The sequence below is a fragment of the Xyrauchen texanus genome, chromosome 29 (assembly GCF_025860055.1).
Source record: "Xyrauchen texanus isolate HMW12.3.18 chromosome 29, RBS_HiC_50CHRs, whole genome shotgun sequence".
Lineage (NCBI taxonomy): Eukaryota > Metazoa > Chordata > Actinopteri > Cypriniformes > Catostomidae > Xyrauchen > Xyrauchen texanus.
Genome location: NC_068304.1, coordinates 34,994,197 through 35,055,144, shown reverse-complemented (window position 1 = coordinate 35,055,144; position 60,948 = coordinate 34,994,197). Strand labels below are relative to the sequence as shown.

The window sequence follows — 60,948 nt, the reverse complement described above, 5'->3', positions numbered from 1 at the left end:
TGAATGTTTGTTGTTAGAGGCTGGCATTGTTTCAGGAGTCAATATGTTGAAATTAAATAAGAAATTAAATGAGCAATATTCAATATATATTAAAAAATATCAATTGTATTGATACAAAGTTTCTAAATTGGCAGCAATAATAATCTGTGTTAATCTAGGTGTACATCTCAGTTTAATGGTATAGTACAACACACTAACAGTGGAATCGTAAGGAGTCGTACAACTTTTCTAAATTTGGCTAATTTGTATGATATTGTACGACTGTATGACCTTCACTATAGCCAATGACGTCACTGGACATCACAGGACATTACTTGCTTCTGTCTAACACAACAGCTTCCTGTCACATAAGCACTCTCTACTGATCAGTTTGGGTTAGATAAGGGGTTTGGGTAAGGGCATAATATTAATAAGCATTTCCTTAACACTCGTGCTTACTTCTGCATTAGTCATCCGGGCATTTGGACGTGATCAAATCATACGAATTCATACGAATGAAATTGTTCGAAATCATACGAAACAACCAACTTGGGTTGTATAGTATACAGATTGTTCTATGTATGAAAAAATAAATAAATACACATTTTTATAATAACTTTTATTTCAAATATTTTGAATACAGCAAAAATTGAAAGATATATCTTAATTATAACTCCCAAAAATGTATTTTCTGCATCACTAGCAACACTGAACAGAAATGCAAATATAAACACTTGTTTTTAAATAGCTTTCTGAATAGGGCCCCTGCTTCTGCTGATCGAACAAACAGATAGTCCCGCCCCCAAATCACACCATTGGTTGAGTTAATGTTGCTGTGTTGGACTGGACGGGTCGCTCAAAACAAACAGAGGAATTTGTATAGCGCCACAGAGATACAGTGTTTACAATTTTTTTGAAAAATGTACAAATGACATACTTACATTTGTCTCAGCATACTAGAAACGTAGGAACGTAGAAAGTATTTTAACACAAAAAAGTTACACACTTCATCTTTAAAACAGAATTTCAAAACAATGGTCAGACAGCTCACCGCTGTCTGCCATTGATCCAACAATTAAATATTCCCGCCACCAACTTCTGCCATTGGTTGAGTCAATGTTAATGTGTGTGTTTGGAAGGGTCACTCAAAACAAACAGAGCCATTTTTATAACTACACAGAGACACGGTGTTTAACGTTTTCATGAAAAATTATCCTACAAATGGCTAAATTATCACTGTTTCTGCAAATTTATTTGGGATAGGAGAAAGTTAAAAGAAACAGATAAAGTTATATAATAAAAAAATGTTGGGGTTTTTTTTTCTCCCAAAAACAAAGGTCAAACCAGACAAATAAAGCTATAAAACAAATATGAGACGTTTCACTGTATTGAAAATCATAAACAACTTATTTGTGATTAAAATAGCTATTTTGGAAAATTTGAAAGTTACAAAATATTTAAGTTTAAAATATGTTTTCTGATTTTGACACATTTTACTGAATTATTTATGTATTAATAACTGGATTATTATTAAAAAATAACATCTGAAAAATTGTGTCTTTAAATTGTGATTTATTCACAGTAAGGGAAAAGAAATGCAGCGGCCTCTGTATGGGTTTGGAAAGGTGTATGGTGTGGCTGCTGACATCATCAACATGGAGACAAAGAGACCTTTATGGAATTCAGAGGAGTACGTTTGTGTGTGTGTGTGTGTGTGTGTGTGTGAGGGTTTGGGTGTATTAATCTATAAATGTGGTTTATGAGGACATTTCTAGTGTCAAACCACTTAAAAAGCATACTAAACTATGTTTTTTTTATTAATGTAAAACTGCAGAATGTTTTTTGTGAGGGTTAGGTTTAGGGATAGAATCTATAGTTCATATAGCATAAAAATCATTATGTCTATGGAGAGTCCTCATAAGGATAGCCACACCAACGTGTGTGTGTGTGTGTGTGTGTGTGTGTGTGCATGCGTGCGTGCGTGTGTCTTGTAATTATCTTTATTGTCATATAAATATACTTAATGTTCCCATCCCTCTTATTTAAGTATTTACATTAAAGTCAATGATTACAATATGTTGCTATTCCTTTTAAACTGAGGAGGTAACTTTCAGGAGTAAGAGAGTACATTTCTAAATCAGTCACACTTTTCGTTTTGGTGTGGATAACATGAAATCTGACTCCAGACCAGTGCTGAAACTACGAAACAGGATTTCTGATCACATTAGAGTTCTGGTCTTAAAGTCCCAGGCCAGAGGACCACCCAAACACTCTGGACATTTGCAGCACGATTCACTCTGCCCACGCATTTATACTGAGCTTTACATAACTCAGTGAGCCGTGGGAACCCAGAGAGCATGTGTCAAGCGTGTGTAGTGTAAATCCAACCGTGACCCTGGGAATCAGAGCTCTGGAGGGCAACAATTACATTAAATGAATCATTCGGGGTTATGTGTAATGCAATAAGACCACTCCATGGTTTTGTGACATGACAGATACTTATGGATGAGGGAGATCATTGTTTGACCTGGGAGAGATCAGAGGAGAGAAGTTTTCCATGACTTTCTGCTGTGGATAAAAAATGTTCGACTCAAGTTTGAGGAAGGAAGCTACATTAGGAATGATGAAATCTGTGACCCCAATTGTTTGTAAAATAAAAACAGTGATGTTACCATGACAATGACTCAATCATGTAAATTACAATAAAGAGTTCCAAAGTCCTAAATAGTCTCTGAGAGAATATAACCAAAACATTTAAGGGATAGCTCACCTAAAGTATGAAAATTATGTCATCATTTACTCATCAACATGTTGTTTCAAACCCAAATAATCAAACCCTTTATACCTACTTCAAAACACAAATTATGTTAGGCAATAGCTAACAAAATACCTATTTATATCTAGCGGTCTAGCTATTTATCTTGTAGATAGACAGGTGGATGGACGGACGGACGGACCAACAGATAGATAGACAGACAGACAGACAGATAGATAAAACAATAGACAGACAGACAGATAGAACGCTGGTACGACAGACAGTACGAACGACCGACCGACCGACAGATAGATAGCCTAGAAACGGCATAGCAACACTCTGGCAACCATCATCAATGTAACATCATAGCGGCAAGTTTTGTACAGGATAATAGAAAAAATTAATTTAAATTGTTTTTTAAATATTAAAAAAATTATATTTTAGCATACCATCCGTCTTTGTTTCACCTCAGAAATAATTTTCTATCTATTTATGTCTTTCCGTAAATTCTGAAATAATATAGGCAGGTTATGTTTTAAAGTGAGAGACATGTTGCCAGGCAACAGGCACATTATGGGTCTCTAGTTGTCTGTGATGTTTCATTTAATCAAACACAGAAATCATTTACAACACCTGGGTTGTAAATAAAACCCACCAGAGCAGCACACAGCGATAAGTCAGTTTTATGCAGATCTGTTCATAAATGCCAGTAAACACAGTTTATTTCGTTTCTAGAGGTCATATTCATCAACGTGATGTTTTCCAGATGTGTGTCTCTCTCTCTAGATGCTTATAGTTGACAGAGGTTTGCTATTTGTGTAAAACAGAACACAGGTGACCTTTGCCCTCATGTTCCAAAAAGGAAATACTGGGAACTAAAATAATGACTGATGGTTACAGACATGGACTTATAGTGCTCCCTGGTGGTGGTGAATAAATCACTTACCACTCTGAAACCTTACAACCAATAAGATAACCAGGCTTACTGCATAGTACTCTGAAGTATACACTACTTAAAAACAAAAACATTGTATGCAATGATTTCAAACTGTAGCATGCCAGACATTAGAAGAGGGATTTATGATCTATGGTTCTACAATTATGGTTTAATTGTGAATTAAAAATACAGTACATTAAAAGTTTTCAAACCAAGTATTTCAGATTTGTATTCAAATGTATAATTCTGTGCCAAGACAACAAAGGGTTTAATCTTTTATTTGTAGTTCAGCCGATCACACACACACAGCAGGTTGCAGGCGTCCCACAGGGTCGTGGTTTAGCAGTGCAGGGGTGCAGGAGAGTGAGAGTGAAGGTTCTGGCGAACATCATAGCCGTGCTCATGCTGCATTCAAGCAAAGTTCTTCTTGAGGAAGTTGATGAGGCCGTTCGTGGACGAATCGTGAGAACTGACCTCTGCAGAATCCTGAAGCTCAGGTTCGATGTTCTTTGCCAGCTGTTTCCCGAGTTCCACACTAAGTTTAGAGAGAGGATAGACAGACAGTCACTTCAAATATTAATACTTATAGTTTTCTGAGCTCATTCCACCTCCGGTTTTCTATTCATGGTGTTTTTTTTATTTTTTATTGGCTGTCTGACTGCTCATTATCCAGCTCATTAAAATACTACTTGCCAAATAAATAATTAAATGCACATGAAACATTGATTTGAATTAAAATTATTTTATTAGCTTACTTGTAGAGATCACACAGTTATCCGATAAGTAGAAAAAAGATGGCTCAGATACCCAGATGAGTGGAAAGATATGGGGATGTGCGGTTGTCACTCAGAAATATCAGGATGCTAGATGGCGCCATTGACCAATCATAATAGAGTCATATTATAATATACTATAACAGGATAACCATCTTTTCTAGGGTATGATATAAACAAAGTAAACGTTTAAATATAGACAGAAATTGCTCACCAAAAATCATTTATTCACCTTCATTCCAATCTCCATATGACTCTATAGTGATATACTCCAAGTTTCATATAGTCATTCGATAGTTTTGTTTAAGGAAAACACTGAAATTGCAATCGTTCTCAGCTATTGACTGTGTCTGATGAGACATATGTTTTTCTTCCTGCAGGGAGCACTTGATGGCTCAAAAAACCAAATTCTTCATCCATCTGCATTTAAATCTAATTTTATATGTCACCGGAGACATTTTCACACTGGATTGTAATTTTTAATAAAAAACTGAAAATTGCAAGGATGTGAATAGAAATCCACCTCAACAGTATCTATAAAATAATTTTTAAAAGGATTATCCTGTAATCATAATAAAGTGTGATTGGCCTAGCCTCGCCAGGACCGAGAAAAGTAACAGTATCACATGACAGTGCCGTCTACACGCTGCTTTGGTAGCGTTCCGGATCTCTTGACAATCATTTATACCAGATTTATGATACGGGAAAACTTAAATAACCACTAAAACAGACCAGAAAATATTTTTATAAATGCTGTCGTATGGTGTCCCCCTGGACCCCAATTTCCCATTTGGTTAATCCGGACATGGGTAATATGTTGCAAATTGCATGCACAAATCTAACCTTGAAGGGTATAGTTCACCCAAATGTAAAAATTTGGTAACACTTCACAAAAAGGTTTCATTTGTTAACATTAGTTAATGCATTAGGTATCATGAACAAACAATTAACAATACATTTTTACAGCAGTAATTTATCTTAGTTAAATGTTAGTTAATAAAAACATAATTGTTCATTGTTAGTTCATGCTAGTTCAAAGTGCATTAACTAATGTTAACAAACACAACTTTGATTCAAAAAATGTATTAGTATATGTTGAAATTAACATAAAGCAAGACTGATAAAAGTATAAATAATTCTGATAATGCTGTAAAAGTATTTTGTTAGTTCATGTTAACTAATGTTGTTTACTTATGTTAACAAAATGGAACCTTATTGTAAAGTGTTTCAAAACATTTTAAAGAAAACTCCCTATACAGCTCCAAACCTGTATGACTTTTTTTCATCTATGGACCACAAAAGGAGATGTTAGGCAGAATCTTAAGGGCTGACAGCCTCACAAACTTTTGTGTTTAACTAAAGAAAGAAAGTCAAATAAGTTTGCAACAACATGAGAGTGAGTAAATAATGATAGATTATTTCTTTTTGGTATTTTATGCTTTAATATTTGGAATTTAAACATTTTGTCAGGTTAATTAAGGTCCTTAACCTTGCAATTTGAGTATCAAGTATTTATATTTATTTAATCGATTTCTTTGTTGATTTATATGTAATACATCGAACAACTCACCCCCACTGATCAAAACTGTTAATCTCCCACATGACACCTTGAATGAAGATCTTGTGTTCATACATGGCTGTAAAGAGAGTAAATGAACATATTTCATGGAGGTTAGCAAAGAACATCAGCATATACAGTAGTAATGTACAGCATCAGCAAGCAGGATATTCAAAGTAGCTTTTAACTCACCAATCAGCACGCCCAGTGTATACGGAGTCAACTTTTTGAAAATGATTGAATTTGTCGGCTTGTTTCCTTGGAATACCTGGACAGAAGAGAATGTATAATGTCAACAGGAAAATGTTTTAATGTTTCACCCTGTCACTGTAACCTACAACACCACCGCATAATTATCCAGATAAACAAACCCCTACTATTTAAGCCACATCCACACTTATCTGATTTAATGTGAAATCTCTCAGTTTCCTAATGTCACTGTACTATTTCCAAAGTACCGTTATACAGTAACAGACAGCACTTCCGAAAGCGTGGATGAAGAGGCGTTACACAGCAAAATTAACATGTTCCTTTTCAAACAAAAAGTTTTAGTGTGGACGTGGCCTCAGACACTGAACTGCACACTTCTACATCACTTTATAGTGCGAATAGTGTGTTAACACTGAAAATGCAACAAAAAGAAGTGTGCTATGAGTACCCGGATGATGCAATCCTTCAACCATCAAAACAGAGTGTGGAAACATGTCTTTCTGTACTGCTTCCCTAGTTGCTGACAAAACAATTGTAAGTTATGGAGAATGTAGCAACTAGCAAAACTTCAGTGAAGAGAGCACCTTACATATGCAAGTTAAATGCTTTAGCATCACCCCATGCTGTCACCCCACAGACATTGTTTGAGATACAAGTGATGAACTGAGGATGGCTAATGTGCTAAAGCTAACGGCAACAAATCACAAATGAGTTTGAAATGTCACTTCTTTCAGCTGTTCAATGGCGAATGTTTCCGTGTAGTAAACATTTTTTTAAATGTTCCATTTGGGACAATACTACACATTGAAAATTCCTCCACTACATATACATACATACATACATATATATATGTATGTATATGTACACTGCCACGTACAAAGTGTATATTGCAAGTGCATAGTGTATAGTTCATCATTTGGGACACAGCTTAGCTGTGTTTGGAATGGAATATTAGTGTTCTGTTTACCGCATTATACTGCATACTTTAAGCAGTATGTGAAACAGTAAAAACAGCATCAAATACATTTCAAACAGTTGTAAGCTACATTGTTGACACATGACCTCATTATGTACATGTTTACTTTAGCAAATACTGTCATCTGGGTATTCTGTGCAAACAGAAATTAGTTCACAGTATGCATAGTGCAGAAATAATAAGGATCCTACAGCTGCTATTCCAAAACAGAGCCCTTGTTTTGGTGTGTAGTGTCAGTTTATCCAGCAGAGGGCAGTACAAGTCATTGTGAGGGTACAGTATTTTACTGTACTACATTCTCACTTTGTGTGGAAGAATCTTCTCTAGCTTTTCTCCACTCAGTCCTCCGGCCTCCAGCTCTTTCTTTGCCTCATCTGTCGTCTTTCCCTTCATCAGAGCCTCCGTCTGGGCCAGGAAATTAGCCATCAGAATCTATATATTAAAATATAAAATACTGATCATCAAAATTTTGCATACTGTATGTATACCATAATATAGACATAGTCTATATTGTGTATTTGTCTGTCTGTCTGTCTGTCTGTCTGTCTATTTATCTATCTATCTTGTGCTGTGTTGGTGTGCAGACTCCAGCCTGGTACCTTATGGTGAAGGTTGTTTCTGATTGGATGCTGGCTCTGTGCGGGAATCAGGAAGTCAGCAGGGACCATGCGAGTTCCTGTGGAGGAGACAGAAGGGTTAGACACACAAACACACTCACGTTTACTTGGGAATCTAAATGGGTACATACCTTAGACATATATTGTTTTTATATAATGCTATTTAACTATGAAAATATTGAAATATAACAATTTCAGACTAACCCTAACCCACACCCTAACTCTAAAAGGAAACGTTTTGCATTTTCTGAATTTTCGAAAAGTATTATTTACTTAGTTTATATTGGGGTTTTTTTCTTCCCCCAAATGATGACATCCCAAATGTCCCCAAAGCAAGATTTGGTCAGAGTTTGCCAACTACTGGGGCCAAATTTGTCCTAAAAATAAGTATGTACCCCTCACAGTATATGTAATTCTCTATATTAAAGCATATGTAGATGCATGAGGACAGAGTGTCAGATTCTGTAGCTAATATATGCCTATGAATGAACCTTGATGAATGAGCTGGTAGAATGCGTGCTGTCCGTTAGTTCCTGGTTCTCCCCATACGATTGGCCCGGTGTGATAGTTCACTCGCCCACCGTTAACTGTGATGTATTTTCCATTAGACTCCATGTCACCCTGTAGACACCACTGGATTAGATTCATTCATTCATTCATTCATCAACTTTATGTGTTATGCAAATATGCGACATAACTTATATCACATAGCCCATAAAAATGTCAGTGTTTGGTTTCTTGAAAAATAACTGCATTTACTAATATGACTTTCCATTCTTAATGTAATTCCCAATGCATCTACTCTATTATAAACCCAGTCAATACAGACAAATGCTTGGACATAGTTAAATACATTTTTTTCTCATAATCTTAAAACATATTGATCTTAATGCTTAAAATGGATGGGGATGAGAAGGAAAAGCAGCCAACAATGTCCAGTGTATATGTAAACTCCTTTAGTACTGTTTTAGGAGTTCACTGGTTCATATTGTCCCGTAGCACATTAAGGTAAACAGATATTGCGCGGTGGCCACAATGGAGGGGCTTGAGCACAAGACTGGCATTGAGCTCTAAGCTCCCCCACCTCTCCTCCTCCAGGACTATCTGACTAAAGAACATTTAAAAACAATATTTGGTATAGGTGTTAGTAAATCTAAAAGGTGGAGATGGGGAGGTGGAGGGATGCCGGAAGAATAGTCACCGGTGCAAGGGAAGCAGATTATTTTTTTGGAATATGATTGGCAGGCTTTGATGAACAAGCACCCTCTGAACTTAAATGTGGCATTAATTTATACAGCATGGCAGGATGCACCTCATGATGTTGCTTGAGAAAATGGTCAGCAGAGCAGTATTCTTGACAAAGAGTGTCTACTAAGATACTTTGGATTTGTTCAATATTTTTAACATGATAAAATTCCTATATTTCATAGTTTTGATAAATGTATTATTCTATAATTTGGAAAATATTAATAACAAAGAATAAGTAGGTGTGTCCAGACTTTGAATGGTACTGTAAATTAGTATGCGATATTCTGTAAACTCAACAGGTTTGTATTAGAGACAGACCTGTTGGAAGTACGCAGCGAAGCGGTGCATGTACTGATCGTAGGGTAACAGGCAATGCGTCTCAGCCTGAAAGAAATTAATGTACCAGACGCCCAGCAAGGAGAGCAGCATTGGCGCGTTCTGATCCAATGGGGCCGTACGGAAATGAGTATCCTGTAAGAAACGAGATGGAATGTCTGTATAATAAGGAGTTTATATAAGGTCAATATAAATTTGTGTTTTAAACTGGCAACAGATTTTATTACAGCGCCAAAGTGCTGCCAGCAAATGAGGCAAGACAGCATGTAAAGTAAATTGTTTTCAAGAATCAATGAGTTATTTTGATGCTGCTAATGTGGGTCAAATTCTGCTGTACATATAAAACTCACCATCCAATGAGCTCCAGCCAACAGGTTCTCAAAGTTCTCGTATCCTGAGGCAGAAGAGGTTATAGAGACACTTGACAATATCTAACAATCTCTGGCTACAAACCTCAATCACATAATAGCAGAACTCACCAATATGAAGTGCGATGGACAAACCAATTGCAGACCACAAAGAATATCGTCCACCAACCCACTAGAAAACAAAGAGCCCATTTAAACTACACTTGCTTTGATATTTTATTATCTAATGCAATGGCATTCAGACAAGGCCTAATGGTCCAAATACTTTTTGGGGCCATTGTATGCAGTAATGTGAAAAAATAAGGACACACCATGGAAATTATTGGCTTTTTTGACATATTTGGACAAGCAAACATTGGATCCTCTTTGAAACAGTGCCTATTAATAAAGTTGATATATTCAAAGAAATGACACATCAAATTACATTTTTTTAGTCATTTTTATTAAAGATAAATAAATAAACAGATATCAACTTTAATAATAGGCACCGTTTCAAAGTGGATCAAATGTTTGCTTGTCCAAATATGTCAAAATTTCAAAGGGGTGTACGTTACTCATGTAAAAAATTAAGTACACACCATGGGAATTGTTGGCCACACACACACACACACACACACACTTGTTGTGTTTCCATGTTTTATGGGGACTTTCCATAGACATAATGGTTTTTATACTGTACAAACTTTATATTCTATCCCCTAAACCTAACCCTTCCCCTAAACGTAACCCTCACAGAAAACTTTCTGCATTTTTACCTTTTCAAAAAACTATTTAGTATGATTTATAAGCTGTTTTCCTCATGGGGACCGACAAAATGTCCCCACAAGGTCAAAAATTTCGGGTTTTACTGTCCTTATGGGGACATTTGGTCCCCACAAAGTGATAAATACACACTCACACACACACACACAGAATAATGTACAGATTTTGCCATTTCTGAAGCAAAATGAATTCATCAATGTGGCATTCAACTGATCACAAAGTATGGTCAAGACATCACTGATGTAAAAAACAGCACCATCACTAATTGAAAAAAAGGCATTTTTTATCAAATCTAGACAGGCCCCATTTCCAGCAGCCATCACTCAAACACCTTATCCTTGATTAATCATGCTAAATTACTAATTTGGTACTAGAAATTCACTTCCCATTATATCATACACAGCTGAAAGCTATTTGGTTCATTACATGAAGCTTAACATTGTCTTTGTGTTTGTTTTTGAGTTGCCACAATATACAATAGACTGGTATGTCTTAAGGTCAATATTAGGTCAAAAATGGCAAAAAAGAAACCGAAGGAAAAAAAAAAACAGAAGATATCACACAAAAGGTGTACACTACAGACTTCAAAGACAAAGGACAACTGGCTCTAACAAGGACAGAAAGAGATGTGGAAGGCCAGATGTGCAACTAAACAAGAGGATAAGTACATCAGAGTCTCTAGTTTGAGAAATAGATGCCTCAAATGTCCTCAGCTGACAGCTTCATTGAATTCTACCCGCTCAACACCAGTTTCATGTACAACAGTAAAGAGAAGACTCAGGGGTGCAGGCCTTATGGGAAGAAGTGCAAAGAAAAAGCCACTTTTAAAACAGAAAAAATAAAATAAAATGTTGGAGTGGGCAAAGAAACAGACATTGGACAACAGATATTTGGAAAAGAGTGTTATGGATCTTGACCCCATTGAGCTTTTGTGGGATCAGTTAGACTGTAAGGTGTGCGAGAAGTGACCGAAAAAACAGCCACATCTATGGCAATTACTACAGGAAGTGTGGGGTGAAATGTTACCTGAGTATCTGGACAATCTGACAGCTAGAATGCCAAAGATCTGCAAAGTTGTCATTGCTGCATGTGGAGGATTTGATAAGTAGTTTAAGAAGTTCTGAATTTTTTTTGTTTAAATTGTAATAGTAATTTTTCACGTTTTTATTGTCCTGACTATACATTGTGATCTACCTTTGGTGAATTAAATGACCAATTTCTTTCCATAGGAGTAAAATCTGTACATTATTCCAAACTTTTGGCCGCCAGTGTATGTACAGTATACTATATATGTAACCGGTCCTGCTTGACCCGCTCTGAGCAAGATTCAAACCGACGTCAACTGGAATGGAAGACGAAATGCTACAGCCTCTAGCATCAGTCACTAGTGAGGCCAGGGGAGTGAGGTTTTACACATACTGCACAACTATTACATACTAGCTTGCTCCAATTACACTCACCCCCCTAAACCTCACTCCCGTCCGGGTCACGGCACCACTGTAACCGGTCAAAGAAACAAGTGTACCAGTGTGGTTAGAAAAATAAACTTAATTCAAAAGGGAAAAAAAGTAAATTTTTCTAACCCATTGTCAAATGTATACTGGAAAACATGACAAAAAATCACTACTATATATACAGTATTACTCGCATAGTACTGTATAAACAGCATATGCTAAACAGCTTATAGTCTATAATAAAGTACATCTGAAGGAACCTTGCCCTTTAAATATCAACAATGTGACCAAAAGTAGCCTGTCGGCCTTTAAAGTAAACCAGGCTATGCGTAACCTATGTATACGATAAGGTCACGATCATTAATAAGCCTCCAGTGGCCGGCCGTGAGTCAGTAGAGTGTCTGGTTACCTGACAGCTGGCCATGTGTGTGTCCAGACACCTACTTCACAGTTCAAACCACAATGCCAAAAATAGCTCACGGACGAGCCTTTTTTTTGTCCAGACACATTCAGAGCCCTCAACAGATTAGTACTCACATCCCAAAACTCAAACATGTTCACTGGGTCGATGCCAAAGTCTGTCACTTTGGGCTGAAATACAGAACCAGAAAAAACAGAGATATAAAGTTAGATTATTGGATAATTCCAGTGCTTCCATTTATGTTGTTTTCATAGTTTTCATGACATTACTATTATTCGCTGATGAGGAAAATAAGTTGGTGTGTCCAAAATGCTGACTGGTACAGTACTGTAAATGATAATAAACTTACTCCATTGGTAGAGAGGGCCACAAAATGTTTGGCAACTGCAGATTTCTGTGAAAAGTATAAAAAGTAAAAAATGTATCACATACTGAAGTATCTGTTGTCTCATATAAAGTCACTGAAAGAGACTTGACTCACATCTTTTGCTGCTTGAAGGAACCACTCCTTTGCAGATTCAGCATTTGTGATCGTTTCCTGGGTTGTGAACGTCTGAAAAGAAAATAATTAATCAATTAAACCAATTTAGTAATTTTGTTGACTAAAATAAAAGTGATAGAACAGCAGCTGAACATGTGGTTTAAAAAATTATTTGGTATGTGATGTCTGTCTATGTGATTATAAAAAAACATTGCTACATACAGGGCCATTTCTGAGCATTTGGGGGTCCTAAGCGAAATTATTACTATTAATTACATAAAACACAAAAAATTAATAAATAAATTAACACTAAATAACTATACAAATTAACAATAAATATATATGTATATATATATATATATATATATATATATATATATATATATATAGGGATCGGGGGCCCTAAGCGGCCACTTATACCTTGCTAGAAACGGGCCTAGCTACAAACAAAGGTATATTTAGGGGTCACAAGTGTGTGGCTGTTTTGATATGTCCCTCCTAATCCTCTATAATATATTTAGGTTTAATCATGTAAATACCTTTGATGCGATAATGAAGAGAGTGGTCTCGGCATTGAGTTCAGCCAGAGTTTTAGCAATGTGTGTTCCATCGATGTTAGACACAAACCACACCCGGGGTCCTCCTTTAGAGTACAGCTTCAGGGCTTCTGTCACCATTAATGGACCCTAATACACACCCAGAACCAGCAAATAGAGTTGGTACCAGTGTCCTTTCATAATCGCAAGCTAATTATGAAATAACACTGTAAAACCACAATTGTCTCGAACCCAAAGAAGGAAAAAAACAGGGTAAAAACAGTGATATTTTCCTTGTCATTGTCACCTTATCCAAGACATTATTCTCTATTAAACTGCTTTGGAACAACATTGTGAAGGCCGGGGTGTGGTCGAGCACCACTGAATGGAGAGCGAAGCTGGGAGATGCAAATGGTAAGAAGAACGCACACCTGCGTATCATTTCTCTAACAGCTGTCCTGTGTTGCAGTGAGCGGCTCAGGAGAGATTAAGGGGAGACGAGAGCCTCATATGAGAGTTACCCAGACCTGTGTGTGTGTGTTTGTTGTGTTGGAAAAGATAGCTGAAATGCGAGACGCGCAGATAAAGATCATGTATTGTGAAAGTGCAATACAAATAAAACTGAATTACTACTGTGAACAGATTTTCAGGATTTCACAAACCAGATCAGATCCCCCGATGCCAACGTTGACAACATCTGTGATGGATTTGCCCGTGTACCCCTTCCACTCGCCACTGCGAACTTTCTGCGGATAGAAAAAGAAAACAGCTGATGAAAATTACATCCTGGTTGCTGTTTCTCTTTAAAGGAATAGTTCACCCAAAAATGAAACTTCTCTCATCATTTTCTCACCCTTATACTATCCCAGATGTGTATGACTTTCTTTCATCTGCTGAAATCAAATGACATTTTTTATAAGAATTTCTCAGCTCTTTTGGTCCGTTCAATGCAAGTGGAGGGGTGCCAAAATTTTAATGCTCAAAAAATTACATAAATCAGCATTAAAGTAATCCGTAAGACTCCAGTGTATTAATCCATATCTTCAGGAGCGATATGATAGGTGTGGGTGAGAAACAGATCAATATTTAAGTACTATTATACTATGAATTCTCCTCCCTGCCCAGTCAATCTACACTTTAACTTTCACTTTCATGTTCCCCTTCTTGTTGTGTTTTTGGTGATTCACCTTCTTTATGCATATCGCCACCTATTGGGCAAGAAGAAGATTTTCTAGCAAAAAAGGACTTAAATATTGATCTGTTTCTCAACCACATCTATCATATCACTTCTGAAGATATAGATAAAAAAACTGGAGTCGGATGGATTACTTTTATGATGCCTTAATGAGCTTTTTGGCGCATAAAAATTTTGGCACCCATTTACTTGCATTGTATGGACCTACAGAGATGAAATATTCTTCTTAAAATCTTTGTTTATCTTCTGCAGAAGAAAGAAAGTCATACACATGGCATGAGGGTGAGTAAATGATTTGGTAAAACATTTTGGTGAACTATCCCTTTAATGCTCATTGGCTTAAGTAACTGTGATGTTTTGTTCTTTTTTCTTTTTTTTACTCTGATACCATGTTTGTAAGTGTATGAAATATGTCTGAAAGTGCGATCTCTGTATGGGTTATGTAACTATTTTCATATATCTAACTAACATATCTAAAATACTTGTCTTAATTAAACTAAAAATAAATGAAAAAAGTCAGCTTTTGGGTGGAATTAAAAAACAGGTACATTAGGACTTGTTCATCATATTAATTTTCATTTAGAAGCAACAACATTTTTATTGCACCCACTTTATCAGCAACAAAGAAACATGCAATACTGTATCTGCCTTAAACCTCATAGGTGGCTGATTCTCTATGAGAAGTGAAAACTGTCCAACTTGACAGCATTATTTCACTCCTCTCCTTGCTGCAGCCGACTACTCTTGTCTACTTTCAAAGTAAGCTGTTTGGCATCTCAAATGTGCCTATTGATTTGTCACTGGTCACATGTGTCACTCACATGACAGAAGCCCTTCATCTTCTCCAGAACCTTGTTGACCTCTGGCATCACGTCTTTACCGTCCACATTTATGGACGTGTTTGAACGGTTCCTCAGGGCAACGTGGAGAACCGCACGACCCTGGAGACAGCAGTGTGTGTGTATAGCTTATATTTAATCTCAAGCACGATTACAAATGCATTTTGCAATTATAAAAATGACAAAATAAAGACACAATTTACAATACTAAGTGCCATTTGGCCAATGTTTCCATCATTCGTGTTAAAATATGTCCAAACAGTGCTCAGTTTGTGTCTACCATAAGACATGGAGATGGGACATGTATTTTGGCACACACATTGATTTATCACAGACAAACAGACATATTAAATACCTCAGTGAAATTAATCTTTTCTCCTGAAAACATCTTGTCTCTGGCAGCCTCCACGCAACGAGACTTTGCCTGAGAGACAGAGAATCCAAAAAGACTGTTATATTTACAAGGCACCATAAATATACTAATACCATGTTTTTTTGGATAACACTTTTACACTTCTCAATAACAGTGGAAAATCTCCACTGAGTACAATACAGATTGCATGTGTAATATACAAATTTGAAATTGTCCATGCTACCTGTACAAACCCAGATATGCAATATGTAGGCCTAATTCATATTTATTCATACTACCTTACTGTACATATCCATTCCTTACCTACAGTATACTCAACTATAAACACTGTACAGTATCAACTTTATAGTTGTGCATATGACAAATTCTCTGTTGGTATTATTCTGTAATTATGACACAATTACATAATAATAATAGCTATTGCTGCTAGTACTGGAAGCTTAAGTTACCAAGTCACATTCCAAAGTAAATTCACTGTAACATGGTTTCACCGCAGTACTTTTTTGTGTGGGAAACTAAAAGCCAATCAGTTAATGAGGTAAACATTCATCAACTCTGAACTTTACCAGCTCTACAAGCATCTTCATAACATCTTCATTGATAAGATTCTTGGAGTAATCCAGTAGAATATCCCCTTCATCTGTCTTTAAAGTTAAGCTGTTAGAAGAAGATAGTAATACAACATTAGGCACAACACCAAGATCCAAACTGGTTAGTATGACTATTATGTAAATACAGCCTGCCATTTTGGCATTATCACAGAGCAAGTATTAAAACATGACACACAGAATTGTTGTCACCATTACCCTTGAAAATACATTACATCAGAAATGATAACACTTTACAATAAGGTTCCATTTATTAACATAAGTTAACTAATTAGTTAATATTTTTACAGCATTTATTAATCTTTGTTCATTTTAATATCAGCATGTACTAATATATATAATAAAGATTTAATCCCCACTATTATCCCTCCCAATCTGGCCCTCAACAACATCCCAGTGGTCATATATGATCACACACACACACACACACACACACACACACACACACACACACACACACGTAAAATCTTGAATTGTATAAGGCTCACTCTTGCATCTCTAGATGCAGACTTCATTTTTTTTTTTAATCCTAGCCCACACCCTCCTCCAATACAAAGTTTAAATCTTTCTCCCATAATTTCTTGATAGAATTTAAAGCTCCATCCCCCAGACTCTGAATTAGCAGGGAGTAATACACTGATGCCTCAAGACCTTTTCCAAACGCAGTAATCACCACTCCCAGAGTGTCTGCCACTTTAGGGGGGTGTATACTACTCCCAAAAATAGTATGGAGCAGATGGCGCAGCTGTAAATACCTAAAAAATTGAGATCTGGGAATCCTAAAATGTTGAACCAAATTTTCAAAGGATCTCAACACTCCACTCCACTCACAGAGTGTAGTAACCCACCTCACAATCCACTCTGACCAGCAGAAAGGGGACTTATCAATACATAATTTTGTGTTCAGCCATTTGCTTGAGGCAACATTTAATAAATGTCCGAATTAAACACTCTGGACACTTTTTTCCATACAGAGTGCAAATGCGAGATAACAGGGTTGTAACAAAGGTTCAGGTTAAACAGATAAAGGAGGAAGCAGGAACTGGTTTCCACAGTTCACGAGAGTCTGTTTTATTCACAAATAATCAGCAATCGCTGTACAGCTTTACTCAAAACATAAAACAGCTTTTCAGCATCACTCAACTTAAACAGTCCGCTTTTCAACGTCACTCAAATAAAAAGTCCACTTTTCAGCTTCACACAACACAACGCTCTCCCTAAGGGAACAGACACGAAGACTCTGGTCTGCCTGTCTCTCTCTCTGTGCACTGGCTGTCTTTTTATCTCCCCCAACTCTCACTGTGAACATAGAGATGGCAATTAGTCACAATTCATCTCAGGTGGATGTCCTTACCGCTTTCTCTTTCCTCAGACGGGTGCTCGACCACGCCCTCACCTCCACAAGTGTAACTTAACTTCTCTGGTTAGTTTGATAGAAAGGCTTTCAAATGCCGAAATAGGGGCAAGAACTTCCTGTTCAATACAAAACCAGGGAGGGGCTCTCAGGTGGAAGCGACCAATGAGCCACATGTATGAGACAGAACACGTAATAATAAAACAAACTCTTTGGCCCACCTTTGTCAATCAGCCTGTGCAGCTTGTTGAAATTTTATTTTGGGACATTTACCATTCCAAATGAAGGACTTCGCTATGCTATCAAATTGCTTGAAATAAGAGAGGGAAACATCTAAATGGAGAGAATGTAGCAGGTAGTTGAATCTTGGAATACAATTAATTTGAATAACATTAACCTTCCAAATCATAGATAAATGTAATGAAGCCCACACATCACTCGAAAACCTTTTTATTAAAGGATCAAAATTAACTAACTAAATCACACAAATTAGATGGGAATAAAATACCCAAATACTTGATGCCCTGTTTGTGCCACTGAAAGGCGCTCGACTGAAAAGCTGTTACCAGGCAGTATGCTGTCATAGCCAAAGCTTCGGACCAATTCACTCTGTATCCATAGAAATTAGAATCAGAGAGTTTTTCTCATTTGTCAGTTTAGTGAACTATAGAGATCAAGATAGAATTCTTTAAAAGCATTATTAATATCAATGGCTGAGGTAAATATTTCACCACCAGCAGATTTCATTGAGGTAATGGTAGAAAAAGACTCTCTCTAGATCACTAGACTCCATTATCACTCACTTCTACTGGAAAAATAAAACACCAAGGATAAAACTCACTACACTACAAAAAAACAAGGTTCAAGGAGGACTAGAAGCACCAAATTTGTATTATTACTCAATGGCTAACCAACTGCAATACATATACAAATGGATCCACCCCACCCAATCCGATACTACAGGTGAAACTCGAAAAATTAGAATATCGTGCAAAAGTTCATTAATTTCAGTAATTCAACTTAAAAGGTGAAACTAATATATTATGTAGACTCATTACAAGCAAAGTAAGATATTTCAAGCCTTTATTTGATATAATTTTGATGATTATGGCTTACAGCTTATGAAAACCCCAAATTCAGAATCTCAGAAAATTAGAATATTGTGAAAAGGTTCAGTATTGTAGGCTCAAAGTGTCACACTCTAATCAGCTAAACACCTGCAAAGGGTTCCTGAGCCTTTAAATGGTCTCTCAGTCTGGTTCAGTTGAATTCACAATTATGGGGAAGACTGCTGACCTGACAGTTGTGCAGAAAACCATCATTGACACCCTCCACAAGGAGGGAAAGCCTCGAAAGGTTATTGCAAAAGAAGTTGGATGTTCTCAAAGTGCTGTATCAAAGCACATTAATAGAAAGTTAAGTGGAAGGGAAAAGTGTGGAAGAAAAAGGTGCACAAGCAGCAGGGATGACCGTAGCCTGGAGAGGATTGTCAGGAAAAGGCCATTCAAATGTGTGGGGAGCTTCACAAGGAGTGGACTGAGGCTGGAGTTAATGCATCAAGAGCCACCACACACAGACGGGTCCTGACATGGGCTTCAAATGTCAAACGCCTTACCTGGGCTAAAGAAAAAGAACTGGTCTGTTGCTCAGTGGTCCAAAGTCCTCTTTTCTGATGAGAGCAAATTTTGCATCTCATTTGGAAACCAAGGTCCCAGAGTCTGGAGGAAGAATGGAGAGGCACACAATCCAACATGCTTGAAGTCCAGTGTGAAGTTTCCACAGTCTGTGTTGGTTTGGGGAGCCATGTCATCGGCTGGTGTTGGTCCACTGTGCTTAATTAAGTCCAGAGTCAATGCAGCCGTCTACCGGGACATTTTAGAGCACTTCATGCTTCCTTCAGCAGACAAGCTTTATGGAGATGCTGACTTCATTTTCCAGCAGGACTTGGCACCTTCCCACACTGCCAAAAGTACCAAAACCTGGTTCAATGACCATGGTATTACTGTGCTTGATTGGCCAGCAAACTCGCCTGACCTGAAACCCATAGAGAATCTATGGGGCATTGACAAGAGAAAGATGAGAGACATGAGACCAAACAATGCAGAAGAGCTGAAGGCCGCTATTGAAGCATCTTGGTCTTCCATAACACCTCAGCAGTGCCACAGGCTGATAGCATCCATGCCACGCCGCATTGAGGCAGTAATTAATGCAAAAGGGGCCCAAACCAAGTACTGAGTACATATGCATGATTATACTTTTCAGAGGGCCGACATTTCTGTATTTAAAATCCTTTTTTTATTGATTTCATGTAATATTCTAATTTTCTGAGATTCTGAATTTGGGGTTTTCATAAGCTGTAAGCCATAATCATCAAAATTATATCAAATAAAGGCTTGAAATATCTTACTTTGCTTGTAATGAGTCTATATAATATATTAGTTTCACCTTTTAAGTTGAATTACTGAAATTAATGAACTTTTGCACGATATTCTAATTTTTCGAGTTTCACCTGTATATGGCTAGATATAGAACAATCACTATGCAAAGAATTAAATATAGCTGACATACCATTCCTCACCAAATCAATCAAACAACACACATGTTTTAATGCAGTAACTATAGCTGCCACTCTGACAGCCTGGTGGAAATTTCACCAAATCACAAATTCTATACTAGCTCCATCTAACCTCACCCCACTGTGGAATAACCGTGACTTCATAAGCAATAAGAAAACACAGAATTTTGGCACATGGGCTGAAAGGGGTCTCACCCACATTAACCATATTTTCAAAACTAACACATTAACAACATTTCCACAATTGGCCCAGGAGTTTGGCATCGGGAGCAATGAATTTTTAAAATACTTACAACTCAAATCTTCTGTTCTGGCAAAAATAAACATCAGAGCCACAAATTTAGAACTTCCACCGGCAATATCAGACTTGGTTAACATTTCTTCTCCAAAGAAACTTCTCTCTAAAATATACAAAATGATTTCAAATCAACTTCAGACCATAGACTTACCAACAATAAAATGGGAAAACGATCTTTCAATAGCTCCTGATACCAACTTCTGGACCCAAATCTGTAAAAACATCTTTCTCATGTCCAAAAATGCGAATCTTCAATTAATACAATACAAAACACTTCATAGAACACACTACACAGGCAATAGATTAGCCAAAATGGGTTTCACATCAGAAGTTTGCACACATTGCAATCACAATTCTATAGATACATACATCCATGCAACCTGGCACTGCACTCCAATCAAGCACTTTTGGGAAGAGGTCACACAGTCACTATCCACTATGGTCGGCTACCACATCCCACTATCGCCCTCTCTTTGCTTGTTGGGGGACCTCACAATAATCACTGATAAAACTATAAACTCTAAAATGCTCCTCATAGCTCTAACCATCGCAAAGAAAACTATCCTCATGAACTGGAAAACTCGTAACAAAATACACATTAACCATTGGAAAAATCTTATTACAGACTTCATTACAATGGAATACACATCTCCCCCTTATAATTACGCATCTGAAACCGACCTCTTCCATCCAACACTTTCTGATCTCTTCCTCTCTCTCCTTTCAACTTCGACTCCTCCCACCTTTTTAATCAACCCACGGATATTACTATATTTTTGTTACTTTTGTCATCATTGCCATTATTATCATTATTGTTACTATTATGATTACTATATATATACAGTGGGTACGTAAAGTATTCAGACCCTCTTAAATTTTTCACTCTTTGTTATATTGCAGCCATTTGCTAAAATCATTTAAGTTCATTTTTTTTCCTCATTATTGTACACACAGCACCCCATATTGACAGAAAAACACAGAATTGTTGACATTTTTTCACATTTATTAAAAAAGAAAAACTGAAATATCACATGGTCCTAAGTATTCAGACCCTTTGTTCAGTATTTAGTAGAAGCACCCTTTTGATCTAATACAGCCATGAGTCTTTTTGGGAAAGATGCAACAAGTTTTTCACATCTGGATTTGGGTATCCTCTGCCATTGCTCCTTGCAGATCCTCTCCAGTTCTGTCAGGTTGGATGGTAAACGTTGGTGGACAGCCATTTTCAGGTCTCTCCAGAGATGCTCAATTGGGTTTAAGTCAGGGCTCTGGCTGGGCCATTCAAGAACAGTCACGGAGTTGTTGTGAAGCCATTCCTTTGTTATTTTAGCAGTGTGCTTAGGGTCATTGTCTTGTTGGAAGGTGAACCTTCAGACCAGTCTGAGGTCCAGAGCACTCTGGAGAAGGTTTTCGTCCAGGATATCCCTGTACTTGGCCGCATTCATCTTTCCCTCGAGTGCAACCAGTCGTCCTGTCCCTGCAGCTGAAAAACACCCCCACAGCATGATGCTGCCACCACCATGCTTCACTGTTGAGACTGTATTGGACAGGTGATGAGCAGTGCCTGGTTTTCTCCACACATACCGCTTAGAATTAAGGCCAAAAAGATCTATCTTGGTCTCATCAGACCGGAGAATCTTATTTATCACCATCTTGGAGTCCTTCAGGTGTTCTTTCATGTGTCTTGCACTGAGGAAAGGCTTCCGTCGGGCCACTCTGCCATAAAGCCCCGACTGGTGGATGGCTGCAGTGATGGTTGACTTACTACAACTTTCTCCCATCTCCCGACTGCATCTCTGGAGCTCAGCCACAGTGATCTTTGGGTTCTTCTTTACCTCTCTCACCAAGGCTCTTCTCCCCCGATAGCTCAGTTTGGCCGGACGGAAGGGTTCTGGTCGTCCCAAACGTCTTCCATTTAAGGATTATGGAGGCCACTGTGCTCTTATGAACCTTAAGGGCAGCAGAAATTTTTTTTTGTAACCTTGGCCAGATCTGTGCCTTGCCACAACTTTGTCTCTGAGCTCTTCAGGCAGTTCCTTTGACCTCATGATTCTCATTTGCTCTGACATGCACTGTGAGCTGTAAGGTCTTATATAGACAGGTGTGTGGCTTTCCTAATCAATTCCAATCAGTATAATCAAACACAGCTGGACTCAATTGAAGGTGTAGAACCATCTCAAGGATGATCAGAAGAAATGGACAGCACCTGAGTTAAATATATGAGTGTCACAGCAAAGGGTCTGAATACTTAGGGCCATGTGATATTTCAGTTTTTCTTTTTTAATAAATGTGCAAAAATGTCAACAATTCTGTGTTTTTCTGTCAATATGGGGTGCTGTGTGTACAATAATGAGGAAAAAAAATGAACAAATGATTTTAGCAAATGGCTGCAATATAACAAAGAGTGAAAAATTTAAGGGGGTCTGAATACTTTACGTACCCACTGTATAATTTTTTTTTTGCTGTTGTTATTGTCGTTGCTCTCATCATTGCTATCACCATTGCCATCATTGTCATCAGTATCATTATTGTTATTATTAATACTATTATTATTATTACCATTGTTAGTACTGTTTTGGAATTACTAACCAGGTGTTTTCACTACTGCTGTAGCTAAATCAATTGATTGTTTCCAAAATTCCCCCCTAATCTTTTCATGTGTTTTTAATGCATCACAACGTAGAATAGAGAGGAAAAGAGAAAAAGGGAAAGGGGAAAAAAAGGAAAAAAAAGAAAGGAAAAAGGAGAAAAAAATTAAAAATAAAATAAAATGTATGTATGTATATATACACTGAAAAACCTCAAACACTTAGGCAGGCAAGACAGGAGAGAAGTGGTTTCCATGGGACAGCATCTCTGTCCCAAGTTGAGACACTCTCACACTGTACCCCTTGTTTTAATGCACATTAAACACTACACATAACATACAAAAAATAAATAAATAAATAAATAAATAAATAAGTTTTAGGAGAAAATAGGGATTGAAGAGATGTGGGGAGGGTTATCTTATATTAACTTATTAAAGTATCTTTTATTTTTGAAGAGTGCTGACAATGGTAATAGTTACATAGGAGGAAAGATGGAAATAAGAATAGAAATAAAAATTGACTGATACAATGTTGGCAGCATGTTGGTAGTGAGGAGTGGTGGTGGTGATGGTAATGATGATGGTAATAAATAATAAATGGTTATTTTGCTTATGCACACACACACACACACACACACACACTGTTATTTTCACTTCTGGAATTATGGAATTACTATATTGTTCGTTAATGCACTATTTTGGTTTGTATGTCTGTCTGTTAATAAAATAAATTAATAAATACAAAAAAACATCCAATAATCCTCAATATCAACAAATAGTCATGTGTTGTATGTCGTTGGAAGGTTCTCAAAGAGTAAAATACAACCTGTATATTTGTTTTACTCGTGAGCGAGAAATAGCTAAATACATGTCTTTGACAATTATGTTGGTGTTGCTTATATGCTGCATTTTTACTTATAACTTCATGAAAAATAAACAGAACATAAAAAAAGAAAGAAAAAAAAAAAAAGACTCTCTCTCTTTTATATATCTTGCCAAATGTTTTCGTGCTTTACACCCCAACTCAAAGTATGACTGTCTTGCCCTGAATAGCCAAAACTCCACCTTTATATCTGCATTTTAATTGGGTAAATTCTCAGGCCATCAGACGACATTTGGTGTTTCAGCTCTGCCTTGGCACTTATATTCCCTTCCAACTCCACCAGTTCTTGTGCTTTGGATTTTTTGGTGAAAGAGGCATACTGTATGATCCATCCCCAAAGAACCACTTTAAGTGCCTCCCAAGCCACAACCACAGAGGACACTGAGGACCAGTTGATCTCCATATAATCACTGATTACAGCCTTTAACATTTGTTGTAATTCAGGATTTCGCAAAAGGGATGCATTAAAGCGCCAACTATATTATTTCCTTTTCTCCATATGTGGCAACACCTCTAAACTCACCAGGGTGCGATCTGAGATTAAAATGTTTTCAATAGAGCAATCAACAACAGATGAAATGAGGGACTTAAATATACAAATACAAATCTATTTTAGAATAAATCTTATGATCTGATGAAACAAAATGATAGTCCCTACCAGAGGTTGCGCTAGAAAAAAATATCTATCCATCATTTTGACGGGCTGAGTTGAAAAATTTCCATCATGGTCTATTTTTACCCGTCAGAGTCTACAACATTCAGAGGCGTAAAATCCATTCTAATAGCATATACATGACAGTGGATATGTTTAAATTATATATTTTTTGTTTTACCTGTCAATCAGCCACCACGCTAAAACAAGATTTTTTATACTATTCTGGTTATGTGCGGCAATAAAAGGAACTAAACATCCGAATGTAAAATTTGAAAATGCATATACATACATAAAATGTCACAGATGAGAACCACACACATCTCTGAGGCTCTGATGCAGGTACTTGACAACAATAAATGACAAGTTTGCTCTAAATGTCATGTTTGTGCTTAGATTAAAAATTCAAGTTAGCAGAAACAATGTGCCACTTTTTTGGAGCTTTCATTTTGATATCATACTTTGCTCTTTATTTTAATAAAATAAAACACTAATCATGCAGTAACACACTAACGTAATGACTGATGTATGCAGTTATTAATTCAGAGTCACTGTTCTTGAAATCCGAACACAGTTGGTCAAAAGAAATGCACATTGCAGGTGTTAATGGTGATGACACATCTAAATGCACATCTTAATACCAGGCAATAAACAGGGCGCACACACAGTGGGAGTGTAGGTGAAATCCCCAAACTTCCCCAGGAACCAAACAAATAGAAAAAAGAAAAACGTGCGCATATACCCCATGCACGACAGCGCCAACTGGCATCCATCCCTCTAAACTCAAACGGTCCATGTACGTCTAAGAGAGCTTGAAAGCTACGAGAGAGGAAACTTTGCCACTGGATTGCTCAAGTCCAGTGCTTCTATAAAAATTTACAGACAGAATTACACAACAGAATATAATCTATAAAGCAAACTCCAGCCAATAGGTAGAATAAACACAAAGAATGTGTAAATTCATCCACATAACTGTCCTGAAGGTGTGTTACTACACAAAACAAACTCTAGCCGCTAGGCAGAACCAGCACAAAAAGAAACAAAAAAGGTGCTCAGTTTCCTTGGACAGTCAAGTGAATGTTCAGTGAGTCAGCAAACTTGGCTGCAATGTGAGTACCACAAAATAAATTACTCAGTCCATTGACTTTATGAAGGACATCGCTTGTTGGGGACATGTATATTTTCCGGCCATCCTTAGCATCTATTCTCAATTTGACCGTGAACATCAGTGCAAAAGCGACCTTCCATTGATGTAAGAGTTTCTTGCAACGATCACGTTTCTCTCTTGTTAAATTCGCAAACTCTGGGAACAATAAAATGCTGTGGTTCCTCCAAGAAAAGCCTTCCTTTACTCCTCATCTCTCATAACGCAAGATCTTTATCGGATGATCTCAGAAATTTGACCAGAATTGTCTCCCTCAGCAGATTGCTGAACCAAAAACTCATGAGCTCGCTCGATTTCCAGCTTATGGGCTGTTATGTCGAGCAGACTTGGAAGGAGCCCGTCCGGGAATTTCAACATATCCCGACCTTCTTCGGCCTCAGGAATTCCAACAATCCAGACATTATTCTACCAACTATGATTCTCCATATCCTCCAACTTTTCCCAGATGCACTCCAAATCCACCTTGGTCGCTAGTGGATTAGCAGCTAATTCCCTCTCTGATGACTCCAGTGAGATTACAGATTCTCGACATCCCCCACTCTTGTATCCACCTCAGTGAATTTTGGCTCCATGGCAGTGATCGATCAGCGTATTACAGCAAGATCCTCCAAGTCAGCAAGGACCTTCATCAGCATTGCCGACAAGTTCAACAATTCTCGCCGAATTTCCCTCACTTCTCCGGCCAAATCGGCTCCCTGGGCCGCTGCCTTGTCAAGGGTGTCAGCTTGAGCAAGTAAGTGTCTTTTAATGTCTCCAGAATCCAAGGATTTTGAATTCATTGGCATATTGTCTTCCTAGAACAGTTTTGGAACAGGGTTTATCGAATCTCACTGGTTTACGACATAAAAAGTATTAAAACCATCAAAGTGCGCAGAGCTCGCCGCTCACTCGTCCAAACCTCGCATGGCATCACGTGACCCTCACTGATATATTTTTAAAATCAAAAGTTGTTTTTTCTTTACAATAGTTAATGCAACATGAACTAACAATTAACAATTGTATTTTTTATTATTATCTAACATTAACAAAGATTAATAAATGCTGTAAAATACTTTATACATTGTTAATTGTCTGTTCACGATACATAATGCACTAATGTTAAAGGAATATTCGGGTTCAATAAAGTTAACCTCAATCGACAGCATTTGTGGCATAATGATGATTACCACAAAATTGAAGTTTGACTCGTTCCTCCTTTTCTTTAAAAAATAAGCAAAAATCTAGGTTTCAGTGAGGCACTTACAATGGAAGTGAATGAGGTCAATTTATAAATGGTTTAAAGGCCAAAATGTGAAGTTCATAATTTTATAAAAGTACTTTCATTAATTGTTCTGTTAAAACTCATGTATTATTTGAGCTGTAAAGTTGTTTAAATTGTCATTTTTACAGTCATTTTAGGGTTTGTTAACATTGTCATCATGGTTGTAAATTTGGCTATAACTGTATACAGAAAAGGTTTGTAAGTGATTTGATCACACCAAAATCATGGTTACAAGCATATCCTTTATGTTTTGTGGCTTAACTTTTGAAACAGTAAATATTTTAATGTTCAAAAATTGCCCCCCATTCACTTCAACTGCAAGTGCCTCACTGAAACCTTGATGATTGACAGGACAGTCTGAAAATAGCTACATATGCGCGACCCCGCCCACAAAAGTTATAGCACGAATTGTGGACACATTTTTATTTGCGAATATAAAATAAAATTACATATAATTTAAATAATAATAAATTCATAGAGATCAGACAGAAAAAAATAAATAAATAAAATAAAGAATTAAATAAGTACCTGAACTTTTGAAATCTGTTTTTGTCAGCGTCAAACATTTGCCTCATGTTGAGATTAGCGCCATTGGATTTGTACCATTTCTCCAAATTCTGGAAGTTTGGGTCGCTTGTCAGTCCCATCGCGGCGTGTATCGGGCCGGACCTGTCTGTGTATCAGAACCCCGGCTGAACTGATCCCAAATGTCACAAAGATCCGCTCTATGAAGGGCGAATGAAGCCGCTGATCCAATCACAGCAATTCACTCCTCCTACACATACCCACAATACCAATGCATTTATGCATTCGGATATGGATAACACATTGTCAATATAGAAAAAATAGTAACAAAGAATCTACATCTACACTGTCAAAAAGTAGGCAACAGAATACGTGCAGTTGTTACCTTACGGGCCGTTAACGCCGAACACGTCATCGCGTTTAAACAGCGAGACGCAGATGGCAGAACGCAGATGACACCGCGTCTAAAAAACGCGACGCTCTTGCTGAGACGCTGAAAAACAAATATTTTGAATTGAATAAAACCTGTTAATAGGTGTTACGACATGAAACACATTTTTGAGTAACAAAATGTTTTAGTGTGTTATCTACACTTATTTTAATAGATGTGAAATTACTTTAAATACCTTTGAAGGTCTTAGCACACTAAAATGCTTTATGAACTAAATATATTTTATTGGAATGCAAAATATATTTGACAACACAACTCGTGGATACTGGTGGGTATGATGCCGTCTATCGTCTGCGAGAGTGAGAGACACTGAATATTGTGTTTATCTGTTTAAATATCGAACACTAGAGGACACAGGAGACCAGCTCATACTAAAACTTACTCAATCATTCGTATGATTCGGTAATATTTCAGTCCCCCAGACATGTTTAAAGTGGTGGTTCATTAATATGAAATGTTCAAGGCTTTTACAAGATGTTGATGTGTCCATAATAATTAATTAAAATAATTATTGCTTTATTATAAAAGTAGCCTGTCTTATTTCCATTTTATACCAAGCATTTTGTCATGCCCCTGGGGCACTTCTCTGAATTTGTACCTATAGAAAATAAAATAAAAAAACGTGTGTACTACATTTTTTGTCAGTGTTGTAAACATTTATTTACAATAAGATATTTTAAAAAATGCATGTTTTTAAAATAAAAATAAAAACCAAGCGTTGAAATTTTGTGCCTCAGTCTGAACTCAACCCCGTTACAAAAACCACATTCAGATAAGAATTTTGGTTCCACCAATAACTTAAATTATTTATCAGAAGTGACATAATTTATCTTTCATCAACAGCATGGTGCAGACACATCATAATTTGTATTCATATTTTGAAGTGTATTAAAGTCAGATAAATGTTCAAGCTAAACAACTCAACCCTGTAAAATGATTTTTTAATCAATAAATATATATAGAATTTTTTTTCTTTCTTTTTTCTGAAAGAAAATTGAATGCCCAATTCCCAATGCGCTCTAAGTCCTCGTGGTGGCATGAATCTAAGTTGCCTCCGCATCTGAGACCATCAATCCGTGCATCTTATCACATGGCTTTTTGAGCGCGTTACCATGGAGATGTAGCACGTGTGGAGGCTTCACGCTATTCTCGACAGCATCTACGCACAACTCACCATGCACCCCACTGAGAGCGAGAACCACATTATAGTGACCGTGAGGAGGTTACCTCATGTGACCCTCCCTAGCAACTGGGCCAATTTGGTTGCTTATAGGAGACCTGGCTGGAGTCACGCAGCTGGATTCCAACTCAAGACTCCAGTTGAAATTTACTCTGTGAGCTACCCAGGCCCCCATATATAAAAAGTATTAATTTCATGCATGGTATGTGGTCTTCTGTACACCACACGATGAAGCGTGTCCATTTTCAGCAAAAATCCATAATCCTGACACACAAACATGTCACATTTCTTTACTGTCAACCTGTGACAGGGTTGAGTTATTCACTACATTTATGAATATTGTTTAAAAATGTGTAGTAGTCAGTATATGACACATTACAAATTCTATATAGGCTACTATATTTACTTAAATGAAACATATGGGTGTAAGTCACCTATGGTGGGAGAACTGTGACTGGGTTGAGATGAGTGACAAAATTAAATTAAAATGGGAACACACTTAAAAGTCAATGTATTGTTTGTTGAGGACAGCCTGACATGTCAAAGGCAATACAAAAAAGTTGGGGTTTTAGTTAAAAATCTGAATTTAAAACATATATATAATTAGACCACAGACCAAATATTTACCTAGAAATTCATCGTATAAAAATTAGAAAACTGTCATAAATGTTATATTTTTAGTCATTAAATTGGAATGAGAGACACATGAGCAGGAAGAAAGAAAATCAGAAAAAATTAAAAAAAATAAATACAAATAACGAACGGGCCATGATGCCTGGAGTGGGAAACTATAATTTGGAGGTTTAAAATGTGTATAATGTTTTGGATTATTTAGACAATTAATCAAATGTAGATATATACACACACACACACACACACAGGTGGCCAAAAGTTTGGAATAATGTACACATGTTGCTGTTTCTGAAGGAAATTGGTACTTTAATTCACCAAAGTGGCATTCAGCTGATCAGAAAGTATAGTCAGGACATTAATTGTTACGAATGAGGCAGCGAGGAGAGGATCTAAATGCAGGCTTCTTTATTTATTAAACAAACAAAGGAAAAACCCTCGATGGGGAAACAAACAAAAACTAAGAACTCAGCCAGGGAAACACAGATCAGGCTTGACAACATTCAACGAACGACAAGGAGTGAACAAAAAGCAGGGCTTAAATAACCAGGGAGTGATGACTGAATTAGACACGGGTGAGAACAATGAACAAAATGGCAGTGGTGATAGCAGGTGGATTCTGGGAAGTGTAGTACATTTAACAATGACAAGTGAAACCCAGGGCAGACAACAAGGGAATCGTGACATAGCCCCCCCTCAAAGGAGCGGCTTCCAGACGCTCCTCAGAGAAAAAAAAAAATCATCCAAGGAGTGTGTGTAGGGGGGGCAAACAGACAGACCAGAGGAGCACAAGGGGCAAACAGACAGACCAAGGGAGTACAAGGGGAAAACAGGCAGTCCAAGGGGCACAAAGGGCAGACAGGCAGTCCAAGGAGGCACAAAGGGTAAGGACAGGTTCAGGTGGTCTGGGAGCTGGCCACCGGGCAAGGACAGGTTTGGGGAACCTGGGAGGAGGCCACAGGACCGTAGGAGGTGCCGTAGGAGGCTCTAGAGGCGGAGACCTGGAAGGCTCTGGAAGCCGAGCCGATGGAGGTGGCGCCGTAGGAGGCTCTAGAGGTGGAGCCGATGGAGGTGGCGCCGTAGGAGGCTCTAGAGGCGGAGCCGATGGAGGTGGCGCCGTAGGAGGCTCTAGAGGCGGAGGTCTGGAAGGCTCTGGAGGCGGAGCCGATGGAGGTGGCACCATAGGAGGCTCTAGAGGCGGAGGTCTGGAAGGCTCTGGAGGCGGAGCCGATGGAGGTGGCACCATAGGAGGCTCTAGAGGCGGAGGTCTGGAAGAGCCCTGGAAGGCTCGAGAGGGTGGAGCTCTGGGAAGCTCGGGGGGTACTGGCTCAGGGACGGTCGAGGCCACAGGCGCTGGCTCAGGGACGGTCGAGGCCACAGGCGCTGGCTCAGGGACGGTCGAGGCCACAGGCGCTGGCTCAGGGACGGTCGAGGCCACAGGCGCTGGCTCAGGGACGGTCGAGGCCACAGGCGCTGGCTGGTTGGCGGAGGCTGGAGAGCAGAGGCCTTTCTCCTCCTCCTCCTCCTCCTCCTCCTCCTCGCGGATGAAGTTAGCAGCGCTGGTTCATTGACTAAGGCAGGCATGAAGGGACGAACCACGGGCGAATGGAGAGTTACCACTGTGGGGGGAGCTACGGGGTCCTCCTCGACGACGTCCACAGTGAACGACGAACCGCAGGCTAACAGGGTCTCCTCCACGCACTCGCTGGAGCGCCCAGCCGCTGCGCCGGTGGCAACCGCTCCTTGAGTGCACCGCTCAGGTTGGCCCGAAAAACCCACCAGGAGGGAGTCTGGGAAGTCCGTGACCCTCGCCAGCTTGAGGAAATCACAGATGTGGTGCTCCACCGGACGGCTTCCCTGCATCAAGCTGAGCAGACTGCAGTTGGCTTGTGAAACCGCTAGATCCATGGTTGGTCGTTCGTTCTGTTACGAATGAGGCAGCGAGGAGAGAGGATCTAAATGCAGGCTTCTTTATTTATTAAACAAACACAAAGGAAAAACCCTCGATGGGGAAACAAACAAAAACTAAGAACTCAGGCAGGGAAACACAGATCAGGCTTGACAACATTCAACGAACGACAAGGAGTGAACAAAAAGCAGGGCTTAAATAACCAGGGAGTGATGACTGAATTAGACACAGGTGAGAACAATGAACAAAATGGCAGTGGTGATGGCAGGTGGATTCTGGGAAGTGTAGTACATTTAACAATGACAAGTGAAACCCAGGGCAGACAACAAGGGAATCGTGACATTAATAATGTAAAAAACAGCACCATCACTAATTGAAAAATGTCATTTTTGATCCAATCTAGAGAGGCCCCATTTCCAGCAGCCATCACTCAAACACCTTATAATTGAGTAATTATGCTAAATTGCTAATTTGGTACTAGAAAATCACTCAAAGCCATTATATCAAACACAGCTGAAAGCTATTTTGTTCGTTAAATGAAGCTTAACATTGTCTTCGTGTTTGTTTTTGAGTTGCCACATTATGCAATAGACTGGCATGTCTTAAGGTCAATATTAGGTCAAAAATGGCAAAAAAGAAACCGCTTTCTCTAGAAACTCATCAGTCACTCATTGTTTTAAGGAAAGAAGGCTATACAATGATTGAAATTGCCAAAAAGCTGAAGATTTCACACAAAGGTGTACACTACAGTCTTCAGAGACAAAGGATAACTGGTTCTAACAAGGAAAGAAAGAGACGTGGAAGGCTAGATGTACAACTAAACAAGATGATAAGTGCATCAGAGTCTATAGTTTGAGAAATAGACACCTCACATGTCCTAAGCTGACAGCTTCATTGAATTCTACCTGCTCAACACCAGTTTCATGTACAACAGTAAAGCGAAGACTCAGGGGTGCAGCCTTATGAAGAATTGCAAAGAAAAAGCCACTTTTGAAACCGAAAAGAAAAAAGAAAAGGTTAGAGTGGGCAAAGAAACAGACATTGGACAACAGATATTTGGAAAAGAGTTTTATGTATCTCAAACCCATTGCGGATCAGCTAGATTGTAAGGTTCGTGAGAAGTGCCCGACAAGAAATGTCACCTGAGTATCTGGACAAACCGACAGCTAGAATACCAAGGATCTGCAAAGCTGTCATTGGTGTACGAGGAGGAAGAACACTTTGAAGTAGTTTAAGAAGATCTGAAAAAAACGTTCTGATTGTAATAATAATATTTCACGTTATTAATGTCCTGACTAAACATTGTGATCAGTTGAATGCCACTTTGGTGAATAAAAGTATACCAATTACTTTCCATAAGAGCAAAGTCAGTCCAAACTTTTGGGTGCCAGTGTAAATAATTCTGTGTTTAAATAATATTGAATCCCAGGAATGATCTTAAGTCTTAATGGCTAAAAAAGGCTGTATATGTCTAAAAACATGACATTGATATTGTGATTCCTATTTATTGCTGGTTTGTTGTTTGCATTGACATTAGGCATACCACACAAATCTTTTTTTTTTTTTTTTTTTACTTTTTATGATTTTGTTTTGTACCAGTTTTTTAATTAAATTTGTATTCGCATACATGTTATTCATCTATCTCCTTCACTGACGTGTTATTGTTTTGATTTACGAAATAGAAATTAATTTTTTTGGTGCATTTTTTTTTTTTTTTATGAGATCAAACTGCACTGCAAAATGTATTAAACCTCTTTGGAGTTTTACCAAGCATATGTACTTTTTCCTCATTGATCTTAATTCATTCAGTTCCCTTAATTCACGTTTCCCTAATTTAAGAACGTGCTCGCGCGCGCCGAGAATGTTGGTCCAGCGCCTCTGCTTTACGCGCGCGCGAGTTTGTGCCTTGGTGACGCATGTGCGGAAGCCGCTCTCCGTCATTTCCGCTCTCCACAGATAGGAGGGTGGGGACAAACAGCTGGTTAGTGATGCCTTGATCCCGCCGCCGATCGGGCTGTTTTCCACACCAACAAACGCCTTTCCCGGAGCCACTGAAGGTAGGAATCGTGTCTGTTTATCCCAGCCGCCTCGAAGAAAGCATACTCGGGTGTGTTTTGACGTGTTCGGTGTGATTTATGTAAAATCCGTGACAGCGAGAAGTGCTAACGGCTAACTGGGATTAGCTACAGAAACACTGATGGATTACATTAAATCGTTTAAAGACATTTTCAATATATTTGATAGAGTGAAATGACACCAGGCCAGCGTTTAAAGTTATATTTTGACGAATTCAGGCGTAAATGAGGGTTGTTAAGGGGTTTTGTTTAATCTGCATAAACATTGAGCCGTTTAAATCTCGTAATATCTGTTGTAGTCTGACGGACTGGTCGTAATTACTCTTAAGTAACTGCCCTATATCACCAGGGACCCTTTAACGCCCCGTAAAAACACTGACGTGCTTCATTGCAGCCCTTCAGTATCCTATTGACGCCCGACGGGTGTCATACACACCCAGGTCTTGACTGGTGTTAAAAGGGGTGGATAAGAGATTTTTCATGGGTTTTAAAGGTCTCAAGTTGCTGGATTTGTGTTAAATTGGACTTTCCTTTTACATCAGATAATCATTTGGTGGTTTTATGGTGATAAAGGGATACAGTGGAGCAGATCAGTGATTTTCAGGGTGTTAAAGTGTCTCAAATTACTGGATGCTGTGGATCATATCAACAAATGATAATGCCATTGTAAATCAGACATCAGTACTTCGTAATCATCCCACCTCTTTTTCTTAAGGGGGTTTAACATATGGTAACTGGTTTCTGATGCTCCCTTTTTTTTAATTTTTTTTTTTTACACTGGTCTGGGTTTACTTTATCTAGAGTGAGTGTCCAGAAGATCACAGGCTGTGTTGCTTAATTATTGGAATAATGTCAGGATCTGTTTGTGTGTTTATTAGGATGTATTGGCTATCAATCCCACCTGGGTGTAGGTAGTATACAGATTCCTGTAGTGGTTCCAAGCGCAGTAGCTCTCAGAATTTGTCAGGATGTTTATACTCACTAGTGTAGCCCTGAAGTATCTTAGATTACTCTTTGCAGTGTGCAGTTATATGTAGGCTATATTTTAGGAATAGCCTTGTTTAGTGAAAATTTGCAGGAGTTGTATTTTGATCTGACCTGATTATGTTGAATTCTGATGTTCTTCAGCTCTTGTGGTTCTGAATTGGTTTTCCCATTTTCATATTGGACATCAAGTGATGACCCAACACAGTACCAGAATTGAGTATCATACAAGTAAACAAAATGTCCTTAAATTTAAACTTTAAAATGTATAACTATTTATTTAGAATATTTTTTATGCCACTCTAATTCATAATTCAACAAAAATCAACATTGTTCGTAACTAAACCTGTTGATCCTCATTACATGTTGTAAAACCAGGTTTACTGTAATTTGGATGTCTATCTATCTGTTTTGTAAGTCTTTGTTGATAGAGATTTCCTGATGTGATTCCAATGCACCAGCTCTCGATTTAATTCTGATACGATTCTGATTAATTTAATATGTTTTAGTTATAATGTCAATTTGCTTATGTTAGAAAGTCTCAGCTAATCCTGTGAATTACAGAGGGAACCTTCTAACTTCATACATTACAAAATATTAATTAAAAAATGAACAACAAGGCCCAAACTAGGCAGTTCATTTCAATTTAAGATAAAAATGCACATTTGAATGCTAAAAAGAGCATTACTATTTTGGATGTGTGCCAGGCACTGATGTTGAATTACATCCTTGGGCTAAAACAGGTGCAGTACTCAAGACACATTTTAAAAGTTGGAGTTCCTTTTAAATTGACACAGCTTCTGAAAAAATGCATTGTTACTGCATGAGATGTCGAAAAAACTGTGCAACATGCCGCAATGGTCTAAGATGTCCATCTAGCGCATGCTTGCATAAAAAAAGACGTATGCATTCCGAGTGCATGGCCCTCAGAGGTGTACGTTTTTAGCTGTTGTGTCTTGACTATACCTTGCTCACTTATCATCTGCATAAGCATTAGGTATGTACATACAACTGCATTTAAAGCTAGGGTGTGCAATCTTTTCCAGAATAATTTTTTGTTTTACTGGTTGAAAGTCTATTCACATGTAAAGGTCTAAATGTAAAAAAACGAGTACATGTGGTCTAAATGTAAAAAATAAATAAAAAAAAGTTCTGTGGAGGGGACCGGATTAAAAAATGACATGGGAGCCATTGGCTCCTGAACTGAAACATTAAGGAGCCAAATGGCTGTTTTTAGTCACCAAATCACAGAATTACTTTATTTAGATAGAAAGCTGAAGAAGAGGAAGACCCCTTATAACCCATTAATCTGAGGTTTAATAACTGTATATTATCGTCAGAAACAGAACTGGTGAAAGGCGGCGCGAGACACACTAGTGTCCGCTGTAAAGATCTATTCAATAAATCACAAGATGATATCTGATGAAACCGCATGTGAAAGCACACAACCCGGCTGTCGCCAATGATGACTAGGTTTAAAATTATTGTCGCAATCAGATATATTTGGTCGCATTTGCGACAATTTTAGTCGCAGTCTGGAGCCCATACAAAATTATTTTATTTAACCATGGACCCACAACACTTAGTTTACTCATTTTAACGACAAATAGTTCTAAACATAAATAACTAGTATTTGCATCGTGTTGTCACAGTACCAAAATTTCAGTAGTCTGTACTGATATCACGGTTCTTGATACCTATTCCGATACCACAGCAAAAATATGCGTGGCAGAGGATGAATCTCAGTTGCCTCTGCATCTGAGACAGTCAATCCGCGCATCTTATCGTGTGGCTTGTTGAGTCGTAGTTACAGTGGAGGCGTAGCGCTCATGAAGGCCCACGTTATTCTCCATGGCATCCACGCACAACTCGCCACCTGCCACACCGAGAGCGAGAACCACACATTATAGCGACCACAAGGAAGGTTACCCCATGTGACTCTAACCTCCCTAAGCAACCGGGCCAATTTGGTTGCTTAGGAGACCTGGCTGGAGTAACTCGGCATGCCCTGGATTTGAACTCACAACTCCAGGAGTGGTAGTCAGCGTCAATACTCGACACACAACCTAAGTTGTTAACCACAAAATATTTGGGAAGCATTTTATCCTCCCTTTTAAATATGAATAATGCTATATATCTTTGCATGATTATATGGTTCATTGCATTTAATTTAGATTTAGCATTATTTTTTCCCTCTTGAGTGTGACACAATGAGAACAGATCTGCGACCCATTTTTGGCTCATTGCCCACCTGTTGAGAACCTCAGAGTATTTTGTAGATACCATATAGTTTGCAAAAAACAAAATCAAAACATTTTACTGTACTTGCAAGGCAGTATGAATATAATTGTTAGTTTCCACATTCTACACCCTGAATTCCTCAGCAGTCTGTGATTAATCAGACATCTAAGAGTAGGCCAATTGTGCTCTATTATTTGAACATCACTGTGTTTTGCTCCACTGTAAGTGCTGCTTCAAAAACGCCACCAGGGTTTTAGTTAAACCCCCTTTTGTAAGTACTACAAACAGTCGGTTTGCCCCTCTAAGCTATTGCAGCCTGACTCTTGAATGAGTCTCGCTGGCAATGGCTGCTTTTGAGTTCATGCGGAATGTATTTCCTGTTTGGGTCCCTTCAGTTTGGGAATAAGCGTGACTTGCTGCTCAATTCAGGCTGCAGCAGTTTGTAAAGGAAAGTTTTTACATTAATGTTTTCCATGGCTTGTTAACAATGCAAGAAGATATTTCTGTAAAGTTCAGGTCAGCCGCTAGTTGCCAAACCCTTTGTTTTCATAAAGTTTCAATTCACAGAGTAATTTTGTACGACTGAGCAATACACAATAACATTTGCTCTTACAACACTGTGAATGTAGAGTTGTTTTTTTTCCTTTGCCTTTTAGCACAGTTTAGAGGGACTTTTCAAGGTTGCATGCAGTTAGGTTTGGATATACAGTGAGAGCTAGTGGTCTGTGTGTACCAGCAGGCTGAATGATATACCTCCTAACAAAGCATTCCAGTATTGTTCAGAATATTCTGCATTCTCTTGCTGACTGCTATTGCAGTTTATGCAGAGTTCACGCTACACAATTTTAGGCCCAATTTTCATTTGTTTCCCTTTGTGGAAATTGCCGACAAAAGTGCGAAATCATAGGCAAATCAGATCTTGCTACCGTGAACCATGAATGCAATGTATGAATTATCAAAGACATAATCTGAGAGAAGCGCAGACGCTTCGCTGATGTCAGCGAGGTATCTAGCGTGTTCAATTTAATTGAGACATATTTGTAAATATAAATACATTGTGTAGGCTACATGAAAGATTTATACACGTACTGTATAATCCAGTGATGATTGCGTAGCCTATCTTTAAAAAATCTTTGTCATTTGATTATGATTTAGGTCAATTTTAATGGAATTGATTGATTTGTGCTTCATGGTGCTGTGTGCGTACCTTCATTTTACCTCCATAATTGTCGAATTTAAGAGCACACCATGTCGTCCACCAGACATGTCTGGTGTGCGACCCTCTCAAGGCTCCAGACTAAAAAAAAATGACTTTGGCTAAACTGAAACATTAAGAAGCAAATGGCTGTTTTTAGTCGCCAAATCTCAGAATTGCTTGATTTAGATTGCTGTTCAGAAAAAAGACAGACAGCCAAAAAAAAGGAAGACTGCTGATAACCCATTAATTGAAGGTTTAAAAAAAAAAGTATATGTAGTTTGCATTCCTTTTTGTCGCATAAATGTTCACACCCCTTTCATAATTTGTACAACTATAAGAGACGTTTTTTTTTTTATTGCTGCTCTTCAGAATCTACATTACAGATATTTACATATAGTATGTATATAGTAGCGTGTTGTCATCTTGAACATCAATGAATATTTTGCACCTTGTGTAATAGTTGTGAACAAGTCCCTCAATTATCCTAAGTGTCAAGCTTGATTTTATATATAAACATATCAGTCATAACATTAAAACCACCTGCCTAATATTGTGTCGGCCCACCTCGTGCCACCAAAATAGTGCCAACCTGCATCTCAGAATACCATTCTGAGATACTATTCTTCTAACCACAATTGTACCGTGCGGTTAACTGTAGAATTTGTCAGTTCAAACCATGACTAAAATAAACTCGAGACTCTTGTGTATGAACATTCCAGGAGATTAACAGTTACAGAAATACTCAAACCAGCCAATCTGGCACCAACAATCATGCCACGGTCTAAATCACTGAGATCACCTTTTTTCCCCATTCTGATGGTTGATGTGAACATTAGCTGAAGCTCCTGACTCGTGTCTGCATGATTGTATGCACTGCACTGCTGTCACATGATTGGCTGATTAGATAATTGCATGGATGATTGTTGGTACCAGATGGGCTGGTTTGAGTATTTCTGCATCTCTGATCTTCTGGGATTTTCACACACAACAGTCTCTAGAGTTTAATCAGAATGGTGCTAAAAATAAAAAATATCCATTTAGCAGCCTTGTTGATGAGAGGTCAACAGAGAATCTCCAGACTGGTTTGAATCGACTAAGTCTACAGTAAATCTGATAACCATTCTGTACAATTGTGGTGAGAATGCTATTCTGAGATGCGGGTTGGCGCTATTGTGGTGGTACGAGGAGGACCTACACAATATTAGGGTGTGTGTGTGTGTGTGTGTGTGTGTGTGTGTCGTATGAACATTTTATATCACTATTATGGTGACCAAAACTATCACAGTATTATTAAAATGTGCTGAAAATGTAGAATATGTACTGATACACACACTTAAGTAATTTAAACAGGTTTTATATTTTAAAATACACAAATAAAATTAGTAAACAAGGGAATAGGAAATGAAGTACAATAATTATTCTTGTTATTGGTGTGGTTACATTATTACTATTATTATTAACTTACACATTTGAAATGATCAAAATATGTTGGTTGGGTGACTAAACTACATGTTATTACAAAGCTCTCTGAAATTCTTGATTATGGTCGATCATCCTGAAACTCCGACTTCTTTCATGTCTCACGCTCTCTCCTTTAATAGAAACACAACTGGTGCCATCATGCTATTTTTTTTTTGTTATCGATTGTATTGAAAATGAAATCGAAGGACTTCAGTATTTGTTTTGTAAACTGCAATGGATTATAAAATAATTAAAGAACAGGTAAAATTTTAAAACATTAATCTCAAATCACTATTTCATGTCCATGTAATTATTTGAAAAGCTGTGTATTAGTGGTATGAATGTACATCACTTAAATGTTGCACGTATTTTTTTATTAGTTAGTCTTGTTTTCGTGTTCGTTTTTTTTGGCTCAAAGCGATGCACTTGCTAGGAACTTTTTCTTTGGGGAAGGCTTTTTTTTTTTACTTGTGAGAAAATAAATTATTTCAACCCAATTAAATATTGTATCCGACTATTTACTTTTCCTCATGCTTTCCCCAACTCATGCACTGAGCTAAAAGTTAACTTACCTTGCTTGCACAATAAAGTGATGGATGGTTGTCATGAAGATGACTCGCCAGATTGGACATGTTGCCCTGTCTGCTCTGCAGACAGAGTTACAATCTTCTGCTAATTTTCCCTCAGCATTCTTATAAAATCCAAAATATGACCACACTTCTGATTGTCGTCTTGGAAGGTTGGCAATTCTCCCGAGAGCTGTCATTGCCTTCCAAGTTTTCACAAAAAACCCAACAATAACAATGTTGAATGCTGCGCCTGTAAGTCAGACTCATGCTGGGTGTGTGTGGACCGCATTTACCGCGAGTTTTACAAATCACGAGAATCGCGCATGGTTTTAATGATAATTAAATGTGACACGGTAATACTAACCATTTCATCCTGTGTGTGTGTGTGTGTGTGTGTGTGTGTGTGTGTGTGTGTGTGTGTTAAAATATTGCCTTAGTCTTTCTTTACTATTACTGGATGGCCCAGTCACAGAGACAACAAGAGTGCATATTGAATGAAGTCCCAGATGCAGATTATTGTGCTACTTCAATCCCAATCAATAATAAAAAAAAAAAAGAGTGAATAAAAAAAAAAAAAGTGGTACCCAATAGAGGACTTTTAATGATCAAGAAGCCACAAATACACATGGGACTCTTATTTTGAAATGTCTGCACTCCCAGTTGTGAGCTCACTGGTGGCTGATTCGCTGAGAAAGGGAATCCGATTAATTTTTCTTTTTTACCAGGAAGGCCCATTGAGATCAAAAATCTCTTTTACAAGAGAGACCTGGCCAAGGTAGCAGCCAAACTCACAACATTTTAAAATGTATCCTATAAACGTCAACAGCTATTTAAACACTGTGATCTCTCACGAAAATCAGTAACATGCCTCCTTCACCATATTCTTTGTGATGCCCTTAAATTCATCAATAAATATGAATGTTATTTTTAGCTCTTTCAGTAGATTATTCCATGTCCAAGGAGCATAGTAGGAAAATGCAGTTTTTCCCCGATCTTTCACAACCCATGGTACATTAAAAAGCAACCATTTGGAAGAGCACAGTTGATAATTACCAATGCTGGGACAGAAAAGGGTACATAGGTAGGTTGGAAGTTTACCGTATACCTTTATAGATAAAAATATACCAATGCTGTTGTCTGCGATTGGCTCAATGATTCAAACTACTAACCTGAGCTCCTGAGTTCAAACCCTCAGTTCTTTTCGGATGATTCATGAAAAAGATCCAGTTCAAAAGAGTTATGTTCATGACTCTCTCGCACTGGGTTTGTTGTTGTGTGGTGTAGCGAGCTCATCAGAAACAGAAACACCTTAGTGGTGCGCTCTCAAAAGATGTATCCAATAACTCGCAAGATATCTGACGAAATCGCATATGAAGTCGCACAACCCTATTGTTGCAAATGGTGACTACATTTTTTATTGTAATTTTTAATTTTAAAATGCCACCATTTTAGTCACAGTCTGCCTCCAAGTTATGCTGCCGCTCACACTTTACCAAAGTTAAGTTAACTTTTTTTGTTTTTGAAGAGATAAAGACTTGTGCAATGATTAACCCTATTGGGGTGGGTAAAAATACAAATGTTTCCGATGCAATCTTCATTTGAACGATATTGATTCTTAAATCTTTAGATCGGTCTTTCACCAATGCGCAACCCTCTCCTAAATTCACTCGCATTTACAACTAAATTTCACGTTATGCGACTGTAGTGAATATATTTGGGAACTGGCTTGGTAAATGTTTCCATTTCACTGACCAGTAATTGTGTAGTTTAGTTGTGAAGTGTTCAGCAGCGAGATCCTTTCACTGCGTGTTGAGTGTTAAAGTTGTTCCGTGTAATGTGTGTTCAAGACGAGATCCACGCAACCAGTTTGTCATTGAATACGGTCTTTCTGTTCTTTACATTCAGTTATTGATCAAAGACAACTACAAAAAACATTTAATTCTAATTATGCATTGCAAAGATGAGGTAAAGCCTTTCGAGTCCTAGTTAACATGAGCTCATCATAAAGGTGTTGTTTACATGCTGTTTTTTGTTAGAGAGATAGTACTGGTTCAACAAATCAATGTAAATACTTGTAAATAGTACAACTTGTGCAATTTAACAATAAATATGTAAGAAATTATAGATGAAAAATATCTTATTTGAATAAATTTATTTGTTCATTTTTAAAAGCCAAACATTATGAAAAAGTAATAAAATATAATTATTAAAATTAAAAGGTTCCTTGTATAATTATTATATAATCATTGGCTTGGGAGATCATTTATTTTACATGTAAACAAAAGGGACATTATAACTGATGTAAACCCATATGAATCGATATTGAATAGAATAGAATCGAGAGCTTGTGAATCAGAAAGTCTGTATCAATACACCCAGCCCTACTATTTATATCTGAAAAAATGCCTATATTGATATTCATCTGGAAAAGTTTCTGAATATCGAGGGCAATCACCATGAATTGCAGTATTTGTAAAACAGCAGCTTAACACATTCTTTTACCTGTCATTTTTAGACATTACTGCTCTCAAATATATCTGAAAATCTCTAGAAAACACATCAAACGTCTGTGACCTTATGATTATGTCATAAGAAAAACAGGTGTTGCAGTAAGGGCTCTTTGTTTCACTGAGTTTCACCAAAGGCTCAGTTTCGCCCTCAGCAAACATGCCCTCACGAGACAGCGCTACTAGCAGGGCTTTCCTTAACGCGCATTGCAGGCTACGCTGTTTTTTTCCATTAGCCAGAACCAAAGAATTTGGGAACAAAGGGCAAATTCTAAACTCAAAACAAATGACTTCTCTCACTGTTACGGGCTTATCAACTGCTGAATCAGAGCCATCAGGGCTGCTTATAATAAGCAATGAGTTCATAGAGTATAAATGCTTGACTCTTTTGTTTTTTAATTTTGTGTTTTCAGAGGTCATGTTGTTCCAAGTTTGCTAAGGCCACAAGTGGAAAATCTTCCCTTAAACATAGCTATGAATTGAAAGCTGAAGTGTACTAGACCTATGCATTGCACAGATGAGGTAAAGCCTTTCGAGTCCTCTAGTTAACATGCGCTCATGCAACCTTTTATCGCATCCATAGTATTATACCTATGCAATCAACTAGATTCTCTGGGACAGAAATGTAAACCGTGCTGGCTAGGGGAGGTTATTTTATGTAACTTGCATATATGTGTGGTAGTCAAATAAAGGAAAGCATCAATCACCAACATTTACAGCAGGGATGCTCACACTTCTATGGAATCTACCCAACACCGTATATACAGTTGAAGTCAGAAATTTACATACACCTTAGCCAAATACATTTAAACTCAGTTTTTCACAATTGCTGAAATTTAATCGTAGAAAATATTGCTTGTCTTAGGTCTGTTAGGATCACTATTTAAGAATGTGAAATGTCTGAATAATAGTAGAATGATTTATTTCAGCTTTCCGCAGTGTAAAAAGATGAGATTTCAGATGTGACTTTAAGTCTTCAATGATCACACTGGGCCGTGTTGTGAACTGTTTATCCAGAAAAGTAAAGCTTCTGGCAAAAAACATGCATCACAGTAAAAGCATGATTCAAAATGAAATCCAGATGCCTGAAATTGAAGAAATTGTGACAAATATTTTATTGCTTTATAATAAAATGTAATATTTACTGTGATAAAAATAATAATAATAATAATAGTCAAATTAATGTAGCAATATACCACAAGCAAGACAGCTGCTGAATAAAAGTTTGGCAAAATAAAAATGGCAATGACATGTTGAAAAGTTCTATTTTCACAATTAGTTTGATGAAAGTAAACTTTAAAACTGCATTCTGGAAAATAATAATTATTAAATTAATTATTAAATTTATAAAAATAACTGGTGTTGGGTGCCTGGGTAGCTCAGCGAGTAAAGACGCTGACTACCACCCCCGAAGTCTTCGAATCCAGGGCGTACTGAGTGATTCCAGCCAGGTCTCCTAAGGTTGCTAGGGAGGGTAGAGTCAAATGGGGTAACCACCTCGTGGTTGCTATAATGTGGTTCTCGCTCTCGGTGTGGCGCGTGGTGTGTTGTGCATGGATGCCGCGGAGAATAGCTTGAAGCCTCCACATGCTATGTCTTCGCTGTAACGTGCTCAACAAGCCACGTCATATAATGTGCAGATTGACGGTCTCAGACATGAAGGCAACTGAGATTCGTACTCCGCCACCTGGATTGAGGCGATGTGGATTGTGTGGATCTCCTCTTTGAACACACATGCATAACAAGTCAAACCAAACTTTTACTCTTACCACTGTGCTGAACATCCCCACTAGGCTATAATACACAACCTCTGGTGAGTGAAATTTGATCATTTACCAGCCTTTAGACCTTAATTGCATAGCTCGAAATTTGGTTGAAAATGCAAGCGATTTCCTCCTTGTAGGAGAGGGTTGTGTGTAAAAGATCGATCTTGGGATTTAAGAATCGATATTGAGATTGTTCAAATGGAGATGCGTTGGAAAATCAATATTTTTACCCAGTCATATTTGGAACCTCATGAGGGTGAATAAATTACAAAAAATGTAATCTTTGGGTAAACAATTCCTTTAAATACAGCTGTCTTTGCAGTTTTGTATTATGTCGCATGAAAGTTAATTTTACAAACTATTATAGCCACAATTTTTTTTTTCTCCATAAGACATCACCGAAAAGCTGTTATATTAGATCAATGGCTAAAGTACGACTTCACGTCATGAAATACGCAAAAAAAACACACTTCATTCAGTTGTTTTCAATAAATATTTGTAATTCATCACATACATCACCGATTCATATCCAGACAACCAGTTGAGCTTTTATCCACATCAGACCTGCGAGCGAGCCAAGCAGCAGAGATTGCCATAATTCCCACAATGCACCATGTGTGTGTGAAACCCAAGCCGTGCCTTCTTATGGTGTACATCTGAAATGGAGTCGTGAGTTGAAGCCGGGGTCTGAATTCAGGGGGTCATACACTGTTACCAGGCCTTGAGACTCATCTAAAAGAGGAATTGTAGAGAGATAACATGTGTGACTGGTTTGAAACTGAGTGTCTGTTTGAACCGCAGTATTCGTCAGAATAACTTAGGATCTACAAAGGTTTGTTTGTTACCGCTTTAAGATTTTTTTGGCATGTTACTGCTTTTTTATTTAACTGGACTGTGTGAAACACATATGTTGATATGATCATATGTTGATTATTGAAAGCAATAGGCCTATGTGCTGAGATAAGCATATATGGCAGCTGCACACAGCACATGTTGAGTCTGCTCTGCTGTGTGTTCGCTTGGACACATGTGTCAGTTGTTTTGTCACCAGTTGTCAGTCTGCTATGAATGGGGAACCCCAGAAATAATCCACAGGCGTCTGGAGTGAATGTACCCATTTAAAATGGATGAGTGGATCAATAGAAAGAATAATTTTATCGATTCATATAGTGTTGTCACAATACCAAAATTACAGTTGTCTGTTCTGATACCAGTAAAATTTCACGATTCTCTGTACCAATCTCGATACCACAGAATAAAATAGGTAAAATGCAATTAAACACACTCCTTTAGCCTATTAAAATGTTACATTTAAACATAAATAATAAATGAAAACAAACACAATTCTCCTTCAAATGTTTCTCTATTAATGAAACATTGCTTCACGTTTTTTTTACCCTATGAAATCAGTTTGAATTTTTTCTAAATTCTATTTTAGTATTTGCCATATTCCAAGTTTTTATTTTTTCTGAATTCCATGTTTCAAGTTTAATTAAATTTCATTATCCAAACTTTCATCAAACGAGTGTGTGTATGTATGTGTGTGTGTGTGTGTGTATATATATATATATATATATATATATATATAACAACATATCATTGCTTTTTTTCTTTTAATCAAATTAAGTGCTTTAGTAAAGAGCCTCTCAACAGAATCTAATGCCAAATTGGTCTTATTTTGGTCAAAGAAAGTGATCCACAACAGCGCATTACATTTATAAATGAAAACATGTATAAAAACTTCTATTTAGTAACAGCACCCTTGCTTGTGAAAAATAAGCTAAACATTGTAATAATGTTTTTATGTGAAGGCTTTTCCAGTTCTGTTTGTGAGTAGTTTTCACACTTCTGGATTTTGGTTATATGACCCGGTGTGTTATTAAAGTGCAAAATGCTGCAATTTAATGATATAAATATATTGTCTTCAGGCACTGCTCACATCATGTTGTATGAGTGCTCTCATCTGTCATCTACTACAATAAGCACAGTGTGTGATGCTCATAAAATGGGGTTTGTTTCAGCGTATCAGTACATGTGGAATGTATACTTATTTAAATAAATTGCATCCATTTGCGGTTTAATAATCAAACTATATCACAATTTTAATTTGATTAATTGTTCATTTCAGTGTAAAAGGAGTCACAGAACATGCGCTCAAATAAACGTGTGATCATCTGTAAGCAGCCATCTGTATATCAGTACAATTGGTAGGTGCTCTGTACTAGGGATGCACCGATCCATTACCTGGACCGGTATCGGCTCTGATGTTGACGTTTTTCAAATGATCGAGTCCGATCCAAATCCTATATCTGTATGTTAGTCATGTTCGTTATTATCAAGCTCATAAAATGACATAAAAGAACCATTAAAACACCATTAAAGTTGTTCATATGACTCATGCATTTTATTCAAAGCCACTTAAAGATGTGCAATAGCTCTGTGAACCACAAAATACTCATAGACATGATGAACCGATAATTCACAACTGTCTTATGATACTTGCAGGCAATAATTAAGTCACAGGTATGTTTGACATAGTAGAAAGTTCTGGAGTCTCAGAGATATTATCGTTGAGAACAGACAGAATGTGTGAAAGCAGGGTATATATGCAGTGCTTGATTAGCCACTAATTATATGCAGATCAGAACTTCGGGGAGAGTGAGTGCTGACTGCAGTGAGGAAGGGAGAGAGAGTGACCGGTGAATCCATGACAAAAGGGGCACGATTGCTATATATTACTATTATAATATATGAAAACAATGACGTATTTGTGGTCATGTGACACTCGTGACCCATTCAACCCAAAAAAATCAAGATGGCACCCAGTGTTATAGCGCTGCTGTTATTTCTGATATTCACTTTGATAGCATTGTTAAAGATAAATGTTAATTTGTACAACTTTCACATTGCATTCCTTCAAAGGCGACAGGAAGTTTACTCAGAATTGTTATCTGGCGTCAGAACACGAGGTCAATTGTGTTTCAGACCTGAAGGCAATGCTGATTTTTCGCATGTGCAGTAAGGGGATATAAGCGTTTTTCATACATTTCAGTGTGGATGAGCAATTTTTGGAAAACACTTGAAAATGGCAGTGTGGACAGAGCATTTTGAAAATGAAAATGCAGTTTTCAAATGTATCTGCATTAATGTAGATGTAGCCACAGTTGCAGAATGTTTGGGAAGTGTGAAGAATCTCACAGGTTAAGCATGCTGTCACATTGTACATAGATAATGTGCGTTCTTGCATTGCTGTAGCAAAACTCAGTACCTATAGGTGCCGATATAATTGCCTTGAAATGACTGTGCCATTTAAAAAGTATGTTCTCATTTAGCTAGCTAGCTGTTTTGATTTAGGTAACTAGCTATAAACATGTCAACAGTATAACTATCTTTTACTAACTTGCTCAGCAAGATTCTATTAAAACTTTTCCTCTGCCATGACAGCAGTTGACCTGAGAATGAAAACTCACCATAGAAGAAAGTTTTTTCCGTAATATTGAATTTGGTTATAACACTTGAGATCGAGCTTGGGTTGCTAGACATTTGCATTCTCATACTTATGAAGACTGTGTCTCGGGCCTAAATGGGATGAGTGTATGCTCTGGTCGGACAACAGACAAAAACCTGTCTGAAAAACATTTTGAAGAATTCAGCTGAGCATGTGCTGCTGCTTTGTCATTTTAGAGTTGCCCAAACCTTGTGAGTTTTACATCTTGTTGCAGGTCTATGATGTCTGAAAGCTCTACTACGCTCATTGTCACTGACAGCATTCTTAACTATATCATGATCTTCTTTTGACATTCGTCACAGCATTATAAAGAGCAAAAGCATCATCTCTCTGTGTTGTTGCTCTGATAATGATCCACCTTTCTGTGAGGAGGGGAAACATTCCTGCTCTTCATTAGTAACAGATGTGAAGGACTTTTTTAAATGTGTCCTACAATGGAAAGTAGCGCTGTAGTGTGGTGGGTAGTTGTGTTTTGGTGATGTTTTTATAAATCGTGCATGGGGGTAGTTGTTTTACCTGACAGGAACTGAAAAGCGGCTGTTGGATAATGGACAACAGCTGCCCGCGCCATAATCGCCGGCCCTTCTGTTTCTACACAGTGCTTAAATACAACAGAGCAGACGTTTGGTTTAATATAGCAGAGCACAGTAGTCAGAAAGTCTATCTATTTTAATGCACAGCAGATTGTGCTTACCTTAAGCAAATTCTGATTTCACAACTCTCGTATAGGCCGACATTAACCATCAACAGCAAGTCTGTTCAACACTGCATTAATATAACACCGTTAATAATTCTCAGTTTTGAAAATAAATAAAAGCATACTTAAACCCAGAGTTTCTCTCTACTCGTATGCAAACAAAGACGTTATGTGCATCTGCGCTGTTTTTCAATAATTTTTCCATGTCAACAATTGCTGGACGGACGTTCTTGACCGTTACGGTATGCTTTTTTAAAATACTATGTCAAGTTAATTAGAACTTGCATCTCGAGACATCTACATTCTGTTTCGTCTGTGTAATGACCACTTACAAGGAAGCATAATGTGGCGGTCTGCATTTTGGAATAGCTCTGGTGTCAGGAGTATGTCTATGATGCCTTAAAAAGCTGTCTAGGATTTGGAACTGAGTTAATGATCTAATTAACTTTGGTCATTACCTGTTTGGTTTATCTTTTGCATTAAAAGATTCCCATCCATTGTCCATTCCATACAACTTGCATCAATGCTTATTCTGTTGTATTAATGGAGTTCATGATTGTTGTTTGGACTGAAGCAAACTCTGGATATCACCAATCCGATACCAGGATCGGTATGTGTTCCATTACTAAAGTTCTTTGACAGATCGGGTATCGGTCCGACAAGCCGGATCCAAATCCAATACTGTGTTAGTCATGTTTGTTACTGTCAAGCTCCAAAAATGACATAAAAGAACCATAAAAACATTAATTAAAATAACAGAGTTGTACAAATGACTAGTGCATTTTATTCAAAGCCACTTGAAGACGTGCGATAGCTCTGCGAATCACAAAAGGCTGTGTTTAATAAGTAAAAAAATAAAAAGCACGTGCTGCAGCACCAACGCGTTATTAAATGGCGCTGCTCTGACACATTGGCTATTAGTAGACTTCACGCGGTGTACAATATTTGAGCACTACTCCCAAACAACACCTCAGATGTAGATGCTCAATAGTTCGGTTCACTTATAGTTTGCATTTTGAACAGCACCGAATATGCATTTTACCAGAATTTGAATAAGAAGCGAATTAAACTGTGGAGAACTTGCCTACAAACAGACACATACGAGATACAGGTGAAACTCGAAAAATTAGAATATCGTGCAAAAGTTCATTAATTTCAGTAATTCAACTTAAAAGGTGAAACTAATATATTATATAGACTCATTACAAGCAAAGTAAGATATTTCCAGCCTTTATTTGATATAATTTTGATGATTATGGCTTATGGCTTATGAAAACCCCAAATTCAGAATCTCAGAAAATTAGAATATTGTGAAAAGGTTCAGTATTGTAGGCTCAAAGTGTCACACTCTAATCAGCTAAACACCTGAAAAGGGTTCCTGAGCCTTTAAATGGTCTCTCAGTCTGGTTCAGTTGAATTCACAATCATGGGGAAGACTGCTGACCTGACAGTTGTGCAGAAAACCATCATTGACACCCTCCACAAGGAGGGAAAGCCTCAAAAGGTAATTGCAAAAGAAGTTGGATGTTCTCAAAGTGCTGTATCAAAGCACATTAATAGAAAGTTAAGTGGAAGGGAAAAGTGTGGAAGAAAAAGGTTCACAAGCAGCAGGGATGACCGTAGCCTGGAGAGGATTGTCAGGAAAAGGCCATTAAAATGTGTGGGGAGCTTCACAAGGAGTGGACTGAGGCTGGAGTTACTGCATCAAGAGCCACCACACACAGACGGGTCCTGGACATGGGCTTCAAATGTCAAACGTCTTACCTGGGCTAAAGAAAAAAAGAACTGGTCTGTTGCTCAGTGGTCCAAAGTCCTCTTTTCTGATGAGAGCAAATTTTGCATCTCATTTGGAAACCAAGGTCCCAGAGTCTGGAGGAAGAATGGAGAGGCACACAATCCAACATGCTTGAAGTCCAGTGTGAAGTTTCCACAGTCTGTGTTGGTTTGGGGAGCCATGTCATCGGCTGGTGTTGGTCCACTGTGCTTTATTAAGTCCAGAGTCAACGCAGCCGTCTACCGGGACATTTTAGAGCACTTCATGCTTCCTTCAGCAGACAAGCTTTATGGAGATGCTGACTTCATTTTCCAGCAGGACTTGGCACCTGCCCACACTGCCAAAACCTGGTTCAATGACCATGGTATTACTGTGCTTGATTGGCCAGCAAACTCGCCTGACCTGAAACCCATAGAGAATCTATGGGGCATTGCCAAGAGAAAGATGAGAGACATGAGACCAAACAATGCAGAAGAGCTGAAGGCCGCTATTGAAGCATCTTGGTCTTCCATAACACCTCAGCAGTGCCACAGGCTGATAGCATCCATGCCACGCCGCATTGAGGCAGTAATTAATGCAAAAGGGGCCCAAACCAAGTACTGAGTACATATGCATGATTATACTTTTCAGAGGGCTGACATTTCTGTATTTAAAATCCTTTTTTTATTGATTTCATGTAATATTCTAATTTTCTGAGATTCTGAATTTGGGGTTTTCATAAGCTGTAAGCCATAATCATCAAAATTATATAAAATAAAGGCTTGAAATATCTTACTTTGCTTGTAATGAGTCTATATAATATATTAGTTTCACCTTTTAAGTTGAATTACTGAAATTCATGAACTTTTGCACGATATTCAAATTTTTCGAGTTTCACCTGTATATCTATCTGCATAGCCGCAGAGCCAGCAGTTTCAGGACTGCAGCGGCAAGCCAGCAGTCTCAGGCCAGAGTTTAGGGCGGAGCTAATGAAGCCATAGCAGTTTTCGGACCGATGCTTGCACCACCTACAATTTTGAAGTGTAAATTCTCTCTTCTGTTTCCTTTTATTAGATTTAAAATGTACTGTTTTCACATCGATTTTAATTTTAACATTTAGTGGTAACACTTCAATAAGGTTCCATTTGATAACATTAGTTAATGTAGTTGGTATCACGAACAAATAATGAATTATATTTTTAACCATTATTTATTCATCTTGGTAATGTAAATGGATAAACACACAATTGTTCTTTTTTAGTTCATAGTGCATTAACTAATGTTAACATATACAACTTTTAATGTTATATAGAATTATATATAAAAAATATATTAGTAAATGTTAAAAACAACAATTACCAAGATTATGCTGTAAATGTATTGCTCATTGTTATTCATGCTAACAAATCAAATTAAACCTAAACTTTCAATTTCAAAGCCTAGCAAAACTACATTGAATAATTATAAAACTAAAAAGAAATGTTAATACTGATAAAATGGAACTAAAATAATAATTTAAACAACTTGTAAACAACAGCAACATTTTAACGAACACTTTATACAACAAATATACAATTTAAAACTTATCAAAACAATAATTTATTATAGGCCCATTTTTTGTAATTCCAGGAAACAAATCTCCATGCCGTCCCTGAAAAGAAAAGGAAATATGAATGTCTCTCTGGAAAGTTCTGGTTCTTCAAGAAGATTGTGGATGGCCCTTTCCTTGTCCTCTTCCAACTGTAGGAAATGAGGCTCTTCAACTTTTCTCCTGAACAGCTTCTTATTCCCATGCAGCCATTTCACAACTGTTTTGAGGTCTTTAATTATTAGTAGCTCCTTCATTAGAGAATAATAAAGAATAATGTAATTATTGGTTTTAATATTTGCAACAACACCTCAATCTCTCTCTCATTCGTGTGTGTGTGTGTGTGTGTGTGTGTGTGTGTGTGTGTGTGTGTGTGTGTGTGTGTGTATCAATAAAAAAAATAAAGTGAAATGAAATAAAGTGCTACATTTAAGCTGTTCCTGCTCATCAAGCTTGTGCCATAATAAATAAAATTAGTAGAGCCCCTTAAAACTTCACACAGCACAAATGTGAGCCTTCAAATTAACAACTTGAAAACCATCCTTTCAAAACCCTGTACTGCATATAAAAGAGAATGAATAAAAAAATGTATACTTCTTGAAGTAAACTAAACTGGCAACTGCTACATTTGGCTATTCCAGTGTTTGGGAGTGTCAGGATTCTTTTGTAAAAACAAGAGCTGGTCAACATGCTCTGTGGCGAGGCCGCTTCTCTGAGCTGTCACAATGTCCCCAGCTGTACAGAACACGCGTTCAGCAGAGACGCTTGTCCCTGGTACACCCAAGTACCACTTGGCCTGTAGAGGGTACTCACTAGAGGTCGACCGATATTGTTTTTTTTTCAGGCCGATGCCGATCTTTTGAAATCCGGGTCGGCCGATGGCCGATTAATGCTGCCGATTTATTTTGGCCGATGTGTGCTTGTTTTTAACCTCTTATTTGAAAGATAAAATGTAACACAAATAATTACTTAAGATAGACAACATTTCTCAACAAATACATTTATTGAACACTTGACCAATCTGCACTTGTACACTTAAATTAAAAATGTATAATGTAAATACATATTGTATAAATAATGTATAACAAATATATTAAATAAACAAAGCAGGTGTTACGAACTGCTCCGAGACACGAAGGTTGAGATCCAAATGCAGCTTTAATTAAGGGGCAATCCAGACACGTAATCCAATATTCAGAGCATCCAAGAGAAGCACAGGCATAACTAGGGATGGGTATCATTAAGGTTTTAATGGTATTACTATCTTACCGATACTGCTTATCGATCCGGTACTTTAACGGTATTCTTAACGGTTCTTTTTGTTATATATATATAATTTTATTTCAGGAAGGTCTACTAGCATTACTGTTCAGGTGTGGTCTAAAAAGAAATCTAATAAAGTAATCAATTGTAAAATAACACTGCATAGTTTATCATAGATTAATGCTTATTAATGCAGAAGTTATTCATTCAAGAGCTGTAAGTGATTTTCTCTTTGCCTTTTGTTGTTTGATTCGCAGTAATGGCTCAATCGTCACATGTTTAATAGACAGCTTCCCTTTAAGACCGAAGTTCAGATCTAATAGGCTCCTGATGCAGCATATTTTCTCCCCAACTAGTTCCATAACTACGCCCATTTAAGACATAAACTGTGTTTAAGTGAATCTCCAAGCCGGTCGTTTTGACATATTTTTGTGTATAGTTGATCGTTTAGACGCATGAAACCCAAAGTAGCCTATAGTTTGCTTGTCTCGTTGCGGTGTGTTTCGGAGCATGCGCCGCCTTGGGACCGGTATCTCTTGCGCTCTTTTTATTATTAAACGCGTCCCGCAATTTAGCAACAGTAGCTAGATTGTTTTACAACAATCACCGATCATGCTGATTCTGACGTTAAGTTTGAGTTTTAGGGAGAAATGTCAGTGCACCGCTGTGAAGGGAAGGAAGTTGTGCTAGACAGAATGCGACTTATGTATAAATATTCTTTTTATAATCTTTGGAAGGCAAAATCTAAAATAAAATCAGACTAATAATCACAGATCTAAACCAGGCTATGTTTGAATGTTTAGTTCTGTCACTCATTAAGCTGGGCTCGTGTTGGGCTCGTTTTGTGCTCGCTGTGGCACCGCGTGAGCGAGTTCTCTCTCTCTCTCTCTCTCTTCACTGTCTGTAATTGCAAAATTCTTGCTTACTTATTGTGACATGATAGCAACCCTTCTGCTGTGATAATGCAAATTCAACTATGCTATCAATATCCAAAGTAGCCGAACGTCATGTCAACTATCGCGTTTGTCACATTTTTTCTTGAAGTTGGCAGTAACATATGAAAAGTTTTTAATTAAATCTAAAGAAGTTATACAAATGTAATCCTTACTGTTTTCTCCAAGGAATTTAGCTCCTTCCTTAGGCACTGGATGAGGTCTGCTCACTCTGCTGGAAAATGACTCTAGGGGCAGTGTGCGTCGAACACGTTTTCCACAACAACACTAGGCTGCCCACAGATGCGCCTGCCTAATAATCGGCTTGATATGCGTGGATATTGGCCGATGCCGATTATGCAAAAAAGTCGACCTCTAGTACTCACAATGATGTTCTTTCCACCAGCCCAACGGGCTTCCAGACAGTGGCAAAGGATTAGCTGTTTTGTACTCCTGCACCTCTCTGCCATTTTTTTTGCTTTCTTGCATCCGCTTGAAATTAACATGACTTCTCGTAATACTTCTAGATGACAACAAATACATTTCACCCTCTGCTGGGATAAAAGTGGTAACTTCTCTCCACCTCAACTATAAGCAAAGTCTAATTTAAAGCAATTGAATATTAATTAAATCCATTCTGCAATAAAAAATATGTATATTTCAAAATCGTTAAAGAAATCACAATAGTTAAGTAAATCGATTTCTTTCCCCACCCCTGCTGCACAGCACTTTAGGGGTTCTTTTTAAGCAAAAAAAGAAGTTACATGCTGCTGTTCATCACAAAGGCCTATGTTTCCAGTTAAGTAAAATTTGTTTGTTTTTCTAGTTGAATTTAGCATTAATGCATTTGTTCAAGTTTAATGCTGTCAGCCAGCTCACTAATTGAGCTCATTAAATCAAAATTGATTAAATAAGAGATCTGTTTACAGAGATTATGTCCCTCTGTAATGTAGTTGGATTATCTTTATCAATTTATAGCTACTTTATCAAAAGCTAGAGCAAGAGCTTGACTGTAGTTGAGCCTCTTTAAATGTTGAGTAACTTGGCAAGCTACAGTTTCCCCAACACTGATGCAGTGTTTACATCCCTGTTTCTTCTGAAGTGTGTGTTTGTGATGAAGTGATGCTGTGACCCGGTTGGTGCTGTCAACATACCTTTAATCCCTGGGGTTTACAGACAGGAACTCAGCTCGCCTCTTCCCTGCCATAGTTTTAAAACTGATCTTAACAAGGATACTCACAAAAGGAGACAATTGACATCCTAAAGGTGACATTGTTACAGTGATTTTGTTTGCAGCTTGGTCCATCCAGTTCTGCATGTGTGGGAGTGTTTTCCTCGATAGGTGTTTAAGGTCAGTTGAACATGGCAGACAAACAGAAGAGACTTCTGGAATGTTTTTATGCTGGTTAAACAAACCAGCACAGTGAGTTCTATAGCGGTAAATCAGATACACAATGAGTTAAAACAAGGCACTTATCTCAACACTGATTGGTTTGTTTAACAAATGTGACACTAACATACTGTCCCACTGGTGAGAAACAACTTATACAGCTTATGCAAGTGGGAAAAAAACCTTTCTGAAATGCAAGCTTGGAGTTCTTCAAATCTTTTCTTTCAAAAGTAATATTCTGGATGCAATACAATTTGAACTCCATTGACAGGAAAATGATGTTCCCCTGGAAAATATTGCTTTGGGCCTTGTAGTTATGCATCACCAATTTAATTCTTGTGTTTGGCTTTATCCACATGTGACTACCTTTTCTTGTATCCTTGTGCGTATCATGTTTAAGTCATCAGACTTATCGGCTTTGCATGAAATGGAGTTAACGTTTGCGTATATTGGATATAACCTGATCATGTTTAATGTCTTGTTGCTATACTTTTTGAGTCTTTGTAAAAAAAATTACATTTAAGTTGCCTAGTTTTCTTCCATTGTATGGATCTTGGGCCCAATGTATACCTCAGTGAGATGTGAACTTCAGGCTTATGTGTACATCATCAGCAGAACTGTTTCTAACTGCGGATGCTCTGAGCACACAGAATGTGTATGTGCTGGGAATTTTTGCATTAATCGGTGGGTCCAAAAGGTGGCAACACTCTCTGAGCCATTGCTGTCATGATGAAGAACTAGATGTAATCACTGCTAAACAACAGTAGATGAAGGTGGAAACAACAACAGTTGATGTGCTTATCAAGAGTGCATGTGTGAGGAGGTCAGGCGATACCTGCATTTGTATATAGCTATAGTAGTATCTCATACCTAAGTCATAGCTGTTAGAAAACATTAGGCTAAGTGCTGTTGGCATCCAAAGATTCCCTCTGGCCTTCACCTGGAGAGTGAAGAGCTAAAAGTAGCTTTTATAATGTGTAATTGTGCAGTATCCTATGTAAATATCCCGGTACACTTTGCATAATGAAGGGAAGAAACAACAGTGTTTTGCTTCTGTGGTTTGTAATGCAGATATTGTGATGCCCTGCAGTCTACAGGCTCTGTCCTGACCCTCACATTGACATGCTGTGCTGTCTCTGGTAAGGGTGGGAATTGCCAGAGACCTTTTTATAAATAACACAGGTAGTGCTGGGCTACTACAGTCAATCCATCTTAGCCTAAATTTTTATAAGGTTGGTACTTTGTTTATTGAAAAGACTTCTACATTTTGGTGCATTATACAATGTTTTCTCTCAGTGGTGTTCAGAATGTTGGGATTGTTAAATATGGTTTAAAACTAGTGTGTTTGCCAAAACATTTGCAGTTTTAATAGGGGTTTGTAATGGTGAATTCTTTGCCGAATTCAAATGGATCTCGTGAATCGCTGTTCACAGCGCTGTGTGTTTTGCTCTGTGTGGTCAGGACTTGTCTGCAACTATGCGTTTATGCCATGCTTTGTCCATTGGGGCCATGTAATAATCGGTCCGTGCGGTGTGGTTCAAAAAGATGGCATTGTTTTTTCACGCTTTTGCAATGTTTGATGCCTAATGTTTCTCATCCGCAACATAAAAAAGCAGTGCAAAAACAGAGAGAGTTGGCCAACTTGTATTCGCACAAAATTGAACGGAGACTGAATGCATCGTGCAATGAGCACCTGTTCAATTTGGTGCAAATACAAAGCTGAAGATGCGTTTCTTTGCTTATGTTTTTGACACAAGAATAGCGTGTGTTTTGTCTGCTATTACAGCGATCTGACAAAAAAATTAATAAATTAGAGTGAAGACTTAAATTGAAGGAGGCACCCATGCTATTAAAGACCAGAATATTAAATAGACTTGTGGGCGGAGACTTTTGCTTTTAGACCGTAAGCAAACACCTAGCAACCATCCAGAAAAACTCAGCAACTACACAGCAATGCCCTGCCAACCATCTACAACATCCAATCATTATGGTCATGACTTTTGCATGTGCTTGTATAGTTTAGCCTTTTGTATGTGATTCAGATAATGTATTATTAGCACAGAGTACAGTTAAGAAATCTCCCACAAACCCTTTATGTATGCTATAATCAGTGCACTTCTTGAAAGCTAAATACTGAATCCAATCTTTAAGAGGCATTTGGAAACAAATGTCAAAACACATCCTCCATGTGACATCTCTCTGACATTTTCTCTTTGTCTCTGTCTTTTTCACAGGAAATGACCGAGAGGCCTTACAGATAGTTTGTGCTTTTGTTGCTCCAGTTGTTTGCAGAGAGACCCCTATCTGAAAGCACATTTGTTTCCGTTGTGAGTATTAACTACCTCAGGCACTGTAAACAGATCAAGACAGTGCCCGGTGATCTGCCTCTCCCAGCATCTGTGTCTGTTCAACCAGCCCCTGATCACCCCTGACCGAGACCAGCTGTACGTCACTTAGAACCCTCTGACAGACTGGATCCGTCAGAGAGCCGCACGTCTCCAGTAGCCTTGATTGTGTCAAGGCGATATCATCCTGTAGCTCACATCCTCCTCAAAGGCGGAATTTTCTGTGCTTACTGTTGAACAGTTTCACTGTTTTTCCTCTTCTGAAATTTCATATTGTTTTTTTGCTGTCAGATTTTAAGATTTTTCTATTTTAAGTAGAGGTCTACAGAAAACTAGAGTTTGGAAAGAAGGATTTTTTTATTTTTTTTTGCTTCCATTTGATGGATTGATTATGCACTTTGGATGTCCCAGATAGAAGTTATGCTTGGTGTGAAAGAGATGGGTAAAGCATTTTTTACTTGAGAGGCACCTGTGAACCTATTCTAATGGAAAATAACAGTGACTAACAGAATTTGTGCTGTTCCATGGGATAATTTGTTTTTGTGCAAACTTTTTGATACAAGCTGCGTCTAGAGTTGCAGCTGGGCTGCAAGAATTCCTCGAACATTTCCACCACGCTTGCTCTCGCTCCATCTTCAGAGTGGAATACTGTCATTACTTCCAGTGTGATGGAATCTTTAAGTTATCTATTTACTTGATTCCAGAAGACCGAAATTAGTTAGTATTGAGAACTTTAGTTTCACAGAGTAGTCCACTTTGCAAGGACTGACACTCCCAGGGTGTATTGAATACTTATGTATTGTTGCAGTGCACAAGAAAGTAAAATGGACTACAAGCTGCGCTTTTTGCTTGGCGGGTCCAAGCACAAAGGTCAGCAGCACCAGCAATTCCAATTACCTGAGCTCAGCCGGACTCTCAGTGCCCCCTTGGGCTCTTCTTGCTCCGCTCCATCTCCCATGGCAACCATAGGCTCCTCCCCCTCCAGCTGCCATGCCCCGCCCCTAGGCACAGCCACGGCGATCGCAGACATCCAGCAAGGCATCTCCAAATACCTGGAGGCGCTGAACGCATTCTGTCGTGCGAGTGCATTCCTCACGGAGATCTTTGGCAGTGTTTTCCGGGACTCCCGTTACTCCAAAGCCGCTATGCAACTGAAGGACGTGCAGGAACATGTCATGGAAACTACCAGCCGGCTCACCACTGCAATAAAGCCCGAGATTGGCAAAATGCTGATGGAGCTCAGCGCAGGCACAGCTAACTTCAAAGACCAGACCGACTTCAGTCTGCAGGACGTTGAGGTAGGTCATTGAGTCACATGGGGTTTGGAACCAAAAAGCAGTTTGCAACTAGTTAAAAAAAATGTAATGGCAAAAACGGTTCCATTTAACGTTTCTCGAATGTTCATTCTTCTGCAGATTAGAATGGAACACCATACTAAAATAAGCTGACAGTATTTCCTGTGCCTACTACTCAGCGGCACTGAAACTTCGCCTCTAAATCCAGCATTTTGAAACAAATTGTGACCATTATAGTCCGATTTTCAAATGAATGACTGCACCACAAATCATACAGCGCTACCTTCTGAATTAATGACTCGTTATCATCCGGTTGAACCACAAGTCCTTAATTTCATCATATCTGAAACTCTAAATGAGCGGTCTTTTCTAAAAAGTATTAAATAAATAAAATGTCTTATTTGAATGTCTTGTGTAAACAAAGAATCTGTTATGTTATAATATTAAGTGATCTCATCTTTGGAGGGCAGTAAATCCAATAGTTATTGCAATTCATATTTCCAAATATTTTTTTCTCAAAATAATTAAAATTGTCAATTAAAAAGACCAGAATTCTTAACAGGAATTAGAAATGGAATCGTTGATTTGCTTGTGATTCTCGTCACTAGTAAGAAACCAGATTCAACTAATCAGTTTGTTAGTAGAGGCTCCATGATCATAAATTGGGTGTCAAATAAAGCCCAAAGTGTACTTGGGTCAGATGTGAATGCTAGGCGTTTGCATACAGTAAATTACGTGATTATCAGAGTGCTTGAGAACTGAACGTGTGCAGCCCAATTTTCTAAACACACCTGCTTTGATCATGCAAAATGCGTATGCGCCTGGAAATATTTGCACTAATTAGTGGGTCGACAAGGTTTCAACACTCAATTAAGCCATTGCGTTCATGAATAAGTGCGTGGGGAAGATGTAATGGCTGCTAAACATCAGGGGACGAAAGTGGAAACGACAACAGTGGATGTGCACATCAAGAGCGTGTGTGAGGAAGTCAGGAGATACTTGCATTTGTATAACTTGAGTCTGAAGAAATATAAAGACATCTTATGAACTCTTGAAGAGAAATAGTCTAGTATCTCATAGAAGTCGTAGCGTGCATGAGCCAACTGCCCGTGTATGTATTTTTCAAAGCCAAGGAGAAAAGAGAGGCCTCCTAGAGCTTTTGTAGATGTTCAGGAATTCCTCTGATCTGAGATATTTTCGGAAACCAGCTGCTTTCATTCCAAGTGAGCATAGATTCTTGCTCGTGTGGTTGGCCGTTTGAGTTGTCTGATGGTGCTTGGTGCTGGTCAGTCTCTGTGTCTCTACTCAAGGGATTTATATAAGCTGAAGTTATGCTTTTATGTGTGAGGATGTGTGCCCTTGTGGATGTGGTTGTGCCCAGAGCAGGAAGGTTTCACACCACAGGTCTTTAAAACGCGACGCTTCAATAGGCAGTTCACATGGTGTTACACTTGCACTGATGCCGTAGCAGTATACTACA

At 38.0% G+C, this 60,948-nt stretch overlaps 2 protein-coding genes across 3 annotated transcripts in view; one reads left to right on the top strand and one right to left on the bottom strand.

Moving 5' to 3' along the window:
- Window positions 1-3,933: 3,933 nt before the first annotated feature.
- LOC127623115 (glucose-6-phosphate isomerase-like) lies at window positions 3,934-28,195 on the bottom strand. 2 transcript variants are annotated; one of them, XM_052097375.1, is made up of 19 exons: window positions 28,112-28,195; window positions 27,730-27,976; window positions 16,385-16,475; window positions 15,801-15,869; window positions 15,428-15,547; window positions 14,074-14,157; window positions 13,415-13,561; window positions 12,876-12,947; window positions 12,744-12,788; window positions 12,511-12,564; window positions 9,869-9,929; window positions 9,740-9,783; window positions 9,372-9,524; window positions 8,297-8,426; window positions 7,788-7,864; window positions 7,492-7,620; window positions 6,195-6,270; window positions 6,015-6,081; window positions 3,934-4,206 (listed from the first exon to the last, which is right to left on the bottom strand). In XM_052097375.1, exons 2-19 carry the CDS (start codon window positions 27,846-27,848, stop codon window positions 4,083-4,085), a joined length of 1,662 nt encoding a protein of 553 aa, XP_051953335.1. In that variant the 5' UTR covers window positions 27,849-27,976; window positions 28,112-28,195; the 3' UTR covers window positions 3,934-4,082. The 2 variants fall into 2 exon arrangements, with proteins under 2 accessions (XP_051953335.1, XP_051953333.1); XM_052097373.1 differs by lacking the exon at window positions 28,112-28,195 and having other exon boundaries at window positions 27,730-28,083.
- Window positions 28,196-33,863: 5,668 nt separating this feature from the next.
- LOC127623152 (granule associated Rac and RHOG effector protein 1-like) overlaps window positions 33,864-60,948 on the top strand; it is a 53,713-nt gene continuing 26,628 nt past the window's right edge. The window contains exons 1-2 of the mRNA XM_052097426.1: window positions 33,864-33,953; window positions 58,063-59,471. Coding sequence (XP_051953386.1) covers window positions 58,968-59,471 — 504 coding nt within the window. The 5' untranslated portion in view covers window positions 33,864-33,953; window positions 58,063-58,967. The remainder of the gene's footprint in view (window positions 33,954-58,062; window positions 59,472-60,948) is intronic.

What these genes read in the sequence shown, in the direction of transcription:
- LOC127623115 (XM_052097375.1), bottom strand. Translation starts at nt 27,848, where the DNA reads ATGGGACTGACAAGCGACCCAAACTTCCAGAATTTGGAGAAATGGTAC. An exon ending in TCTTCATTATCGCATCAAAG is followed by an intron (nt 12,948 to 13,414) that starts GTATTTACATGA and finishes TTTTCTTTTCAG; the next exon opens with ACGTTCACAACCCAGGAAAC. An exon ending in TCCTTCAAGCAGCAAAAGAT is followed by an intron (nt 12,789 to 12,875) that starts GTGAGTCAAGTC and finishes TACTTTTCACAG; the next exon opens with AAATCTGCAGTTGCCAAACA.